Source organism: Papilio machaon, chromosome 21 (genome assembly GCF_912999745.1).
Source record: "Papilio machaon chromosome 21, ilPapMach1.1, whole genome shotgun sequence".
Lineage (NCBI taxonomy): Eukaryota > Metazoa > Arthropoda > Insecta > Lepidoptera > Papilionidae > Papilio > Papilio machaon.
In genome coordinates this window covers 5,587,526-5,651,180 of record NC_060006.1, presented here as the reverse complement: position 1 = coordinate 5,651,180, position 63,655 = coordinate 5,587,526, and the positions used below count along the sequence as shown (strand labels likewise).

Here is a 63,655-nt window from a genome sequence, read left to right as displayed (position 1 = left end):
GTAAGCATGTCGAACACAGCTTTTGAGTCACCTCCGTTAAATATATGTATCATTTCATGGCACCAATCAACACGACGGAGTTTTTGGGCCTCGGTCAAATAATGGGGTATCCACCGGGCACAAAGCTTCCTAATGCCTAAATGTTTGTGGAGGATTTTTTGCACTTAAGTCATATCGATGCCTAAGCTTGTCCGAATCTGTTGATAGGTTACTCTTGGATCAGTCTCTTTCATACATCGCACAACACTGATGTTAACTTCAGTCGTCGCCGCAGAAGGCTGTCCTTGACGCAGAGCATCGTTGAGATTGGTGCGACCACATTAAAACTCATTTAACCAGTTATAAACAGTGGCCCGAGAAGGGTCTTTATCGTGAAAGGCCAATCGAAGTCTGTCATAACATTCTTGTTGACTTAAATGACACCGAAAGTCATACAAAATCATGGTACGAAAAGTTTCTCGCGTTAGATTCATACTGGCCTGACACCAACAACTTTCAATTTGCCGCCAAATTGTAAAACAAATGACAAACGAATTAAATTAGTACTCAATAATTTTAGCAAAGAATTCTATTTTCAAAATTTAATCTTATTTTTTTAATATATTCTTAAAAAGTAGCCAGTTCTAAAAACTTTCAGTGTGGCCCTCGTATTATATACACGACTGAATCATTAATTAAATTATTAATACCTAATTAGGCGTTCAATATTGTGAAAAAAGTGTGCTTTAAATAGAATGTTGATGATTCAAATTAATGAAATTGTGCTATTCACAAGTTAGGTTTTGTTTAACAAATAAGGAGGAAATGTTAAAAAGTATACGTAACCGATTAGTACGTGTGCATAGATATGAAAATCTAGGAAAAACAATTGAGGTGTGATAAAGTCACACCAAATTTAAATAAGTTACATCTGTTAACTCCTTACATTATTAGAGTTACGCGAAAATATTACGCACGTAAAAAAGAAGGAGGTTCTCATTTCAATACGTTGTTTTGTTTAAAGTTGCACTTTAGTCCAAGATAACCTTTAATTGCGCAATAAAAAAATCAAAAATGCTAGAACTAGCAACAACATCTGTTGCACGAATGGGCCAACTCAACTAAATACCACGACTACTGAGAAGACAGGGGTCAAGCGGAAGCAATTTCGTGTTTCGTCTGATGAGTGTGTGGCCCTGAGGTCTAAGTTTGGTCCCCCTACTATTTTTTGTAAGGAAGGGAAGGGGCTCTTTCTGTGTGTCTCCTCTGTCAATATAGTGTAGACACCGCATGTTGCGAATGCTTATGTCTATAGAAAGCAGTCGCTTTGCTATTTTGGTGAATTTAAATGGCCGCTTGTTCGTTTGCCACTTAATACTATAAAAAAGCAGTAATAAGTATAACTTTTTGGAGTTAGTTTAAAACATAAACAACACTGACCATTTCTCTAATGGTATGCGTAGATTAGTCGCTGGGAATCCCCCGATCTCCATAACCAGTCCCAAGCGCAGTTTTATAATTTGCATAATACCTATGACACAGCTCGTATTCTATTCCGGTGACTCAATTAAACTGAATCATGTGTGTCGAAGTTTTATTTATATTTTTAAACGAAACAGGTTATTAAAGTTATGTTGATTTTATAATATACTAGCTTTTACCCGCGACTCCGTTCGCGCGGAATAAAAAATAGAAAACGGGGTAAAAATTATTCTATGTCCGTTTCCTGGTTCTAAGCTACCCGCCCACCAATTTTCAGTCAAATCGATTCAGCCGTTCTTGAGTTATAAATAGTGTAACTAACACGACTTTCTTTTATATATATAGATAGATAAGATAAGATAGATTTATTAAATTAATAGTTGTCGCCCAAGACTCCTTCCGCGCAGACTTAGAAAAAAAAGTTAATCAGTAGCCTATGTGTTGTTCCAGACTATGTTCTATATCTGTGTCAAATTTCATCAAGATCCGTTAAACCGTTCCAGAGGTACCATCCATCCATCTAAACATTCGCATTTATAACATCAGTAAGATATAAACTTTAATGAGACATTATCATAAACTAATATATAAACGGCTAAATACTCACGTGTCAGCATCGACTATTTTCAAGCTTATCGGCCCTTCATCAGTGTGAGTGGGACTAATATTATTTCTCGAATGCGGTCCGTCGCTCCTTAAGCTCTGGGGCTCGAAACTATCAGACAAATACGTGAGTGTTTAGCCGTTTATATATTAGTTTATCTATATTTAATACGTATAATTACTGTGTATTCACAAAGGAAACCATAAAGAAAGCGTCCCATATCTCAATACTCACAAGAACAACATAGTTGGCGTACAAAGGCAAATTCCAAAGTTCTCGGTGTGGACCTACATATAGGTATAAGCTGACGAGATTGTTTTTTTTTTTAAATTAAACTAATGACTTCTATTTTTATATGATAAAAAAAGTAATATAATATGTGTATCTCTTAGAAAATGAGTGTAATTTCGGAATCTGAGGGAAGAAAACGAGAAAAATGATTGCGACACATAAATCCCTTTTTATTGACAGGTAACATCGTTTGTGAACGTTATTGAAGTAAAGTTAACCTTAAACATACAAGACAAGGTATATTTTTGCGTAAAACTGTAAAAAAAATATCTCGGTATTAAAGAAAAAAATACACCAGACCATTAACAGAATAAAATGGGTTTATTTTTAAAGGATTTTTTTAATATAATATTCATGAAATCACTTGATGTAAGATGTTCGCTTTAATGAAAAAAAAAACATTCATTAACGGAACATTTATAATGGACACGAAGAGATTCAATTAAATCAGTTATAGAGCGGGCATTATAAAAATTTCTTTACACATAAATCAAAATCGTCTCTAGCATACAGCAAAAGAAAGCCCCTCAATATGCAGGTTTGTCAAATTAGACTTGTTATCCAGAGTTATTAAACCCTGCCGCTGAGTTCCATGCGGTTTCCGCGAAATATTCTGCCTCGCACAGCCGCATTGTGGAATGATCTGTCCGCGGCGGTATTTCCAAACCGCGACGATTTAAGATTCTATAAGAAGCGAGCATATCATTTTCTCAAAGGCCAGCAACGCATCTGCGGTTTCTCTGGTATTATAGACGTCCATCGGTGTCGTTGAACACCGCGGTGTTCCCGCTGCGCGTTTGCCCCCTTATCATAAAAAAAAAATCCATAACAACTTTAATAGCAATCAGATAATAGCAACCGATCAAGCCGGGGTTCGACCCTCTCGGCCACCCTTGAATCGAAATGCTAAATGCGTAATGAGTGACAGCCCAAGCCGAGGTCCCCTCTCGGGGGCCCTTAAGCCCAGTCACTCTTAAACGAGGTTTAGCCTAAGTGCCATCTGCGCCCGGCCACCTCATGCCCGGTGAAGCTGTGCTGCCTCTTCAAGGCAAACAGTGACTAATCAGTAACAAAAAAAAACAACTTGTAAACAGACGACAGGTCTAGTTGGTCGTGGATTCCAGTAAGATTTATGTTGTCGCATTTATTGATAAATAATTCTTTGAGTGGAGAACATATGACTTAAGTAACCTTATAATATCCTTATTACTAATGACGTTGATGAGTGACGAAAATACGACCAAGTAGCATCATTAGACAGACCTATGACGTCACAAGCGCGTACGCTGTAAGCTAGTAAACAAAAGCTTATCTGTCGCATGGCGAAGATAGTTGGGTCATAATACGAGCGTAAACAATATATCGTCAATGTAATTGAATATTATTAATAGCTACTGCCACCGACTTAGTCTGTGCTGAATTAAAAAAAGAGTAAAATGTCACCTCATGTATTACTCGAGACTATAAGATGCGTTGAACAGTTGCGGAGTTACCGAGTAAATATATAAATACAACGTATAAATACGGGAACCGTAAACATTTCCGGGATCATAGGCAGCCTGTGCGTTCTGTGCTTAGCAAATTTCATCAAGATCTATGCTGTCGTTCTAAAGATAGCATCTAAAAAACAAACAATAAAAACATTCAAAAATGCACAAAAAAAACAATGATAATTCTTTTTTTTTTATAAAGAAAGTTTATGATAAGTTTTAAAATAGAAAAATATTTTTATTGTACCTAAAAATAAAGTTCATTTGCAATTCCACAAAAAAATCACGTAACTTTATGTGAACGTTTTAAAAAATTAAATTCAACAATATGTAAACTAATAGTGTAAACAAAGTTATGTGTAAACAAAGTTATGCAATCTATATATATATATATATATATATATATCTATATATATAAAAGAAAGTTGTGTTAGTTACACCATTTATAACTCAAGAACGGCTGAATCGATTTGACTGAAAATTGGTGGGCAGGTAGCTTAGAACCAGGAATAGGACATAGGATAATTTTTACCCCGTTTTCTTTTTTTTTTTTTATTCTGCGCGGACGGAGTCGCGGGAAAAAGCTAGTATTCTAATATAAAATGAAATCCTCTTGACAATTATTTAGAATTATGCAAAATCTAGGGAATTATAATTGCGTAGGCGCACCTTCCTTCGGTATTTCCCTGCGACACATTAGAACCTAGACTATACCTAGACTATAGAGACTTGAAAATACTTAGATCATTAATATGCAAGTGGCATGCTCACCATGCATGAAGGTAGGTCCGTATTAAGTATCAATGACTAAAAAATTTACGCGGCAATGTTTAACATTTTTGGACAAAAAACGTCACAATTTTTTCATTTTTTTTTTGTGTCTGAGTAGTCACTGTTTGCCTTGAGGAGGCATTTCACCGCGCTTGAGGTGGCTGGGCGCAGATGGTGCTTAGCCTAAACCTCGTTTACGTCACAATGAGATTTTGTTTTATTTTATACTAGCTGTCGCTCGCGACTCCATCCGCGTCCTATGAGCCGTTCTTGAGATACCTTCAAACAAACATCCATCTATCCATCCAAACATTCGCATTTATAATATTAGTAAGCGTTGCCGATCTTTGATAAAGGGGAATGCTCTCTTTAAATCAAGAACCAGAACCGATTGTTTTTTATTTTTGTATTAATTATGTTATTTTGTCTTTGGTATTGCATTTATAAAATATTTATATAACTTTCGAGAATTTTATATTCTGTCTTAAATAAAAAGTCCTTGGAAAAGACTTGGGAATGCAACAGATAAATAACAAATTTTCCAAACATTATCAATTTCTTAATATAACTATACGTACAACTTTTGACGTTAATGATTAACCGTTGGTTTCCGAGACCAAAATCTCTGTACGAAACATATCGTCATCCCTGTCATTATCTTTGAAAAAACAGAGGTAACAATATGTTTTAAAATTTTGGTATCAGAAATCCAAGGTAAGTATAATCTAGTTAATATCTGCGACTTCACTTCCAAGGTAATTAATTTTAAATTGATTTCTAATAGTTAGATTTAGTTTCATTAAAAAAAAATTGTCAATAATGGACAAAAACATATCTATACTAGTTGTCGCCCGCAACTCCGTCCACGCCGAATTAAAAAAAAAAAAAGCTTCATTAATAGTCTATGTATTTTTCCAGACTAAGTTCTACAACTGTATCAAATTTTATCAAGATCCATTGAACCGTTCCGAAGATACCCTCAAAGAAACATCCATCAATTCATTCATGCATCTAAACATTCGCATTTATAATATTAGTTAAATTAATAACTTAACTGTGGTAAAAAAAAAATATTTTCAGGAAGAAAAAGTAGGTTAAAAAATGTAGTATTTTCATATTAATTGTTAGAAAATGTATCTTTTACCTTTTTAACTTCCTACAATAATTTTGAACATATATTATTCGTTTCTGTGAACACTGATGCTTTGAATCTATGTCATTACTGAACTGACCTCTGTTAATGGACTGGCTATAAGGCGTAGTATTTTATGCCTATTTCATTTTCGCCATTTTTGTGCTGATGGTAGCGGTTTGTAGCGGTGTTGGGAACATCAACAGACGCGTTTAAATCGGAGCGAAGCAAAAACTGTCATTTTCAAGAAATAGCTTATCCATTTATAGAGATCGGTGCGTAACTGGTCTTCATGTAAAAGCTTGACCAGAAAAACATATAGACACACGTTCTTTTGTATGTATATATAGTATAAAACCTGTACAGCGTTCAGATAGTAATAAAAAATATTTACAAACAACATGATAGGTTTTCCTTTACTGCTTGCACTTGTACGTCATAACATTAACGTAATTCCAAAGTTTTTAACCTTTAATACTGATATTATAATTATAAATGATTTGCAAATTAAAGTTGAATTAAAAAAAACTTTTGAGCGGTTTAAACTCGCTAAACCAGGGATTTAGGGAACCCTAAAACAGGGATGACGATATGTTTTTATACAGAAATTTTGGCCTCGGAAACCCACGGTTAATCTTCTAATACATCTAAGCAAAGCTGAGACGTATTACTATCTATGTATAGAATAAAAATTTAAAAAGTCTGATCTAAGTTAATATTTAATTCTACTTTAATTTAGCTGTACTGTGAAAATGAATCAACGAATTAAATAATTTCATGATACTAATCTGGAAGAACCCATCACCAGATTTTTTTGCGAACCCCAAGTTATTTGAACATTACTCGAATTTAAAAAATTGTGCTTATTTAAACTTTATTACATTTATATTTAAGTCATTCTAATTTCTAAGACAACAAATTGTAAACGTAAAGTATCAAACAAATGACATTGAAAAAGTATCCCCAAAAAAAATAAGTCTTTTATTGACCATTATTGTCTTCTGTTAACCTCCTTTTATTAAAAATTGATTACTGTTATTATTTAACTGTTTGTCTCAACGTTTTTTATTCGAATCAAGCGAAAAGGAAGAAATTGTAACTTATACCGGACTTAAAAGTGCCGGTAATTCTACCCATATATCCCCTCCTAGTCTTACCTTCAAATCGATATGCTTGAAAGAATCCTTAATTCTTTAATTACGACATCCATAGACTATTTCTAGTAACTTCTAGGTTACTGACATCTGTTATGTATTTCGTTTCCACTCTACTTCAATGAGAGCTTCGTCAAAAGACGTCATTGGTGGCGCTTGACATCAATCCTGATTATTTACTATCATTAGGGAATCCACTCAGTTAATTAAAACGAATAACTGATAACAATTTGAATATAAAACATGCAGTGATAATTTAACTTCAGTTAAATATCGTTCGTGGTGTAGACACTAAAGAATTTATAGTTAACGATATTTTTTATTTAATAAATGGTGTTAACAGAAAAGAATTATTTTGAAATAACATTTTGTTTAATAATCTTAGTTAGTGTGGAGTGTCGTGTAGCTAAAAATACAGATGCAAAATATTTAACATCAGAATTAAATAACCTCAAAGAAGAAAACAAAGAAACAATACATCGTAACAATATAAGATTGAAACTTGAAATAAATTATCAAATAATAGACAATGATATTAGGTTACCAAATGGATCTAATTTTAATGAACTAGAAATTGATAAAGGAAACTTTGAAGCAGAAAAATCAACAATAATAACAGCATTTGAAGTAATGCCGAAAGTAAATGATGCACATATTAAACGAGTGAATCGTTCAATTGGAATCAAAGTTGGTTTATGTCCAACTGGTCTTGCACGACATGGACCAATTTGTATAATAGCTGCTAGTTGAAGCTAACTTTAGTTAGTAAACTAGAGTGAACATTTATTTACTAACTAGAGTGGACATCAACACCAACCCAAATTGGATTTTGGCCACCGGTAATAGTCACTAATTTTCGCTGTCAGAAGATTATAACGTCTTCAAAATAGGATTATTTGTGATGCAATATTTATTAAAGCAATAAAATTAACTTTGGAAATAAAGTGATTGTTATAATTACTTTACCTTACCTATATTTAGTTACTTATCAAAATTACGTATACAAAAAAAAAACTTGAGAGGTATCAAGGGACACCCGGATGGAACGAAGTTCCTTTCAATTAATTAGTGAAGGAACCAAGGTTTATTCTATGAATAAAAAACTTAAGTCTTCACAAGAAGTACATTTTATTTCTATGAATTTTCGTTATATATTGTCACGTCGTTGCCATGGTGAAGTAGCGCTCATTCGTCGTTAACATACTTACTATAGCAAAAAGTGTCGTGACAACTTTTCGTAAGAATTTTTTCCGTCTAGCCCCCTTTCACAACGCGCGATAAGGAACTTCGTTCCAAAAACATTTAATAACATTTACAAAACAGGTTTGAACCGCAGGCAGTATTCAAAAATGACATCAATTTCTTAGAACGTGTCCAAATTATGATTTTCGGGGTTGCATGCAGAAAATTCTTACCGTACTGTAAACACATTTTAAAAATAACATATCTAATTGCCTAAAAAAGTAACGGCTGTGGAAGCCCCACAGGTAATATGATCATTGAGCCTGGCACGAATAATTGTGACGTTCACCATCGTATCGTCATCGAATAAATTTGTATTAAAATTTGTCGGGTGTCAAGTACACAAATTTCATACTAATTTTGACCAAATTGACGATGATTATACGATGACGATTGTCACAAACATTCTCAGCCAACAGTGCTTTATTTTTATAAAATTTGTAAGCCAACTAGCGGTAACCCGCGACCATCTGTAATCTCCAGAACGGCTAGACCGATTTTGACTTGACATTGATGGGAAGGACTATCGCACGCGGGAGCAGTCCAAAAGATGTCCTATGTCCTAAAGGTACTATGTACCTTTTTCTTTAACTCACACCGAATAAAATATATTTCTCAGCCTTCCCCTTAATATGTAGCAGTAGTTTTTCTATGGTTTTTTTATAAACATTAACATGTCTGTTGCTAGGAAGACAGAAATTATGAAGACATCAAATCAAACCTGTTATTTATTATGGGTATTGCCCGTAACAGGTTACTGCATAAGAAGTTGGAAATCCCCGACACGGTGACGCTGACAGCGCGTGCCAGAGCCTTTTATTTTGTCAACAAACGTTTTTGTTTAATAATAATTAATTATATCGCAACCTTTTCAGATACTTGAATTCAGTTTTATTTATTTCTTTCCGCCCGCATCCAGGATACTCCAGCAACCTTGACCAGATCGTTGGTCCATCTTGCGGGATGCCTGCCCTAAAAAAATATTTGTTGAATATTTTAAACTTATAAATAAATCCGTTAACTAAGTAAAATAATTGATGGTTCATTAAATTATTTAACATCGTGCAACATATTCAACGCTGAATCATTATTTAATGATTTTTTTATAGATTATTCAATATTCTTTAAGTAATATTAAGCAAAAGATGCGTCAGACTGAATCAGTTGCGACTGTTTCAATCCCCTGCGTACAATTACGTCATAAGGAAACGGTTTGTAAAAATTATAGCCTAAGGTAGAAACGACGGTATAAAACACGTGGTAATAGTACATACTGCCTCAAACCAGTCCCAGTATCAGGACAGTGTAGACACGAAGTCGAAAATTGTTTTTCTAAACTAATATTTCGTGTCATGGCGGGAATGTATCTCAAATTCGCATTTTGTTTTGTGCTACTTGTGAGTTTGGAATGTCGTGTGATAAAAATAATAGACGATGAGGATTCAAATAATGATATCGTTGTCAAGATAATTTTAAAACATAATAAGAAAGAACATTCAAAAGTTAAAAAAGATAAAGAAGAGAAATTAAAAGAAGATCTTGATGAAGCAGATAAATTAAAAGCAGAAGCGAAGCTGGAAGAAATTATAGAAGAAATGAAAAATGAAATGAATAAAAAATCTCACAAAAATAAAGAAGATAGTCACGAAGAAGTAACAAATGCATCTGGTAATGATAATTTTGGATTATCTAAGAATGAATTACCTGATAATTTAGATGAATCAGAAGACGAACCAAGAGATTCTACTTCCGACAATTTGATTGACAAAGAACCTCAGTTAACAGAATACATCCCCAAGTTCAATTCTCGGAGTGGCATTCAAGTAGGTGTTTGTCCTTCAGGATTTATAAGAAGAGGACCAATTTGTTTACCAGCGGATAAATAAATAATATCTATAAATTTTAATTGAGAAGAAAGACTTATTTATTTATTTTTTTGTTGATATTAAATATACAAATTGTTGGTTATAATGTACTTTTATTATTTTAAATCCTTTTATAAGACCAGACATTTAACTTTAGATACTCTTGGTTGTTTGAGCCAAATTTTTTGAATATATTTCATTGTTATACGAAAGGTAATAGAGCAATGACCCAGATTTAAATCTAATTTTCTCAACCAAAGGTTCCATCCACTATCTATATATATATATAAAAGAAAGTCGTGTTAGTTACACTATTTATAACTCAAGAACGGCTGAATCGATTTGACTGAAAATTGGTGGACAGGTAGCTTAGAACCAGGAAACGGACATAGGATAATTTTTACCCCGTTTTCTATTTTTTATTCCGCGCGGACGGAGTCGCGGGTAAAAGCTAGTTTATTATACATTAAAATGAGTTTTATGATTTTTCTCAATTTTTTTAGTTTTTTTTTTAATACAAGTAGGTCACGCAACTTGAACTCTGCGTTAAATAATAAAAAAAATGTTATCAGACTCGTTGTGAAAATGTACAAAGAAAAATTTCAACAAATCTTACTTTATATGTTCACAAAATAGAAGTGGCTCATGAATTATTCCATCAAATATTTACGTTTATTAGATATTCGTCGGATAAATGTTGTACAACGAAAAACATGTTTCAAAGGGGTTGTCTTTTTTTTCGATGAATATTAAAAAAGCAGTGAACAATATTTCGTATCAAGATATTCAAGATTTTCATATTGAAATACACAATAATACAACTTGTATGATAAGAAGTTAGGTTATTCGTAAGCAGATTTCTATAAATGTTATCTTCAATTTCATTACCTTTACGTTGATATGAGCAATTTAATATTCTTGAAATATTGCATAATTTATTGAGTAGGCACTTAATCATGATTTAAAATCTTTTAATTTATTACGATTAACTCTTTTGATGACGTAATAAAGCTCTACCATAATAAATTAAATCTAACTTTCAGTAAAAATTTTACATTCTGTGTTATAAATACAGCACAAAAGACCTTCAATAAATGTAATATACCGCTACGTAAGTAGAGTAATCCAATGTTTCCGAAGTCATCGTTCTCAATTTGTCCTTCACTGTCATATTTGCCGATCTGAAATAGAAAAAGTCGCTTTTTTCGACATTAAACATTATTTAATAAAAGAAAAGGGGAGATTACATTTTTTTATAATTATTTTGTAAATAATATTTGCATTTCAACTAGCTCAGGGATCGCGAACCAATGGCACGCGACAAATTAATTTTACCACGACACTGCTCACAAAATTCGAAAAACGAAATCATTTTAAAGCGGTTATTAGATGAACTCTCCACTATGGATTATCCCCAATAACAATAAATATAAAATTATTTGACGCCACGTCTATGACAACATTAAACATTTATTTAGAAAAATAGCTCATTGATACGTAAAGGTTCACAATGTCTGAACTAACTAGTATTACGAATATAAAGATCTGTTTTATTGTAACATCGAATTAGATTATTCATTGAGCATAAGTACTTAAGTAATCATCTATATATATATAAATGAATCCCTATATCACTTGGTCACGCCATCACGCGTGTACGGCTCGACCGATTTCACTTTTTTTTGTTGTGTTTATTAGTCAGAAGAAGGTTCTTGTGACAGAAAAAAATTAAAAAATTGCGCGTAAAATTAGCCACGCGGAGGAAGTCGCGGGCGACGGCTAGTTATATTATAAGGATAATGTTTTTTTTAGTCAATGCTACTAATTGCTTTTCAACTACTTTTTTCCTTTTGCCACATTTTTATATGAAATATGTGCCTTGCGTGTGTTTTATGTGTGGTAATAATTCTTTTACTTATTTTTGTATTTTTTATTTTTTATAGTTATTTATACTTTTGTAAAATTTTATATATTAATATCGTACTTTAATAATAATATTTTAAGTAAAATATCTGAATTTACAATAAATTTGTTCATTTTTCGACAGTCCATTAACCTTTATCATCGTTCCATTATATTTATTAGACATTTTAAAAGCCTCTTGAAAGGAAATGTACGAAAATATTTTATCCGATTTTATCTTGGATATCAATAACCTAATATCTGTAGGTAAATAGCAAAATGGCACTGGAATAGTGATTATATAAAGTGTATGTATTTACCCTTAAATATGTATGAACTAAACTAATTCCAGTATAAATATTTTTTTATTTCTTTATCAAGATCACAGTTGGGAAACCTACGCATAATCCTAATTCAATAATCATACAACATAGATTGGTAAGTGGCAACTAGTAATGTTTAATATCAACGTGCCATAAAAAGGTCCACATATGTTTAAATTAAAGTGCAATTAAGCTGTCTTAAGTTTTTTATGGTTAGGCATAATCTTACTAAGAATATAAATGCGAATGTTTAGAAGGATGGATGGATGTTTGTTTGAAGGTATCTCCGGAACGGCTCAACGGATCTTGATGAAAATTGACTCAGATGTACAACATCGTCTGGAAGAACACATAGGCTACTTATGACGTTTTTTTTAATTCCGCACAGACGGAGTCTCGGGCGACAACTAGTATATAATAATTCTGAGAAGATTATTAACATAGAGAAAAATAAATATATTTTAATAATAATACATTTTAATGATAATTATCAACAAATTCTGACAGAAAAACATTATACATAAGTGATTTTATTATGTAAAAATACAACGTCCTTTATTGGTTACAATTATACCATAGTTTCATTCAAACAAATTGACCCTCTTCTAATAAATCCTGAAGGACATGAACCAACAATAAACGTAGCACGACTATCTAAACTTGGTATCACTTCACTTTTAGGCACAATTGTATCATTTTCTTCTTCAAAAAAGTAATCCGGTAATTCGTTTGGTTTTCTAAAAAAATTTAGATTTTTTTCTATCATCTCAGTGAATTTTTTCTCATCAAGTGATTTATCTGGTCTTCTGTGCTCTGTGTCTTCTAGTTCTTTTGATTGTATAGCTTCGTTTATATTTAGTTTAAATTCTTCATTTAATATCCTAATAATCTTAATTTCAATATCACTTAAATCACTTTCATCAATCATTTTAATAAAATAACATTTAATATGCACTAATAACATTAAAAATAATATTAGATTAAAATATTTTCCAAGTATTGACGCCATATTTATAATAATTTTAATATTAATATGCGTGTGAATCTGTACGATGCTACTTCCAACTGACAGTAAATGTGGTTGTTACTTTGGTTTTATATAAACGAGTTTGTGTTAATGTTATGTGTAATATTTTTCCGGTTTTGTTGGTACTTAGAATACATTGTACATATATTCATCCTTATCATTATCTCTGAAAAAAAGAAAATTAACTCAAGTGATGCGAGCCAGTGCCGGGTGTCTATTTACCACCTTATAAAAAAAATATTTAAAGAGATCGTGGGGGATAATATTTTTATACAAATACTAGGCGACACCGTCCGCGCGCAGTTAAAAAAAAAAGAAAAATAGATGTTGGCCGATTCTCAGACCTACTGAATATGCTCACAAAATTTCATGAGAATCGGTCAAGCCGTTTCGGAGGAGTACGGGAACGAAAACTGTGACACGAGAATTTTATATATTAGATTTTTAACAGTGAAAACCTAAGGTAAAGAAGTGCATGCCACAAATAAGGACGTACATCAAAGATGCGTATTTTTTGTACCATTCATAACGTAACCTATTGAATGCTACAAACTAAGTATCAAAAGCACTAACCTGTACTCTGGTGGAGTACCCGCTTAATTAGCGTAATTAATACCGGGTCGTACTGAGAACGCCCTCTACCGTGTTCTCTTATTAACAGAAAATAGACAGGCATCTTCTTATTCATGTCACCTGAATAGTATCTATGTTTAAGTGGGATGTAAAAAGAAAACAACTTTCCTATGATTAATAATAAGTGGCCTTTAAATTATTTCTGAACTACGTCAACTTTCATCAAAATACGTTTTTATATATTTTAGGCAAAAAAGCAAGCGGCCACCTAAATTCGCCGAATTGGCGAAGCGACCGTTCCTTTGTCATCTATATATATAAAAGAAGACTTTCTTTGTGTTTTCTTTCGTGTTAGTTACACTATTTATAACTCAAGAACGGCTGAATCGATTTGACTGAAAATTGGTGGGCAGGTAGCTTAGAACCAGGAAACGGACATAGGATATTTTTTACACCGTTTTCTATTTTTTATTCCGCGCGGACGGAGTCGCGGGTAAAAGCTAGTTGAAATAATAAAAAGAAATACATCGAAATATATAATTTACTAATTAAGAATGGATAAATTAACTATTAGTAATTGAAATCGTATATTCACTGATGCGATGATTCATTAACTAAAATTATTCAAGCTCAGTTCCATTACCAACTGATTCATCAATGATTTCAGCGGTAAAATGTTATCTGTCATATTGTAGTCGGGCTATATGACGTGGTATTTTGTGCCTTTTTGATTTTCGCCATTTTGTCGCTGACAGCAGCATTGGTTAGAATTACAAATAATAATAAGAGATGTGATTAATTATCAGACATCAACAGACGCGTTAAGTCGGAACGAAGAAAAATACTTGAGAGGTGTCAAGGAACACCCGGATGGAACGAAGTTCCTTTCGATTAGTTAGTGAAGGAACCAATGTTTATTCTATGAACTAGCTTTTACCCGCGACTCCGTCCGCGCGGAATAAAAAATAGAAAACGGGGTAAAAAATATCCTATGTCCTTTTCCTGGTTCTAAGCTACCTGCCCACCAATTTTCAGTCAAATCGATTCAGCCGTTCTTGAGTTATAAATAGTGTAACTAACACGACTTTCTTTTATATATATAGATAAAAAACTTAAGTCTTCACAAGAAATACATTTTATTTCTATGAATTTTCGTTATATATTGTCACGTCGTTGCCATGGTGAAGTAGCGCTCATTAGTCGTTAACATACTATAGCAAAAAGTGTCGTGACAACTTTTCGTAAGAATTTTTTCCGTCTAGCCCCCTTTCACAACGCGCGATAAGGAACTTCGTTCCAAAAAGCTGCAATATACAAGCATTGACCTATCTATTTGTGTAAATCATTTATTGTATCAGGTTTCAGTAGTATAAATACTGATAGGTAAAGTCTTACATGGCGATTATTTAGATCAATAAGCGAGATAAGAACAAGAGCGTAGCAAAATGCGGTCTAATTTCCGTCACAGACTACGCCATTATTCATCGGAAATTAAGATAGCGTAGCGCCCGTAGCGCCAAGGTCGACGTTTTAATTAAAACGGCTTTAATATTTATTACAATGTTTCCCTCTAATAAATAAAACAGGACTTAAACTTTGGTAAACTAAAAAAAAATTTTTAGATTCTATAATTTAAAATGGGCAATTTTGCAAACGGTAATCCAATATGCCTTACTACAACACTAAGGATTAACTAACAAAAAAACAAATATCACCTAACCCAACTATAACTCTGGAAAAAAAAAACATTAATTGAATTAAACCTCAATATTTAAAATCGATTCAACTTTTATGACTACGGGTCTAAAATCTTATAAGGGATAAAAATAATACAATGACTTTATTGTCAACAATTTTTTTAATATGATATTATTTTAAACAGCATAATATTAAATATGAGTAATATTTAACAATATAAAAAATCTCTAATAAAAATAAAAGTACGACAGCGAGTTGATGATATACGGAATTCGATCGTCTTTGTGTTTATCATTTTATTCTTCTATTTTTTATCTTTTTATTGATTCAATGGCCAGCAATATAAGCCAATTCGTTTATACCCGTATGGGCATATTCCGGACACAAATCCACTCCTTGGCTTTAAACTAGGCAATCCGTCGTTTCTTTCTTCACTATGAGATTTCTCAATATCTTTGTTACTTTCATCTTCAAATAAATTATCAGGTAATTCATTTACAAAGTTATTAATAAAACTTGCAATATTTTCGCCGCGTTTTTCATTTGGTTTCTCTTCATTAGTTCCGTCTTTTATTTCTCTTCTTCCAACATCTTTGACATAATTCGTTTTATGTTTGATAATAATTTCTATATTTACATCGTCTGATAAATTATCTATTTTAATTACATTACATTTAAAACCGACTATTAATACTACAAAAATAAGTAAATAACTAGCTGAAGCCATTTTAACTATAGTATGTTTAAGAGAGCAATAGTGCAGACGACTTTGATATAGTCGACGTTATGGTCAATGGTTTGTGAAGCTAGGAATTTATACTAAGAATTTGCGGTAAAAGATTTGTTATTACATACCTCTTACGCAATTTGATAAAGACGGACGTAACTTCTGAATCACAGCGTAATTCATACTCGTTCTTTTCCTTTATTCAACAAAATATAGGGAAGTTAGGAATATAAACAAATTTATTGTGTAAGTTTTTTACGTTTTCGTACCTATTGCCTTGCATTATTAGTTCATGTAGCTGTCCCTAGGGTCAGTTGGAACTTATAAACAAAGGAATGGCTGATCATCTCCCTGTCATTTTCCCACTCACGTAGGAAAAGGTTTTATAATCCTTAAAGTTTTGGCTTAATTTTTTAAGGCTGGCCACCTGCCTGTCACCAACCCAAACAAAGTAATGGCTATCATCTATTAATCCCATGTTAGCAAAACAGACTTTTGTATTAGGTAAATTAAGTTTTTTTGAACAGCAGCGATTGCTTTCTTTAACATCGCTTATGTGTTCAATCTAATCGATTCTATATAGTTCATCTACATCTCTGGATATAAAATAATATCAATAGTGTATTCCTTATATTCATTGTGGTCCTAAACACATTAGCTGTGGTAGTGATTTTCCTATTCTTTCCGTTCCAGCGATACCAGGCGTTATAGACCTGGTAATAAACTATCATTGTGGAGGTACAAGGTTAATTAGACCTTGTAATGTTTAAAAAACTTAAATATTTTTCGCACTCAACGTGTTAAATGTCTAAATTTTGACTTAGCTGATTAAAAACTCATAAATGTAATGTAACTTTGTATGGTCCAGACTTATTTTGTATTATTTTTCTCTGACGGAGGTTAAGGTAAGTCTTTTGTAATCCCAGACCATACTTTATTAGTCAAATGACGCAAACAGGTTTTGTCATAACTTTCCTTAATTAGCAAAACATTGTAAGTTACTGTATAAGGAAATAATTATTGCATACAGGGTTTGGATGCATTTATTTTAATAGATAGCTAATTTGGATTATTCAGTTGAAAAATTGTTTTTATGCCTGTACTTAAAAAAAATCAGAAGAATTTGAATTTAGAATTACACCTAGTTATCGTAGTTGTAATTTTATTTTCCGGAGTTACAACATTTATTACAATCTGAACAGACGCCATGTACTTGTTTATATTCAAAAGCTTTGATTTAACTTTTTTATCCCAAACAATAATAATAGCAATTGTGCTATTACTAAACTTATTGCTTATAACATTAACATTATTACGATTACTAAATTTTACTTATAGAAAATATTTTTGCATCGTAAAAGTAGAAAAAATAATTCAGGTAGATTTACTCATCTTTTACTTGATCGCGCTTGGTCTGGATTATCTTACAGTGCAAGTTATAAGTTGAAATTTTATTATTAAATTTGATATTTTTTAATACAAATTCAAAAGAAAAGAAGGGTTGTCTTTGTATCTGATAGAGTTAGAGTTAAACACTTCGTATTATTACTTTTTCTATTTGCTCTTTTTCTACACTAAGTTTCTTTGTGGTTACTTATTATATTATACTTGGTTATAAAAAAAAATATAAATTAAGAGAACATTAGCAATCTGTCGTACTATCGTCGCTTGAAGACTTCAAACAAATAATTAGATCTGTACACATATGGAGGAAGATTATTATGGTCTTTACATCTTATGACTTGTACCACACACGGTTAATACCTTTTTCGAGCTTTCGATGCGAAGCACGCACGGACTCTAGCTTTGTGAGAATGCCTAGTAAAGCGCACGTGATCCAAGTGCTGCCATCTCTCTACTTACACATTACATGTAAACCTTTTGTTATTCAAGTTCATACCTTACTTATACTTCAGATACAATCCTAATGATGTCACTTGAACAATTGTGTCGATTACAGCCGTGCCATCTTCACTTTTATTTTCATTTCATTTATATTTAACTAGCTTTTACCCGCGACTCCGTCCGCGCGGAATAAAAAATAGAAAATGGAGAAAAATTATCCTATGTCCTTTTCCTGGTTCTAAGGTAGCTGCTCACCAATTTTCAGTCAAACCGATTCATCCGTTCTTGAGTTATATATAGTGTAACTAACACGACTTTCTTTTATATATATAGATAGATTCTGGATTCCTTGTAATATATGCATTTTGGCAGAATTTTCACCTTTTTTTTGTCATCTTTATTTCTCTTACATAAACAATCTCCACGAAGGTTTTGCTGATTTATTTTTAATACAAATCATTAAGTCTGTTTTTTTTTAATCTTTTAAGCGATTAATAGTCACGTCTGTTATAAAATCTGGGGCATTTCAAAAACCGGTCATATTTTACTAGTTAATCAATTTAACAAGGTATAAAGCACAAGTTTGGCCGTGTGCTTAACTGGAAAATTTTCTACCGTGTAATATGTTATCAATGCCTTGCATTCACGAGTTCATTGGGATTAATTAAGCCTTTGTACGGAACTATGAACTTTAGAAACTGATTATACTAAATATAGCGCAAAACTATGATAAGAAATGGATTGGTTTTTTTTAATTTACTGTTTTATTGATTATTAGCTGTCGCCCGCGACTCCGTCCGCGCGGAATTAAAAAAGACGTAATAAGTAGCCTATGTGTTCTTCCAGACTATATTCTACATCCGTACCAAACTTCAAACAAACATCCATCCATCCATCTAAACATTCGCGTCTATAATATTAGTAATATTGAACGTATTAAATGTACCAATTTCAGATAAATCTGTCAACAGGAAATGTAATTCCATTATTTCCTGTAATCCTGTATTTCACCCAAATAAAACATGGGCATGCTACAACCGTTTAATAACAGCACATGAAGATTTGTAGAATAAAAAATAAAGGTCACAAACAATACCAGTTTTAATCCCCACCTCTGAGAAGTGGAAAAATCTTCTTTCTGTGTCATCCCCTCATCTAAAAATTTAAAGTAGATAACGCAATACAAATGCAGACGTTTATGAGCAAACGTCATTCCGCTATTTTGGTGAATTCCTAAGCAACTCGTGGCGTTCCTTTTGTCATAAAAAACAATAAGATTCTATTGTATAAAGGACTAGCTTTTACCCGCGACTCCGTCCGCGCGGAATAAAAAAATGCACACATAAAAAAACTCCTATGTCCGTCTCCTAGTTCTAAGCTACCTCCCAATAAATTTTCAGCTAAATCAGTTCGACCGATCTTGAGTTATAAATAGTGTAACTAACACGACTTTCTTTTATATATAGAGATTCAAGAGTACGAGTAGGAATTTCAAATATGTACCTTTGATCTGACTCATTCGTTAGAATTATATGTTTGCAGATTAGTTTCTTTGTGACTTTGAGACATATTGCCATCTCTTTCGCTCTCTTTGAAAATCCCTGAGTCCCACGAATTAATCGTAACAACCGAATGACACATTTTTTTTCTTACAGCTACGGATTTCGTATGACCTGAATGACTAAAATCTAGTTTAGTCATTCAGGTCATTGTATTCATATGAATATTACTGGAACTTAATTATTCATCCAAATGGGTTCAGAACTGGCACTACGTATTTAATCTGATGAGAAAAAAAATGTTTTTTTTTTATTTTATTTATTTGGTAGATAGTCCAGTGATCCAAATAATTATAATTTTAAGTAACAATTATCAGATGACTCATTAAAATATTTAAATGAAACAAATTCTGAAATCTTGCAATCTCTTTGTAGAGCACAAGGTTTATTTAATATTTATGATTCTTGGTGTAATTGGAGCTGTCACCAGCAGCGGTTGTTACGTCGCCCGGTTGATATTTGCCGACAGACGCCAATCCGTTAGCCTGGACAAGTAATTAAGATATTAAAACAATGACAGTTTGTTGACGAAGGCACAATTGCAGTCATTTTTCCAATTCTGACAAGGGAATGCTATCGCAATGTGTCTGCAACCTTTTAACCATATTGGCCACTTAATATTACTAATATTATAAACTAGCTTTTACCCGCGACTCCGTCCGCGCGGAATAAAAAATAGAAAACGGGGTAAAAATTATCCTATGTCCGTTTCCTGGTTCTAAGCTAACTGCCCATCAATTTTCAGTTAAATCGATTCAGTCGTTCTTGAGTTATAAATAGTGTAACTAACACGACTTTCTTTTATATATATAGATGAGAAATCTAGATGGAAGGATGTTTGTTAGAAGGCATCTTCAGAACGGCTCAACGGATCTCGATAAAATTTGGCATTAATGTAGAACATAGTCTGGTAGAAAACATAGGCTACTAATCATTTTTTTATCCCGAGATACGGAGTCGCAGGTTACAGCTAACATAAAAAGGAAAGGTTTTACTAGACACTGCCCCAATTCGCAAAGGGAAATGCAAATCTGTTAACTGAATTTGGCAGTATTCCCTGCATAATTTGATTTTAATAAATTTTCTTACTTTAGCTCTCTTTAGCAGTTCTATCTGAGCTTTCTTAATATTCTCGTCTTTTCCTGCCCAAGTCTTCCATACAGAAGCCTGCAACGCTCGTCCATAGCTAAAAGTAAGCGCCCATGGTTTCTTCAGCTGGACATTATTTATGGCATTCAGATTGACAGTCGCTTCTTCTTCAGATTGACCGCCGGAGAGGAATACTATGCCTAGAAGATATACAGTTACTATGAGTATAAGTGCCAATAGAGTAATGGTAGGGAAACATTGTTTTTTTTTTTTTAAATAAAGATCTTTGAAATCTTTCGAAACAAATTTTTAGGGACTAAAACACATCAATTATTTTTTTTATCTTTTTGTACAATATAATAGCTGAATTACTTCTTCTTCTTCACTTAATAATAGAGGTGTTAAACCCACGAATTTTTTTTTAAATATAAAATTGCTTAAAGTAAAAAAGCAAGTCCAATCGGACCTGGATAAGCTAGTGTACAAAAGACCGTGATATTGTTCAGATCAGTCAGTCAGTTATTTTTAATGTATCAGTGTAAAATGTGTACCGCAGAGACTGCAATTTACTAAAAGCATCGTTTTTTATTCATAATACACTTGAATGCTATTTGATTAATTTAAAAGTTAATGCAGCGTAACTTAGACAATAACTAAATCATGTTTTTAATCTAGGAAATACAAAAAAAAAACATTCAAGCAAAGCTCTCTAAGTCGAATACTTCCATTCATCTTGCTCACCGAAACCGGAGCATACCTTTTGTCCCACCCTGTATTTTAACACTAGCACTCGCGAGTTTAATAGTGACTCAAGCAGTCCTCTCATACGACGCCCATGGACATCCACAACACCAAAAGAACTGCAGATACATTGCCGGCTTTTGAGTAAGAGATATCGCTCGCTTCTTAAAGGACCCTAAGTCAATACGGTTTGCAAATAATCTTAACCTGGAACTGCTGCTGGTACTCCTCTAAGCAAAGCTGTGACGGTGGCTGTTGCTATCTCTTCTGGGGTGTTCCTCTTCGGGCACGCTTGTCCGGGAGTTACCTGTAATTATTTAAATAAAATTATTATTTAAGAACCATAGTATATTATTAAGTGGGTGGTTGTCATTGGGCCGATCGAATCCATACAGTCAATAGATCCAATTTGGAAAACTAGATTCTCATAGTGAAACAAATATTAAATAAAAATAAAAAAAAATGTATTTATTTCAAGTAAATCTTTACAATTAAGTTGCCGGGGCTTCCCAAAAAGTAGTCAAGAGACACTTGTGTAGGGAATGCCTATGAATGTGTCTAATATTTGTATAAACTAAAAAAAATTGTATGAAAGCTTTTTTTTGTAAAATATTAAGTATTTTTAAAGGTTACTTTTGTACAAAAAAAAATAAACAATTTACAAATATAATTACCATATTCGGTTTTATCAATGTTCCCTCCAAAAACACGTGATGGTCGTTCAATGATTTGTACACCGCTGCTAGTACCACTTCTGTTACCTTCTGTGTTCTCACAATATCATGGTCTCCTTTAAAAGTAAATTTAAATTATTGACAAACAAAGACAATTACTAAGATTGCGATTTAGTCACGAGGAATAGAGTGCGCCTGATAAAAAATATTGACCTTTGAACTAAATATCCAATAGAAATATTTGCTAAGAAATAAAATTTATTGTGTAAGTATTACACGGATCTTTTAAAGTTTTCAGTACTATTATTGGTTCCACAAAGCGACGGACAGCACAGGAACTCTGTTGTGCCTTTGTAAACTAATGGGAAGCAAAATAAAAAATAAAAATAACATTAAAATTATCATTCACTTACCATCTAAAAGAACATCAGGTTCGACAATAGGAACTAGGCCCTGACTCTGACAGATTGACGCATAGCGAGCGAGAATCTGCGCAGTGTCTTGTATTGCCTGCACTGAAGGTGTATGTTCGGAAATTTTTAGTGGACAACGCCATTTAGCGAAGCGACATCCCTGCTTCTTGTATACAGCACAACGCTGTGCAAGATCATCGAGACCTGGAGAAGTTATTCGTCTGAATATGCTATAATTAGCTAATTTAAATATCTACCAAAGTTATTAACCTTCGCGACAAGTACAAGACATTCTTTGGGTAATATTATTAAAACGCCTGTAGATTTTTAATTGCAAATATTCATAAATAGATAAGGCCAGTGAGATTAAATATAAAACTTTTATTCCTTATATGAAAATGATAATTGAAATTTCAGATATTTGTTTTTCTTACATCCACATTATTTATTTAAATATGCAATAAGCATTAGAAGTCTGAAAAAAATGATAACAGAACACTTGTATTTCTGGTACATACCTTGAGTTGTTACTTCATCTTCAGACAAATAAAGCGGCACTACATCTTTATCCACTTTGATTCCAGGTATGATGTTCTTTTTTTTTAATAAATCAATAAACGATGTCCCATCGTCGGTTTTCTGGTAAACTGTTTCATCGAATAAAATTACTGCTGATATATTTTCTGATAACATCTGAAATATGCAAAGAAAAACTATTGTCTATATATATATATATATATAAGAAAGTCGTGTTAGTTACACTATTCATAACTCAAGATCGGTCGAACTCATTTAGCTGAAAATTGATGGGGAGGTAGCTTAGAACTAGGAGACGGACATAGGAACTTTTTTATCATGTGTGCATTTTTTTATTCCGCGCGGACGGAGTCGCGGGTAAAAGCTAGTATTTTATATATTTCTCAAATGGAACTAAAGACATGCAAATATGTTTTAAACTTGTTTCAACAATGGAAACCTACAGTAATATTGTTATATCCCTTATCTATATTCTACTCGTCCCATATTTTACGCATTATCGTATATCATCTTTACCGACGCAGCGTCTAATATTAAGGAAAGTTATCTCTTATTTTCTGACTGCAATATACTAGATATATCCTTATTTAACGAGGGTTCAAATTAATTCTTAGAGGGGACATAAACAAAGCTTATGAGGTCCTAGTCTTTAATCTATATATATAAAAGAAAGTCGTGTTAGTTACACCATTTATAACTCAAGAACGGCTGAATCGATTTGACTGAAAATTGGTGGGCAGGTAGCTTAGAACCAGGAAACGGACATAGGATAATTTTTCGGATTTTTTGACGGAGTCGCGGATAAAGCTAGTATGTTATTAAATTGTCTAAATAACATCTAGAATATTTTTTGTCCACAACATCCGCATCAAAAGAGGATCTGTAGATATTTTGCCGTTGTTATGTTTATTTTGTATTTTATCATGAGTTTCCACAACTGAAATAGATGTATATCATATTTTCATCTCTTTTGTCTTCAAAGTTAATGATAAGGATAATTACATTTTTATTGATGTTTCGAAATTCAAAATTTATGTTTATAACTAGGTTATACGTACATCAGTAGTGAAAAGAAGCTGCCTATACCTTCTGCGGTTATTTTCCGTATTTTCTAAACCCACAGACGCCAAGAGTTTTCCGATTCCCTCTGAAAAAAAGCTTTATTTGAAATGGTTACAATACATATATATATGTGTTAAATAAATTTAAGACTTGGGGTAATTTTCGACTTAATGTGAAACTCGTAATGTGTTTAAAAAAAAACTTACCGTTAGATTCGTCTACAGCCAGGATACCTTTACCAGGAACGACTATTGCTTCTGCTGTCTTCTTTAGCTCCTCTTGGAGACTTGCATCCGGGTATGAGAAATATCCAGACATTCTGTAAACATTCAGAACTAAATGTCAGCTACATAAGTATTATTAGTGTGAAATGACTCCTTTTTTAGCTTAAGCCTAATCTAAGTAAAGTTTACAAGTTTGGAAAGAACCTAAATAATGTATATTTTAAAGTAATAAACCAATCATGGCTTATTCTCCGATAATGTAAGCAAATTTTTGTCGCTTAAAAGGCACAATGTTGGTTGTTTTTTTCCATATATACATACTAGCTGTCTCCCGCGACTCCGTTCGCGCGGAATAAAGAAACACTTAATAAGTAGTCTTTATATTCTTCCAGACCGTGTTCTGCATCTGTACCAAATTTCATTAAGATCTGTTCAGTTATTCCCGAGATACCTTCAAACAAACATCCATCCATCAATCCAAACATTCACATCTTATTAATATAATTAATGCGAATGTTCAGATGGATGGATGTTTGCTTCAAGGTATCTCCAAAACGGCCCAACGGATTTCGATGATATTTGGCTTAGATGGAGAACACGATCTGAAAGAATACAAAGACTACTTGTTAAGTTTTTTTTTATCCGCGCTGACGAAGTCGCGGACGATAGCTAGTTTATAATATTAGTAAGATATCATTCGTTCGGCTATAAAAAGGAAACTTACCTTACTTTTTAGTTTATTGTTGCCCAAAATTTACAATTGCTCTACTAATCACGACTGCTCCGCAATTCACTAAACACGTAACTGATTATATAATATGACCATTATAAAACACAAACTTGATAACAAATATTCAATGAGATAATTATTTTTACAATATACAGGATGTTGTAATTTATATTCAATTAAAGTTGAGTAAAATTCACTCGAAACAGATGAGATTAAATTTTTTAAGAGAAAGTGTAGGCATATTTTTGTATTTAGAAGATCCGCCTGAGTTCCTAAGAATAAAGAAGATGATAATTATTAGCTGGCTATCGTAGTAATAATACGAATGAAAGCTTATTTTTCAATAAACAACTCAGAGTGTTGAACATTGATGGATCAATAAAATATGAATTACTTAAGTGATAGCAATTGTCGGCGTTTGGCTTATTTAGACAATTGAAACCACTATATGCTCAATTAAAAATTATAGACAGCATAGAAATATTATTACACTCCACTACTTTAGCGGAGTCTGTGTTGGCTGTGTCTAAAAGATGACTTATTTAACTGTCATATCACGGGTTTATGAAACCAAAATGCCCTTTTAAACATAATAGTATCTTTATTTTGTCAAAGATAATAGTTCCAAGGGAAAAGATAAAAATAAATGAAGTTCAGAAAGAAATAAAACTTATCGGGTATAACCTCTGGCTTTGCTGTAATCGTGCCACTGATTGTGGTATTCATAACAATCACAAGTAATTGTTATAATTTGTTAGTTATAATTTAATTAATTAATTAAAACTAAAAAAAAAAGAAATGGTTTATATGCCACCTAGGAAATATTATAAAAACCAAATATTTCAGCGAATCCCACGCAAAATTGGCAATGTGTCATTTTCATTATAGATGGCGCTGAATAAGATTTAGTCACGTCGGTAAAACAGCACGAAATAACTTATCTTTAGTCCTTCAAATGACCTTTAATCGTGTCCTAAGCTTGGTTCAAGAATTTGACAGTTGTGTCGAAGAGTAGTTCGGGAGTGTCTGTTATAATATCTGCCGAAAATCTTTAATCTTAAAGTAAGTTGCAATAATCTTTTAATCATAAACAGTGCTTTTTTTATTTATTCGATGTTGAAAAAGAATTTACGTTGTTTAGGTTAGCTTGCATGACGTATTTTTATGTAATATGTTTGCGTTCTTATTTATACTTTAAGGTCATATTAATTTATGATTTTACTCACTTAATGCTTTATTATTTATTGATTTATTTAATTTTAGTTAAGCAACGCGAAATTTTGTGTAAAAATTTCATCACAATTGCTAGTATAACTAATAACGAACTGGATATTTGTTACCTAGAATTGTCAATAAGTAAATTCGCTAACAAAAAGTACTTATTGATTTGTTTTAAATAATGACTTTTCATACAAAAATAATATGTAATATGAAAATAAAATAATTAATTAAGAAATACTTCGCACTAATTATAAATAAAAATGTGTTACGTAGGATAAGAAGCATGTTACCATGATTTCTTGGTACTGCTCCAAAATTGTAAAGTAATTTCAATTCAAGATACATTTACATGTTCATGAGAGTAAAATAATCGCTACGTCTTACTTTCCTTGACCTTTGAAGGTCACCTTAACCTCAAAATAAAGTCAAGATTTTAAATCCAAAATAGAAAGCAGGAAAATTTGAAAATAAATACAGACTTCGAATACGTAAAACAAAAACGAAAGTAGGTAATTCTATATTACCTGGAATCACAGAACTGCGTCATCAGTTAACCTACGTGACAAGATGTGTATCGGTGACTTGATTTGGTTCAATGTTCTAACCAATCAACATTCAAATGTATACCAATTCAATATTACTTTTACTTTTCCAAACCACGGGGTACGAAGTGCAGTTTAGTTGCCATTTTTTATTTTTCTAGATTTTAACGTAAAAAACACATTTATGCTCATGTTTTTGAGTCTTCAGTCTAGTTAGAATTTAAACAGCTCTTGAGATATAAAAAGTAAGCCCTTATTTTGGGTCTATTAATTTTTATTACTAAAGCACCGTGGGTCTGTTTTTTCGGGGTGGAAATCTTCAAAAGATACCCTGCCTTCTGGAGGAAAGACAGGGTTACGAGAGACTTGACCCACTAAAACCCCCTTGGTGGCCATCCTCAAGTGCAATTGGTAAGACCCAGGATCTCCAAAGGAACAAGGATTCATTTTATTCCAAAGGATTCATTTTTCCAGCAAAGCTGTGCAATATTTTTTCAGCAGCTTCACAAAGTCTAAAATTTTTATATGACCACTAGCTGTCGCCCGCGACTCCGTCCGCGCGCAGTTAAAAAAAAAATGAAAAATAGATGTTGGCCGATTCTCAGACCTACTGAATATGCTCACAAAATTTCAGAGAATCGGTCAAGCCGTTTCGGAGGAGTACGGTGACGAAAACTGTGACATGACAATTTTATATATTAGATTATTCAAGTTATGTAAAATTGAAAGGTAATGAACAAACAGTAAGATTTATTTTTATATTGTAAAAAAATGTTGACATTTTTGATAGTGCTTGTCAAGTTGACTAAACATGCCCTTGCGCACGTCACCCTGTCCATAGATTATGTGTAATTTATATGTTTTCTAAATTTAAACTTTCCTTCGAAACAAATCTAGCTTGACACGCATGTCAATTTGATGGTAAGATTTTGTATTTAAGTTTTATAATGTCGAGTTTTTTGTAAATAGTTAAATTTATAAGTGTTTTATAAAAAAAATATTAAAAAATGCCACCTAAAAAAAAGGGTAAAAAGGGTCCGCCCGAGTCGGGATGGATGCCAGGATTTGGAACCAAAGGTAGTAATTAAATATTTATTAAACTATATTTATATCTTAGTGTCTTGAGCTTACTAAATGATTATCTTTCAATGGAAAATCATCTTATTTTACGGAAAAATTTCATATTTTTATTAAAGTCAAACAGACGATCAAGTCCTTGAACTCAAAAGCCTCTCCAAGCTACTAGGATAGTATAACCTATAGGCTATATATATTATTAGGAGCGTCGGTGACTCAGGGGTTCAGTTATGTGACGTTCTTACGGTGAAGGAAAACATCGTGATGCAACCTGATCATATCTGTGAAGAAATTCAAAGATATGTGTGAAGACAATTTATATCCAGCTGACCAGTAATTAATCCCTTTTTGGGGTCTTTCCGACCATGAAATGTCATGTAGCCATAATTCGCCAATTTCACTAGTTACTGGCCACACATTCTTAAACAAAATATTTTTTTCTATGACTACAATCTACTCAGTGTCACAATATCTTAAATATAAAAATAATCAGCCAGACTGATGCAATCCTTTCGTAAAATGACGTTTGTAATTTCATTTATTGACGTAAAATCCGAAACCGGTACAATCATTTTATCAATAATTTTGAGACACACCTCCATAAAAAGGACACACCCACGATGATGTTAAAATTCGACAAATTAACATAACATGTTTTTTTTAATGATAACTTAGAATATCTATTAAAAAATCGTAGCGTTACACAGAAATAATCGTTTAAAAACATAATGTTATCGTCTTTGTCAATCTCCTTGAAAATAGACAACAAGATAGTTTAGTACGAATGTAACAGGAATGGAAACATGGCGACGTTGAGCTCGGAAGATAAGGATGACCTTATTATTTCATCATGATTTTTATTTTATTTTAAGTGTAGTGTTTTCTATAGATAGCCAGTATTGACTTTGCTGTTGATATTGACGGTCCGATCACAGCTAGGTTTAAATTTATTTATCTATGTCAGTGTTAAGACCTTTTAATTTAGTCTTACTTGTTTTTTGTTTTCTAGAATGTAACATAAACGTTAATCTAATAGGTTTTGATTTTATGTTAGAACTAAATAGGATAATTCCTATAAAGTTTAAACTCGACACTTAAAGATCTCCTAATAATAATAAGACTGATTATTTAATAGTAACATGTACTTTTTAGATCCAAGTGTACTCTTATTCCTGGCTTGCCAAATTAAATGCTGGCATAGGTGGGCACAGTTAATCAAAAAGTTAACTTCGTTAATCGTTAATTCGTTAAATAAAAATTTAACTTCGTTAATCGTTAAAGCGTTTAATTTAAGAAAATTTAACGCAAGTTAAAGTTAACAGTTAAAGTTAATTTTGGTTTATATTACTAGTATAGGGCGCAAGCGGGAAATGGCCATACGAATAATCTCCGAATCATATGGACTAATTTTGTCGAGACTTTCAATAGAACTTAGGCTATTTTTTTACTGCGCTTACGAAATCTCGGGCGAGCGCTAATCCTATCTATAGTTTAGTTATATAATATACTCAAATAAAATTTTGACGATTGGGGTGATGTACTACTGCCTGTACGATATTAATGACATAGCATGCACTAGTTACACACACTTATATACTTCACTGACAATGATGGACAATTGACCTTTTCAGTCATTTTTTTATCGACCATCCATCTTCACGGAATTAGAGAGCTAACTAAATTTAGACAACACAAGTTTTCTATTAAACAGTGAGACATACTCGTATTATGGTAATATTCAAAAGAATATCAATCTCAAATCTCAAACAAAATGCAGTAAGAAGGGACATAAACGTAAGTATGTTTAATACATCTCAAATATAAAATGTCACCTATTTACTTCGGCCGACACCGACTGCGAAATAACAATAATTATACAATATAGATATGTTACAAGAAAGAAGAGAACTTTCTTTAGAGTTTAGAGGGTTTTCATGACATTATTTTGTTACTTTTCAGTGCATTTTGTTTGAGATTGTTTTTTATGTTATTGTAAAGGTCACTTGTGCCGACATTTGAGCCGTTTATTTTGAAAGTGACCTAACTCCGTTTTTCATTTTTTTGCCGATTACCATGGTTACATGTACAACTTCATGTTATTTATCAGTGAAACACTTCAGATTATCAGAGAAAAAACGATAAATTTTTTACACATAAGTTTTCCGAATTAATTAAATAACTGATCCGTATAGTTTGAAAGTGGCCCAACTCCATTTATAGTTACATCAAGTTATTGTTTCATGCATCTTAAAACATATTAAAAAATTAAGAAGTGAAAAACACATCATAGCTTACAAGTGACATGTGCACCGGGCAAAATAGAAACATTAAAGTAGCTTCAATGTGGTTGAAAATTGTCGAAGCTTTGGATAATAATATAGAAATTATAGATCATAAATTTTTAATGATATTAACATTCGTTTTTACCAAATGATAGAGATTTTGCCGTGGTAGAAACGGCATTAAAAAAAAATAATTTACTGTACGTTCCCCAAAATTATTACAAGATTATTAAAAAGTGTCGGAAGGGTAATAATTTTATTCTAAATGAAATGAGACAGGAAGATTTTGTATCGACAAAATTATTAGAAGACGCTATTTTTAAAAGAGTAAAAAATTCTGATGGAGAATCAGTAAACTGGTTAAGAAAGAAATCAAAGAATATGTTGGATGCGTTTTGTCAGAAATGAACCATATAATTTTTTTTATGAGACATCCATGAATGAAAATGAAAATTTTAAAGTTCTGAATTTATTACCACGTCGGGGTAGTCTAGTAAATTGTTTTGTAATTTTATGTTTGTAATTTTCTATGTTCTGTAATTAAAAAATGTTTTGAATCGCATAAATTATGTTTCCGAAGTGTTTTCAACATATTATGCTAAACAAATTCCGTATTATTTTTTTTAATTTGAAACATCTTAAATTATGTTGAATGGACTTGGGCACCTTCAAATTTTATAATGAATCTGGCTGTTAATTTTGAAAGTGGCCCAACTCCATTCTTGATAAGAAAACGCACGTTATTTACTTAATAAATGCAACTATTTTAACAGGAACTTTAAATTTAACATCCTTAGATACGCTTAAGCAGTATGACTCCTTAGTATCTTATACGTATATTTTTAAATTCATTGAAACGCAAAACTTTCAATATCTCGATTTGAAGATAAATGGAGTTAGGCCACTTCCAAAATAAGCGGCTCATTTCATATATTAATTTTAGTATAACACAATTTAACATTATTTCACTAACATAATTATTTTATCTTTTTCCTTATTCTTTCTCGTTTTATCGTATACTTTTTTTTTGTAAACAAACAAATTATCTTCGCTATTGTCTTTGTGCAGCGCACGTGCATCCCCGACCATTAGAAGGGTTGGGGCCATAAATCCATCGAGTTCGTTATCGTATTCTCTGTGCGGGCTGTCCATTTGATCCTTTGTTCATATTTTTAAAATGCAAAATTATTTTTCGTTTACTATGAAGAAGCCCCAAAAAAAACAAACGACGGTAATAAACACCTAAATCCCTTTTGTTTTTGAGGAACGTTTTTTGCGTGCACATTTCGTCTTTCGTATTTTTAAATTTATTTTTCATTGTTTGTTTCTTATCTACGCAATGACAAAAAAATCCTATTTGTACGCTTTTTCAAATGAACCATAAACGATTTTTTTTTATATTTTTTGCCGTCTTTAAACTTCAATATTAAAATAAACATTTTCGTCGCCAACAAAGTTTAGTTGTAATTTAGTTACGACGTTGAAGAGTTATGCACACTTGATTATTTTGATTGCAATTCAACGCAGTGTTTATCTTTTTTACTAGATTTTTGCGTTTCACGTATAAGACAAAGTGTATAATTATTGTATTTAGAATAAAGTACTTTCGTACCTTATGTTGATTTTATAACAAAATCATGTTCTAAAAAAAAGTGATGTTAAATAAATGAAAACTAGTTTTAATGTGAATAAAATGTAATATAGACTTTTCGAGATATTTGTGTAAATGTGAAATAATTAATAAACTTTGAAGGTGTCTAGCGCCTAAACTTCGCAATATTTGATAGAGGTAAGTTTGGTTAAATCGTCACTATTTTCTAACAAGGATTCTGCGGTACTCTTTTGATCAAGTCTTTCCCGGCCGCTCGGTGTATTGTATAACCTACATACACTCGCACTCGCTCGTTCTCGTTCTCTCTCGTTCTCGGTCACCATTCGACTCGCCGACGGTCCCCGAACATAGCCGAACTTACGAATGTAGCCTGATGCATAATTTAAATAAAATGACAACACGTCAATAAGTGTCTATTGTTACAATTAACGGACTAAATTAACGGAAGTGAAATTTAACGGAAGTTAACAAGAGCGTTAACACTTTTTGAATTTAACTTAAAAGTTAATCCGTTAAGGAAAATGTTAACTTCGTTAATTAACGATTAACGGATTAACGAGTTAATGCCCAGCTCTGAATGCTGGGTATTATAAGACGTTTATTACTTTATTATTATTGCAGGCACTATGTCTACCTACTTCCAATACCCGACTCCCGAAGTGCAGGAGGAGCTGAAGAAGATTGCGCAAGCGATCGTAGCTCCTGGCAAGGGTATCCTTGCTGCTGATGAGTCTACTGGTAGGTTATGATTAAACACACTTAGTTACCTTCATTAACGATGTTCCAGTTACAGAACAACTTAACTTCGCAAATACTTATATAACCTACCTAAACTCCGCTCCATTCTTTCAAGTAAACTATCGGCAAGGCCGGTGTTAAGGTAAGGCTCGTTTGGGCATCCAAGGGCACTGGAGGGAAAGGAGCGCCACAGGTCTCCTTAACCTGTACTCTTGAGTTCGAATTCAAAACGTTAACTGATGTTTTCATATCAGGTACGATGGGCAAGCGTCTCCAGGACATTGGAGTTGAGAACACCGAGGAAAATCGCCGCAAGTACCGCCAGATGCTCTTCAGCACCGACCCCGTAAGTAACCCAATATATCTAAGCAATCCATCAGCGGCGCAGCATGACAAGGCACCTTAAACTTTGTCACCCAGACAATGAAGAAAAAGAAGACATTCAGTACATATATTTCATAACACTTTACTCCATTGACCATTTATTATCCCTCAAGTAGACTCAAAGGTTTTCCTGTTATCCCACACTTAGAGGACCTTTGTCCATTAATAACTTGTACAAACTTTTCTCTGATCACTGTCTCTATGAAAGATATTGTTCTTCTAGGCGGTGTCTGAGAACATCTCGGGCGTGATCCTGTTCCACGAGACGTTGTACCAGAAGGCGGACGATGGTACTCCGCTGGTCTCGCTGCTGGAGAAGCGCGGCATCATCCCCGGCATCAAGGTCGACAAGGGTGTGGTCCCGTTGTTCGGATCCGAGGATGAGTGCACCACACAAGGTATGTGGCAATTACTGTAATGGCGAATTTTTTTATACCATAAGTTGGCAAACGAGCAAGCGGTCAACTGAAATCGCCGAAATGGCGAAGCGACTGCTGTACATGCGACATGCGTTTCCTACCTTTAATCGACGGAAGAAGTGACGCACTGTAAGAAAAGTTTGTCTTTCTATGCGTTCCCTACTCCATCCAATCCACTTCCTTCTCATCCTGTCCTCATATAAGAAAAAGGTGGGTAGGGAAAAAGGACTAAAATTAGGTATCCTGCATCACACTCATCAGACTGTACTTGGAATTACTTCCACTTGACGCCTGTCTTCTGTGAGGTCGTGGTATTTCACCGGACAAGCACATTCGTGCAACAGATGTTGTTGCTGACTTCTGTTAAAGTTGAATTAATTTTTTGATAAATGTTAGATCATGTTTTTCAATTGTATTAAATTACATGAGCTATATAATCTTAGGTTTTGGCTGTTATACGACAGCAGTTGTTCTTAATAAATCTTAAAAAATAAACTATTTTCGTACTGATAATGTTCAGTATATATAAGTTTCATATTGTTTTGATTAACCTTTGGAAAGTTTTTCTTTATTTATATCTTTTATTTATATAACATAAGGATGGACTCCAAGATAGTTATAATTACATAATTAGTTCAACGTTATAACAACATTGACAAAAGTCGAGGTCACTTTGCCTTGTTTACCGTTTGACTGTGACACCGCTATCTTTATGTTGATACGCCGATCACCTACATATCAATTGGATGAATCCAAATTAACTTATAGAGCAAGAGCCCGTGAACCCCAGACCTTCGTTATTTTATAAAAGCTGAAAGTTTGTCAGCGCATGCTCCCAACACAGGTAAGAACGATGGACTATTATGAAGTTTGGGTTACCGTGGCTTTGGCAGGTAAACGGTACTAAAGGTGTGTAAAATACCGATCTAAATTCGTCAAATTATAAAGTGTGATTTTTTGGTATTACCTTCAGAATATTATTAAAAATCACGTTATTGATTGCCAGACACTTAACATCGTGGCAACCCCTTGCCAGACACCCCTAATGTTCATGAAATTATAATTCTACTTATGTTATAGTATAAAAGCTGATTTTTATATATAATACTTAGGTAATAATTAGATGATGTTTCCTCATCAGCCAGACATTTTTGATAGTTCCAACCCCTTGCCAGACAATGATGTAGGGTCGCTGTAGGAGCGAGCGCGAGACAGTATATGTATGGTGGGTGCGAGTGAGATGGCGAGATAGGTCTATCGCGATCCCTCAATAACAGATTATAAAAAAAAACAAATAAATAATACTCAAAAATTTAATTAAAAATATATTAATAACATTACAAGTTATTATAGAGCAAGAGCCCGTGAACCCCAGACCTTCATTATTAGTAGTAGTAAAAGTAGTATCCATTTCAATGGAATTCTCTGCATATATTCTCTCCAATGAATCAGTATATAATTCATGTAAATGGAATTATATACTGATGACAGCGGCCATTGTTGATAATATCTTCTTCTATGATGCTACAAATTTCATTGAAAGATTCTTGGTGGTACTCTCGATAATGATGCCAATCACTTTTAACAGATATTTTCGCCAATGAAGATATTTTATTATTAAACTGAATCCTACAGTCAGTGTGATAGTATATTTTCGGACTTGCAATACTTTCCAATCTACTTAACAACTCATTATACTCTTTTTGATTTTCAATGCTAGACATTATACGAGACTGAAATTGGTTTTTATCACCTTCATGGAGTGGAAGCATTTTTGATCTCACTTGTCTCTTTTTTTTATTACAAAATAAACAAATTTTTTTACTTATACTGATTAAAATGACTAATGACTTATGACTGATGAAAAAATATTTTACCCCAGAACCTAAAAATTCTAAAAAGACTGTTGAAACAGAGCAAGAAAAAGAGCCATCTAAAGACGTAAATATATCAACAGACGATTCAATACCAGGTTCATCGCATTTGTCTGAGTTAACTGTATCACACCCACCTTCAGCTTCTCAATCAACAGAACTTCAACCTTCCCAGGCAGCTGTGGACATTCGCGGACTTGAAGAAGTGAGTGAAAATGCTAATGCAACCACAGAAGTAAATAGTTCGATTCAAGTGATACCAGTGTTGATATAAGTAAAAAAAATTGTTTATTTTGCAATAAAAAAAAGAGACAAGTGAGATCAAAAATGCTTCCACTCCATGAAGGTGATAAAAACCAATTTCAGTCTCGTATAATGTCTAGCATTGAAAATCAAAAAGAGTATAATGAGTTGTTAAGTAGATTGGAAAGTATTGCAAATCCGAAAATATACTATCACACTGACTGTAGGATTCAGTTTAATAATAAAATATCTTCATTGGCGAAAATATCTGTTAAAAGTGATTGGCATCATTATCGAGAGTACCACCAAGAATCTTTCAATGAAATTTGTAGCATCATAGAAGAAGATATTATCAACAATGGCCGCTGTCATCAGTATATAATTCCATTTACATGAATTATATACTGATTCATTGGAGAGAATATATGCAGAGAATTCCATTGAAATGGATACTACTTTTACTACTACTAATAATGAAGGTCTGGGGTTCACGGGCTCTTGCTCTATAATAACTTGTAATGTTATTAATATATTTTTAATTAAATTTTTGAGTATTATTTATTTGTTTTTTTTTTTTTAATCTGTTATTGAGGGATCGCGATAGACCTATCTCGCCATCTCACTCGCACCCACCATACATATACTGTCTCGCGCTCGCTCCTACAGCGACCCTACATCATTGTCTGGCAAGGGGTTGGAACTATCAAAAATGTCTGGCTGATGAGGAAACATCATCTAATTATTACCTAAGTATTATATATAAAAATCAGCTTTTATACTATAACATAAGTAGAATTATAATTTCATGAACATTAGGGGTGTCTGGCAAGGGGTTGCCACGATGTTAAGTGTCTGGCAATCAATAACGTGATTTTTAATAATATTCTGAAGGTAATACCAAAAAATCACACTTTATAATTTGACGAATTTAGATCGGTATTTTACACACCTTTAGTACCGTTTACCTGCCAAAGCCACGGTAACCCAAACTTCATAATAGTCCATCGTTCTTACCTGTGTTGGGAGCATGCGCTGACAAACTTTCAGCTTTTATAAAATAACGAAGGTCTGGGGTTCACGGGCTCTTAGACTATTAAATGAGATATTAACACATAAACAAAATGTCCAACACGAAAACAATCCTAGAGGTGTTAATATGTCTACATTTTGTCAATTACAATAACTGCGAGTTTCCACTGCCGAAACACAACAAAAACAAATTATTATATTTTTCTGTGTGAATAGAAAAAGCGGGATTAAAATATGGTTGACCATTCAACCATGATCCATATTTATTAACTAATTTCTTCTTGTCTCAGGTCTTGATGATCTGGCGCAGCGCTGCGCTCAATACAAGAAGGACGGTTGTCACTTCGCTAAATGGCGTTGCGTGCTGAAGATTGGTCGCAACACTCCCTCGTACCAGGCAATCATGGAGAACGCTAATGTGCTCGCTCGTTACGCCTCTATCTGTCAGAGCCAGCGCATTGTACCCATTGTGGAGCCTGAGGTGCTGCCTGACGGTGAGTTACCAAATAGGAACTCCCTGTAAACATATAGTCATCTCTCTTATTATCTTTGACCAAACAGAGATAAAAATATGTTACATACATGGATTTGAGTCTCAGAAACCAACAAATAGTAGTGTGCCAAAGTTATGTGGTCCTGGTATATTGCGAACTAACGTAGCCTTCTTGTCATGTCTTGTGTGTATAATTCAAATAAGTAATAATAAATGATCTTAAAAGTAAGTAATTTGGTTATGGGAGTGTGAGGTAACAGTTCATTTTGGAAATGGGGTCACTTGTTCAAAATAGTTTGAGGATCCTTCATATAGAACATAGTCTGGAAGAACACATAGGCAACTAATTAAGTTTTTTTTTTATTTCGCGCGGACTTATAAATAATTTAATTTAGGTGAGCATGACTTGGATCGCGCCCAGAAGGTGACAGAGATTGTGCTGGCGGCCGTGTACAAGGCGTTGAGCGATCATCACGTCTTCCTTGAGGGTACACTGCTCAAACCCAACATGGTGAGTCATGAACTCCTGGTACTTGTAAGAAGTAAATGATAAAATTTTTCTTCAGAATATAAGATTAATCTTAGTATTTTTCATCATTTGTAAGATTGTTTTTTTTATGTTACTGGGAAAATTAAAACCTTTAACTGAAATATTATTAAAACTAACTTTTTTTAGCAAGTGCGGTGAAATACAAACGATTTTATCAGTAGTATCTGTCTATTACAGTTAATACTATAAGCTGATAATAAACTTGTCGGATGTTCTTTGTCTTTGGTAATTCGATAATGCAAGATATTATAATAAACTAGCTGTCGCCCGCGACTCCGTCCGCGCACAGTTAAAAAAACTTAATAGGAAAATAGATGTTGTCCGATTCTCAGACTTACTGAATACGCATATAAAATTTGGTAAAAATCGGTTAAATTATGCTGTTAAAATGTAGCTTATATGACACGTTCGTAGATTTACCATAGCAGCGCCATCTATTGATTACTTACTCAACCCAGTCGAAAGGTATCGACATCTGTTAGAATCATTTGGAGTTAACAGATAATTGCGACTATAATTTGAGATTTAAACTATCCTATCTCTCAAGTTGGATCGAACTGCACATGGTGTGCTAATTTTATTATAATCGGTTAAGTGGTTTAGGAGTCCATTGAGGACAAACATTGTGACACGAGATTTATATATATTAAAGAAGATATTAAGATATACCTTCAAAGTTTAAATGGATGGATGGATGTTTGTTTAAATCTCCCAAGGTTGAATTGATCTTGATGTAATTTGGCACAGATGTAGAAAATAGTCTATGAGAACACATTTGCTAATTATAAAGTTTTTTTTTTTAAATTCCCCGTACGGAGTCGCGGGCAATAGCTATTATTTTTATAAATCTTACGGGAAATCAAGATGGAAATTCACAGTTACATTGAACATACAAACATTCAAAAATAATATTCTGTCGCTCGGATATTTAAAAAAAAGACATAAGAAGACCCATTTTGTCGAATGGTTTGAAATATTAAATATCTATCATATTGTAAAGTCATGAAATCCTGGTCTTATTGTATACTATTTTCGCTCGAATACTTAAAAAAAGACGTAAGAAGACCCATTTTGTCGAATGGTTTGAAATATTAAATATCTACTATATTGTAAAGTCATGAAATCCAGGTCTTGTTGTATACTATCTGTGTCACTATCCATGTGTTGTCAGGTGACAGCGGGTCAGTCGTGCAAGAAGACATACACGCCAATGGACATCGGCCGTGCTACCGTCACCGCGTTACTTCGCACTGTGCCAGCTGCTGTTCCCGGTAAATATAATTTATGACATATTATTAGGAGCACCTATGGCTCAGTTGGTAAACAATTGATTTGTAATCTGCAGGTCTTGGGTTCGAATCTCACCATGTACCAATGTTTTTCATCTATATATAAAAGAAAGTCGTGTTAGTTACACTATTTATAACTCAAGAACGGCTGAATTGATTTGACTGAAAATTGGTGGGCAGGTAGCTTAGAACCAGGAAACGGACATAGGATAATTTTTACCCCGTTTTCTATTTTTTATTCCGCGCGGACGGAGTCGCGGGTAAAAGCTAGTTTTATATATGTACATTTATCCAACCTTCTTACAGTTCTGAAAAGAAATTCATAGATATGTGTGAAGTTGTCACCTTGATGACGTCACATTACGAAGATAGTTGGTAACTGCTATAGAAATGACGTCATAGCTTGATAATTCCAGGTATCACATTCCTCTCCGGTGGTCAATCAGAAGAGGAGGCGTCCGTTAACCTGAATGCCATCAACTCTGTGGACTTGAAGAAGCCTTGGGCTCTGACCTTCAGCTATGGTCGTGCTCTGCAGGCTTCGGTGCTTCGTGCATGGGGCGGCAAGCCAGAGAATGTGCCTGTTGGTCAGCAGGAGTTGCTCAAGAGAGCCAAGGTAACTGTACAGGGTAATTTGGTACTACGAGCAGGGTAAAATTAAATACATTTATGAGTGGTTCGCTGTTTTTATCTTGAAATAACAGTCTCAAGTCAAATTTAAGTCTCAGAAACTCTACAAGAGTAATTCAAACGATTTCTTCTTACTAATTTTTCAATTAGAAAAATTAATAAAGGTAAGTCTTCAAAATGAGTTAACTATCTTGGAACGCCATCTATTGTGATTTACAGGTACTGTATTATTTTTATTATGGTTGTTTTGCTTTTAGTGTATTTGTGCTTTTTTGTACTGTAGATTTAGATAGCTTTATATGTCTGTTACTAATTTATCTTTCTTGTAAGGTGTTGTTTTTTTTAATAATATAATTACAACATTTATAATCTATTTACAATTTTAATAATAACGCCATCTATCGGATTTTCTGAAAATAAGTTTTATTTTTACTTTAAATATATGAAGCAATACATTTTCAAATTTAACTTAATAAATCTATTTTTAAAAGAAAGAATTTATTTTGTATGCCAATACAATGGTTTTGGAACGTAAACAGGCGAACGGGCTGGCGGCCAGCGGGAAGTACGTCGCCGGATCTATTCCATCTCTCGCAGCTTCCAAATCTAATTTCGTCAAATCTCACGCGTATTAAAACAAAATGGCCGACGAATTTTAAGCATATATTTTTAATCGACTAGTTTTGGTAACTATTAAGATGAATTTCGTTATTTTTGAATGTATATTTTATCTGTTTTTACATGATATATCGCTTAAAAAACTTTTTTTTTTTTTTTAATTAAGTTTGAAAATATTAAACGAAATATATGTACTTTGTTCACAAATTGCTATATTAAACGATTGACAAACATATTTAATAAATAACAAGGTAAGTCTTCAGTAGAATTCAGAAAATTTCCCCTAGTTAGTTTTAAAATATATGTATTCTGACAGTTCAAAAAATATTTCTTTAGATAAATTAAAAGTTTTTATTTATTATACAATAAAAAATAAAAATAAATTATTAATTATAATTTATCTTATGTAAAATAAACTGTCAGGAAACATAAAGTAATTAAAACTTGCATTTATATTTAACCAAGTATACTCATTGTCTCATATCAAAATTGACGATAAACATTTTACATTCAACTGTGAGTTTACATTAAAAAACTTATACATAAACATGTTTATCTCTTTTTAATAATGAGAGAGAACACAATGTTTCTGTACATGTTTTGATAATGAAAACTCAAGGTAAAACAGTAAAATATATAACATTTCTCCCTTGTTTTAAGACTGAATGATCTAAAGACAATGAGTATACTATTTGTATCTGTCACTAATATTGAGCACTACTAACGTTTGTTTCTTTATAAATAAAAATTTATTATAAACTTGCATTTTCATTCTTGTATCTGTGTTAACCTTGCTTTAGTAATTGTAGATTAACAGTAGTTTGAATGGCACATGTTTTGTTATAGCTGAAAATGATTTTTCCTGTTTAGATTTAACCAACTTTGATACTTTAGAAGCTGTTATGAATGTTGAAACGCCTGCTTAAATTTAATAGCATATTTCTTAGATGTGTACTTTAAATAATTTATATTTAAAGGCACATACAACCATTTTGGAACAGAATTAATTTAATAGAAGACTACCTCAACTGTTCACTCTTCTTTCTAAACGTAGAACTCCACTGCCGTTCAAAATATGTGCCATGTTTTATATGTAGTGGTAGTCTTTCTGTTGCCTACTTAAATATTTACTATGAGACTTCTGTTGAGATTAAGGTGAGTCAATAAAGTAACCTAACACAACTTAAACACGAAACAAAACCCGAAAATTCAGAGGTTTTTCTAGAAATTTCTTACTAGACAAACTAATAGGTCGTCATAAATAGCAGATTTAACAAACTTTCGAAGCTGTTATAAAACGCCTGCAGATAATTTATAGCACGTTTCTTAGATGTGCATTTTAAATTATTTATATTAAAAGGCATATTTAAATAACAATTTCTTATACAAATTATCACAATTTCTTATACTAAATCTAACAGTCCAACCGATGTTAATAGGGTAAAAATACGCATTGACAATAGTTGAAAGGAAAAATATACCTCATATAATGATAAAATATAGGTACCTACGTAATTTTTTTCACAATTGCGTTTTCTTTAATTCCAGGCTAACGGACAGGCGTCGCAGGGCAAATACGTTGCTGGATCAGTTACAGGTGTGGGCGCCGAAGCCGGTCTTTTTGTTGCCAACCACGCATACTAAACATTACAGACACAATAAAGCTGCTTTTTACACTGGCAGGAAATAGTCATTGACACAAAAAAACTATACTGGCCAGAGACAATTTGGTCTTAGAATTCTAAATTAAAAAAAGTTTGATCGAACTCTTTGGTTTAAAAATGTAGCGGTCAATCACAATGTCATGTTTTGTTTTTTTAAATACGTAATGATTTCAGCCAGCTTTATACACTAATTATTTTACTTTATACAAAAGACACAAATAACTTGGTTTAAAATATAACATTTTTTTTAATTGCGACGTATTAGTTGCTAAAATAAGTCGTTGAAAAGTAGGTGAAAAATCTATTGGAATCTTAGAAAAAATTGTGCAGTAGTTGCTTCTTGTATTCGTATAGAAAAATTGGTGTAAGTGTTGCTAGTTTGAAAAAGTATTTATGAGATATAGTTTTTTTTTCTAATCTATAAAATGTACAGTAAATACATTATTATTTTACATTATATACAAAATTTACACATCTAGACTTGGAATTTAGAGGTTATATTATTTAAATAATTGTTTTATTTTTTAAGTAATCGTATTTTGATATTTTAAGAATAAATAAAATAATGTGAGCTTAGTTTGTTTTATTGAAACCCCGACATCGTCATGACAATAGAATTTACGGTAATTTTTGTTTCATTATTTTGTAGTTGTATTTTTTAATTTTTTTTTTATTTTTATTACTTAGTCGCCATTTATATTTTTTATTATTTTCGTTTTTACTTTTACCATTTTTTATTATTGAGTTAATTTATCAGTATTTTTTGTGTTCCGATTTGATAATTGAAAGAGCTATTCAAATATTAATAAGAGGGGAATGCTAATCGTGAGTTTTTGAGACTAAAATTCCCGTTAAACCCCGTATGATGATATATTTTATATAAACATTTTGGTCTCAGAAACCCACCGTTAATGTTAATTTTTTATCTATAAGACATTTTGCCTTAGTTTCGGTTTACTAGACCACTATCCAATACTTCTATATACGATGGTTTTTGAAAGCTTTGGACATGTCTTATAGAATCCTCGGACAGTCCAATTTGGTGATGAAACGGTTGATTTGATCACCACAGTACCTTATATCAATCGTGAAAATGAATGAAACTGAATTAAAAATATAATTAATACTAAATTCGTTTCTAATTGCCATTTAGATATAATGTAACCACCAATTTTAGCAAAATTATGTTTTGGTCTCCGTACCCTTTATTTTTTTAATTTATCGTTCGTCGCGCCATCTGTCATTGCCATTATAAAACTATTTGTCAAAATTTACTGAGCATTACACCTAGTAAAAAATTATAACAACAGACAACAAAAATATTTTTTAGAGATTCGTTCACAATTTTCTAAGTTTACAATATACTGGATCTATTTTAAGCTGGGCAAAATAATAATCCGTCGGTGATAAATTAGACAAGAAGCTATTTGGATTACAATCGAAACTGAATAAGCGAGAGTGATTGTTCGGTCCCGAAGGACAACCTCCAAAAGCGAGATTCTCTGATTAGAGAGAAACCTCTAGAAGCGAGAAAATATCGTGGTCCGTTGAACTCTCACATGTCCATATATTTGACAATTATATAATCAAATGAGGCGTATTACTTAATGTATAAAAAGCTTAAGATAGCTGTTTTAGAAACTACGTCACTCGATTCAATTAAAATAAGGCTTCGGAAACTTTTAACTTTCTTATTGTAATAAAGCCGTTACGATTGATGACGTCATTGGGTATTTTAAAAACATTCGATTTCGACAGTAAAGCCATAGAGTAGAGTATGAATGTTATTTTAGGAACGAAGGATTTATTGAAAAGTTGAAAAACAAAAAGCTATTCAAAGTTACAGATTATATTAGGTCCTTACATATGAAATTGGCGTTTATCGTACTGGCCACTTTAATCACGAATTTCTCTTTGGTAAGGAATTCCAAATTCAAATTTGTACAGCTATAGACTCATGTATTTATGGTTCGATGACCGTCATTCATTTGTTTTTTTTCTTCTGTTTTTTTGTGTTTGCGTCACTCATTTTACAAAATGGAAAACTTAAAATATCGCATTATTTACGAGTACGAGTTCCGCCGTGGCACTGGTGCTGCGGAAACGACTCGAAGGGTGAATGATGTGTATGGCGGTCGTGTTGCAAAAGAAAACACAGTTCGTTTTTGGTTCCAACGTTTTCGTTCTGGAAATTTCGATCTGCAGAACAAGCCCCGTGGACGGCCTGAGACTCAAGTTGATAATGAAGAGTTGAAGGCTATTGTGGAAGCGGATCCATCGCAAACCACGTCCGAGTTAGCTGCAGGCTGCGATGTTAGTGATAAAACTGTTTTAATTCACTTGAAGCAAATTGGGAAGATTAAAAAGCTTGAAAGGTGGGTACCTCACGAATTGACTGAAGCAAACCGGCAAACGCGCGTCGACTGTTGCGTTACATTACTAAACCGGCACAATAATGAAGGTATTTTAAACCGAATCATTACCTGTGATGAAAAATGGGTTCTTTACGATAATCGGAAGCGCTCAGCGCAATGGTTGGATCCTGGCCAGCCAGCCAAATCCTGCCCCAAGCGAAAATTAACCCCAAAAAAGTTACTTGTAAGCGTTTGGTGGACTAGTGCCGGTATTGTTCATTACAGTTTTCTCAAATCTGGCCAGACTATTACGGCTGATGTCTATTGTCAGCAATTGCAAACCATGATGGAAAAGCTAGCGGCTAAACAACCTAGGCTGGTCAATCGCTCCACGCCACTGCTGCTTCACGACAACGCTAGACCACACACTGCGCAACAGACGGCTACTAAATTAGAAGAGCTTCAATTGGAAAGTCTAAGACATCCTCCGTACTCCCCGGACCTTGCTCCAACAGATTACCATTTTTTTCGAAATTTGGATAATTTCTTGCAAGGGAAAAAATTCAACTCCGATGGGGCAGTCCAAATCGCCTTCAAAGATTTTATTGATTCCCGTCCGACTGGTTTTTTTAGTAAAGGGATCAATGAACTACCTATGAGATGGCAAAAGTGCATAGAAAATAATGGTTCATACTTTGATTAATTAAATATATTATATTAAAAAATATTCGACTTTTTGTTCCTCCCATACAAAACGCCAATTTCATATGTAAGGACCTAATATTACATAAGACTTTGTTACGTCGTAATACAAAATACTCTGAATTGTTATCTAAAAATTAGAAGAGTTTTTTCCGAAATTCATAACGGCTGCTTGAAGTAATCTTGTAGACCTTTAGTTACTAAACTTAATAACAAAAGGATAAAATTATCCAGAAAAAACATTAGACAGTCGATTCAGGTTACTTACCTCTATAATTCGCTGGACAGGCTACAACCCGTAGGATTTGTGCTTTTTTGATTTTCGCCATTTGACGCTGATGATAGCGTTTGTTAGCAGTGTTTAGGACTCGAATAATAGATAACTGTCAGTAACTTAAAAAAAAACAAAAGTAGTCGTTTTTTCATGCGGCGACCTGTCCATAACTATAGAGGTCAGTGATTCGTGTTCGTTGATGTAGACTATCCTTTCAAGTCACCGAAGTCTTGAAGATTCTCGCACACATTTCACACATGGTTTAGTGGCCTTTATTTAATTTCCTACGTGTCGCGTATGTGAAATTGTCACGTTAAATTGTAACAAAGTCTGGACACATGGACATTGACCTTTCAGATTGACCTTGTGACATTTAAACATTAATATTTCTTTATAGATGGTTTTTTGTTCTTATATTGCATAATTTTATTCAAAATAAATAAATAAAATATTTGAGAACGGCTTAACTCACGTGTAATCGTCCGGTGACGGCACCGACTAGTTTAGGACCAGTTGGATTAAGACAGACCCCCATCTTCAAGGCGAGTGTTTATTTTGAGGACTACGTGGTTGCGTTGCGTCTCGCACTAAAACAAAACCAAATAAATGAAATATTAAAACAAAATAAATTTTATTTAAAATATTTAGAACGGCTTAACTCACGTATGATCATCCGGTGACGGCACCGACTAGTGAAGATGGTTCCCCGACGGGTCCGAAACTAGTCTCACGAAAGTTTAAACAATTTAAAATTCGACCAGAAAATTATTTTAATTACTTTGTGATGTAAACAATTGATCGGCTATTTCGATTGCTATTGCGATTTTTAGTACAGTTAAATACGAATATCGAATATTGATTTCAGCCATAATAGTTGAACCAAATAAGCTTGTTTCCTTTTCTCAAATTTCAATGACATGATTATCATTAACTTGTCAATCAAAGGTTTTTAAAATTTTGTGTCAGTAAACTCGATTTGTTTATCAACATTAAGGATGTTAAAAAAAAACGAACGAAAAACATAGATATTTCATGAAATTTGGTCATTGTTTTTGCAAACTAAAATTTAGTTTGGATTAAAATTAATAAATAAGGCGTTATATTTTGACTATTGAATGTACTAGTATTTCAATGGCTTTATATGAAGGGGCATGAATCAAAACGTGAGGTCGTCATAACATCGGCTTAAATTCATTGTGAAATGGACTTTTAGGCTTCGTTCATAACAGCCACGATTCCATTTTAATGGCCGGCTGGCGAACTTTATCAGGGGCTTTGCACCACCCAATAGGGTGGTTCTGTGACTTGAAAACTAATTAGCATTTAGAATAAAAACTATTTTAATGTTTTATATAGCGTATACAATATTATAATATGAAGAGATTAATGTTTACAGGCATATATAAAATATTCGATGTTAAATTGTGAAAAATAATAGCATGTTTGTAATAACAGTTATTGACACGTCACACACGCCATGTGCCAGTAGGTATAAAACTGCAGTTTTATAAAAATTATTTTATGTTATCCTGGTACCTACCTATACACTTTTTCTATACCCCTTAAGTGTATCCATCTAAGTGTTTATTATTTATTTATTACGGTTATAACATAATTTAAAACACGTTATCGTTCCCATCACTATTTTAAATCCTATAAACGTTTTTGGTTACATACATCGCATTCCTCACATTGTTTCCAATGTGCGTCAACAAAACGGAGTGTAATCCTTGCCCACAACGTAACTGATTTATGATACCTTAGTAGATTTTTTTATTTCTAAAATATTCATAAATATTTTAAGTGTATTTTATAAGATTTTTTGTTTTGTTTCAAACTCGTAAGTATTTATGATACCTTAATACGTGTACTTTTTTTAAAAGTGTTCATAAGTAAGATGGTTTATGGGTTATGAATGAATGCTGGAATTTGTTTATTAGATGCATGTTGTTTTAAATTAAAATTGATTCCAAATAGAAAGCGAAAAAATTATGGGTTCATTATAATCATTTCATATTTACAGTTTCCGCCGCCGAAAAACATATAAAAACACATTATATAAAACATATAACAACCTTTAATTCACTTTACTATTTGCTTGAACATTCTTCCATCCTTCCAATATTCAAACATTCCAAATGTTTGCAACTAGTAAATCAAAACTTTAGGCCAATTGATTCATGACTGTGCCTCAAAGCGGAACACAATATACCTATAACAAAATCCTTTTTTTTTCTTTTTTGACTCTTCGCGTTTTTTATCGAACTTTATTTAATGTATTTTTTTTCTCATTACAGGTTAAAAATACTTCATGGTGTCGCGGAAAACGATATACCAAAACTATATTGTGCCAGTTTTGTAAACATTTGGCATTGAAGTTATTACCTCAAAAATGTATGCTCGACATTATTTTTTGTTTTATTTTTTTAAGTTCAAAAAATGGGGAAAACCAGGTAGTTTCCTAATGTTCTAAGCCGTATATAATCTACTAATTCAAGATCTAAATTCAATCAACAAATGCAACACCTATTTATATTATATTTACTAAAATTTGTATATCTCAAATTACTTACGAGTCTATTTTTCTCACATTACTGACTACACTTCCGTTTTCTTTACGATATTAAAGCCTTCGTTTAAAATAGGTTACAACAATAGTTAATTTTCAGATGATTCACTTGGAATTTTAGACAAAAAATGTTTTCTTCTGGATCTAAAAAATCTTCGACTTGCAACGCATAGTCGTTTTCTAATTAATAATTAGAATATCTCCTTTTGTTGCATATCGAGACAGTTAACTCATTAATTGCTGGTATTGACAAGGATTCCAAACATGAAAAAAATGGTTTGTACCAACAAAATAGCGAAATTCCAGCGAAAAATAAAATCCCTTCAATAGATTAAAAGAAAGTAAAAAAATATTTATCTTCTTTTACCCAAATCACGGATGTTAGCTTTAACCTTAATTGGGTCTTTTTTTACTAACAAAGGTTCATTGATACTGTTTTTATTCCGTTTACCTCGACTCCCTATTGTCGTAGGAACTACAAATGGCGGTCAAAGTTTCCTATTGAGATTTTACGGCACGTGTTAAACAATAAATACGGCGTACTTTATGTTTTCCTAGTAGATTTAAATGCTTAGTTTAAAATTAGTGACACGAGGATCGTGCGGAGCGCCTGGTATCTAAAGTTGTGCCATCACAAGGATATCAGAAGAAAAAGTTTAAAACTGTAAATTAAATCCATGTTTGGTTCCGGTGAAAACGATCGTCCAAAAGACAAAATCCGGATTCTCAATCGAATCAACCTAAAAATAATGTAAACACGTTTACTGACCTACAAAAAACAAGATGACAAAATATTGTAAAAATCTAAAACGAAATTAGTTTTTAACGATCATAAACTGAATGTACTTAATTAAATCAACGCCATCTATTATCCAAATTTATAAATTACCGTATCTGACCTGATAGGGATGTTCCAAAAAGTTTATTGCGAGCCAAATTGTGTCGATGTGGTACTATATCTTCTGTCTTGACCCGTGAAAAGTGGGTAAATTATTTGCCACGATTTGTTCCTAATCTGACCAAATGGGATTACAGACCGCTCCGAATTGATTTGTAATTTATATTTACGACCTGGGAAATCTTCGTTTCGATTTTAGATTGCTACAATTTGATCAAATCTAATTTAATTATTAAAAAACAAATTCAATGGAAAGTGTGGTTATATAAAAATGAGTAAATTTTTGTTAATATTTCAAATATTTGATTTCCCGTAACGTAAAAACTCCAAAGTTACAAAAAAATCTAAAACAGAAATAAATCAAGCGAACTTATCGTTATAAATAAATTCTTTCTAAACTTTAACTCCATTCAATATTTCCTTAGTTTAACTACAGATATACTATTTATAACTTAATCCTTTGGAAAATATATGTTAACCTTGGATATCATCGTTTATGTGCGAGATAAATTCCAACAAAATATCCGTAAGTGCCAAATCAGCTGCACAAAAACTCTTATTCCCTTTGGAACAAACAAATGCTTCTGTACGTGTATTTAATATACTACAAAATATCTCTAGTGTGCGTAAAACACCTGTACCAAGTTTTGGATGACAGGGTATCGGTATATTGATCGCATCGGAAGACCTCTTCCCCGTTCATGCGAGCCTAGTACTTTCCGAACGGGTATCCATTATTGGAAATTGCCGATATCGGTTCCCAATACCGATTACCCCGAAAGTATAGTATTTTTTTTTTCAATCGAATCATTTATCTTTTTTGAACATTTATAATTCAAAGTCTACGTTAACTTTTAACCTTATAAATTAATCACTATTAAATAATTTATTTATAAAATTCTAAATAAAGACAATTTCAAAGTGTGGATTACCTTTTAATTACATTAATTATTTTTTAATTACATTAATGTACGTCGCTTTGAATTGATTATCATTATTTATCGCAATAAATAAAAATAAAATTAGCCACTTCTATGATTTGATAGTAGTTACACAAGTTAGGAAGTGCGGTCCGTTAAAACTAATCGAACCAATCAAGCGAGCGGTTCCCATCTTTCAATGAAGATCGTGAGAATCTCATCTCCATCAATACTATGCACTCCTGGTACAACCGAAGAAGTTTCTTCCCGAATTTCTCACGCTCTTCTCATTTTTACATACCAAAACAGCCCAATTGGTAAGTGAATTTGAACCTTATAACAGAGTGCTTAAGATTAAAATGTAATTTTCAACACACTTTACCCAGACATCTACTGAATTCCTAAATCAGCTGTCCGTTCCTTACAAGACTTACCTGCATCCTGTAAGTTAAGTTCATTTCAATCTAAACTCTATCTGGTAGAACTTATGGTTGTATATTTATAATCAGTTTTAGGTGCGAGCGAGAGGATGTTAGGAGATCCCGTTTCCATCCTTGTCTATTTAACAGTTTATTGACCGGGTGGAGCGTCGGTTGTTACGAATAAGGACCAGCAATGGAATGTCGACAACCTTCGTGTCTCTGATAGCCTGGTATTGTGGGAATCCTGGTGTCTCGTACGTAAATTTTATAAAAAGAAGTTATTTGAATTTTAAAGTTTTTTTTTTTCAAAATGCGTTTTAAAATTAATTTTAGCTAACGAATTATAACTTACTTTTTTTTTTGCTTTAAATGGTAAGGTTCATTTCAAATGCAACGATTATCCGACGTCAGTGCATCAGCATTCTGTGAAAAGAAGGCACGTCTCCTCTAGTCTTTTAGCAACCATTCTTTTTAAAGTCAGTATTCTCTACTTTCAGAATATTAACGAACCTTTATAATCTGAAGTATAATAATGATGTTGAAAATTCATTGAAGTGACTTATTTTTACTTGAACTTATTATTTCTTGTACGTACTTGGTTATACCAATCAGTATCTAAAACATAACATGACATGAATCCATCCTGACAGCTGTAGTCCTAGTACATCACTACAAAATTTACCAAAGCTTTATCCTCATCTCTTAAATCTGATCCATGATTATGTTGTTGTTTTTCACTATGTTATTTTTGCTTTCCTAGTCAATAAAAAAATATTTTTTTGGCAATACAATAAAAGCGAGACCGAATTTTTAATTATTTTGCTTCCAAACGATGTTAAATAGTATGAAATGTACGTAATTGCAACTAAATATTATAATGGCGTATTATTTGATTTAAGTTTTTATCACCCACATTTCTTGGCTCATTAAAAAAAAATCTTAGCCACTGGCTAGCAGAGTGGTTAAGATTGGAAGTGGTTACTCTATTATCGTAAATCATCTAGCATAAACTTGAGACCAAATTCAATTTGGTCTGAAGTTGACATATTTTTTTTTTGTTTGACGAGTTGACAATGTATTTAATTATTTGAATATTTATTAAGAAAAATGTTTTATTCATAGAGCATTTCAAAAGAATTAATTTTTTTGTCAAATTTATTCATTGAAAGTCAAAATTTTCATCTATTATAAATTCATATTTTGAATTTTGTACAACAAAAAATAATTTGTGAAGTACGCCTAAAAGAAAAATACTGGCAATCTAAAATGTTCGTGTATTTTTTTCATAGATTTAAAAGTGGAACTAATGTTAGAGATAAGAAAAAAGTTAAAAGCATTAAAATTAATATGCAATTAGATTAAAAAAAACTTTATCTTTACGCATATATATTTTTTTTCATTTATCAGTTGGTTTCTTGATCACAAATTAATTTAATGAAGTCTTAGTTTCACCTGTTAATAGTGGTAGACGCCATCAACAAGAACATTTGTTGCACAAATGGGTTCACTCGCCCGGTGCAGTAACACAACCACACAGAACACCCGACTTAATTAGAAGCAACTCCGCATAAAGTTGAAATTATCTTTCAGTGCGTCTCCTCCTCTGTCGATTAAACGCATCTGCAATTGCGGATGTCTATGGGCAGTCGTCGCTCTCTATTTCGGCGTAGTCAGGTGTCCCCTTACACCTTTGCCATCAGATAAAACAAAAAATGTTCATACAAGTCAAAGTTAATTTTATTTGCATAAGTTTATGCAAGTAAAATTAATCTATATTAGAAGATTAGAATAGATTAATTAAGATAAAGTAAGTTAGTACGATTGATAAATATATTTTCAAGTTTTAATGATAATCAATTTTATTTGTTAAATTGGTTTAATTAATTAATTAAATTAAATTTGATTTGTTTGTTTTTAGGAAAATAAAAAAAACTGTTCATTACATACGTGCATACGTGTAGTTAGGGAGTTATTAATCCAATCCGGGAAGGGATCGGTTGATTATTGGAACGGTATCGGCAATTTCCAATAATATAAAGTCGATCGGAAAGTACTAGGGTAACATGAACCGAGAAGAGGTCTTCCGAATCGATCAATACAACCAATAGCTTCCCCCTGCCCGCACACAGCCGTTCGACAGGTGCACACCAACACATCGATATTGTACGGTTACCAAGGATCGTCGAATGAGCAGTATAATACGATAAAGGAAAGAAAGTAAGAAAAAAAATTAATAACTAGTTATTAAAAAATTCTAAAGTTGTTTAGAGGCACTTTGTAACACGAGAAGGTATAGATTTTTTAAGGTTTTGCATATACACGATACTTGTTTTGGCACGTGGGGCAGAAATCTAAATCAAAAATATAATCCGAGAAAAACAAAGACCGTGGTAACCCTATCGCATGTTTCCATAAATTTTCCAGAGTTGTCTCAAACGGGTTCATTGACGAAAAGGCGGGTTCGAATTTAGAGCGTGCCTTTAGCAAACTATGGAGGTTAATGCACTTTCTATTACGTACTGAGTATTTTAATTAAATATTTTGGATCACTTTATTGAGAATTCAAGTGAAAATATTTGACGTGCGACGAGATAATTGATTCCGTCATTCATATAAAAGGTACAGAATGTAAAAGATTACACTATGAATAGAATAAAATTTATATAATCTATATACTACATATATGTTTTTGTAAAATTGGAGAGATAAATATATTTCTTACATACGATATTTTTGTCTGCCTGCCTGTCTGTATGTCTGTACGGAAGACCGCGTTTGTTCCGGGTAATCTCCGGAACGACGCACGTGGCTATACTATAGACCACTTTTTTGCTTATTTTAAATTCTCAGTTAACGAAGTCGCGGGCGACCGCTGGTATGAAATGATGAAAATGGCCTAGGAAGAAGTGATGGAAAGGTGAAGAGGTATTTAAAAATGACGGACTGGTGGGTGACCGAAGACTTGGTGTTCCGACTTCACAAATGACAAGTGGGATAAGGATTGGAAGATGATGATGATGTGTGCAAATAGATGTAGTCTTTCTTATTTTTATTTTTACCACCACGAATATTGCATGAATTTAAAACAACTTTTAACTGTGATTAGGATCACAGGATCTTTTATGTTTCATAACATGGTATTAATTATTATAATAGAATAGTTCAAGGCACGTTTTGTTATATAATGAAAACTGTGGTTAGTTTGTTTTGTTTACGTTGTTTCATTGGTTTAGTTCACGTGCTTTTGAGAGTGCACGTTTTGATTGTTGGAACAATTTGATACAATTTAATTGTTAGTTCCTCCATGTTAATGTTACCCTGGTAGGTTTCGAAGATGTCGACGTAACTGAAAATGGCGAATATTCCAAACCTCATCTGAACCCTTCTCTTTTTTCTAAATCTACCTATATCTTTATATTTATACAATTATTAAAATATCTGTCTGTCTATACGCAAGTCTGCGTTTGTTCCTGGTAATCTCCGGAACGGCTGATCCGTTTTTACGGGACTTTGAATGAAAGGTAGCTTGATTTATACTTTTTTTAATTTGTTTTTTTAACCTTTTTATTTCTTACTTTTTTATTTATTTGTTTGTGTGCTGGCACACTATTTTTTGTTTTTGGTTAAGCAATTTGCTTTTAACCGTTGGATTCTGAGATCAAAACCTCTGTATAAAGTATATCTCATTATCTCTGACAAAACAAGTAATATGTTTTTAACGGAGATTTTGGTCTTAGAAACCCACGATAAATCTCACCCAAAGCCATAGTGGTCACTGAAGGAGGCATTTACTATAGATTTCTCCTAATCTATACTCCAACCTTTTTCATTTATTAATTAATAATGTTTTTATAAAATAAATTATCCTTAATTTCATAAACTCGGTTTAAAACTAAAATAATTTAAGGAGACTTCTAAATTGATCCTTTTATCAATGGACCCACTTTCAATTAAGGGCTTTGGCCTAAATATTTTGATATTCGTAATAAAATTTCTTGACTTAAATGCTTTTGAACCTTTCGCATCTAGGTTAAAATATTTCAGAAATGAGGGAGAGAGGTACGTTTAACTGAGTAGGGTTCACAGTTGGGGGTGAGTTTATTTAGAAAAATAACCGCGCGCCACGACCCCTTTCACTAGGAGAGCATAAAGAAAATCTAAGGGTAGTAAAGTGTGAAATTTCCACAAAAACTGCCGTTTGTTTTCTACACCGCTACACTTTTTTGATATACAAAATAATAAAGGTACATAAGAATTTTTTAGTGATACGATTATTAAATATTTGAAGAAAAAATAATGTTACATATATTGTATATTTGCTTGAAAAGATCGATAAGGATAGATTGTGTATAACCACAAATTAGTAATTTTATTCTTCTTCTTCTTCGTACTCTTCATTACTGAAGGTCGTGCTCATCTTGAAGTGCCTTCACTGATGTGTCGACGAGCTTCTTCCACACCGCTCTGTCCGCGGCTTGTCTCATGGCGGTCGGAATGTTGAGTCCCAATATTGTCTGGACTTGGTCAGACCAACGGATAGGCGATCGTCCCCTTGCTCTTTTACCCTCGACTTTCCCTACCACAACCAGTTTGTCCAGATTGTCTGGTTGTCTCCGGGCAATATGACCAAAGTAACTGAGGACTCGCCGGTAGCAGGTAGTGGATAGGCGCGTGCTAATCTTTAGTTGACGGAGAATGGATTTGTTGGTTCTTTTTGCTGTCCATGGTATGCGCAACATTCTCCGCCAACACCACATTTCAAAAGCATCGATTTTCTTTCGGTCGGCTGCTCGAATTGACCATGATTCTGATCCGTACATAAATATCGAGAAGACTAAAGCACGCACTAGCCTGGTTTTAGTGGCGTTTGACACATTTCTGTTTTGCCATATCCTGGTCAGCTTGCTCATTGCTGCTTTAGCCATCTGTGTACGTCTTCGAATTTCCCCATCGCATCCGCCCTTGTTACTTATCAAAGACCCTAGGTACACGAATTCGTTTACGAACTCCAGACCTGAGAGTTCTCCTGTTCGTACAACCAGACCAGCTCTATCAACCACCATAATTTTCGTCTTGGACCTATTTATGGAAAGACCAACCATTTCGCTTGCGCGCTCAACTCTATGGATGAGTTCAGCCATCTCCCGTTCTGAAGAGGCAAAAAGCGTGGTGTCATCCGCGTATCTTAGGTTACTGATCTTATTACCTCCAACAGAAATACCTCCATTCCACTCTTCCAGCGCAGTCCTCATAATGTATTCGCCGTAGATGTTGAAAAGTAGAGGGGACAGGATACATCCCTGTCGGACACCTTTCCGTGGTTTAAAAGGTTCAGACACCACGTCATTGACCCTGACCATTGACTCCCCATTCTCATAAAGGGCTGCAATCAAAGCTGTCAAGTGCTCAGGGACACCCATTTCTAGGAGGATTCGCCATAGACAGTCCCATCTCACGCAGTCAAACGCCTTGGAGTAATCAATGAAGCACATAATCATTGGGACATTGAATTCACGGGTCTTCTCGATGAGCTGTCTAATGTTTACGATCTGCTCTCGGGTCCCCCGACCTTTGACAAAGCCCGCCTGCTCATGTGGTATTTGGCGCTGAAGATAAGATTGTAAACGTCCGTTAATTACGTGGAGCATAATTTTACTACCGTGAGATACGAGGGCCACTGTGCGGTAATTTCCGCAACTCTTTGTGGACCCTTTTTTGTGCAGTGGTATCAAAAGAGACTCCGTCCAGTCTTTGGGCCATTTTCCCGATCTCCAGATCTGATTACAGAGGTTTTCTAAGATCTTCACCCCTGTGTCCCCGAGGTTTTTTAACTCTTCAGCGAATATACTGTCTCTGCTGGCTGCTTTGTTAGTTTTTATTTTCTTAAGAGCGTCTCTTATTTCAGCTTCCAGTATATCGGGTTCCAGGTCTTCTTTCGGAGTTACTATCTCAGACGATGCCCTCTCGTCTGTGTAGAGGCTTTGGCAATATGATCGCCATCTTTCTACAACCTGGTCAATCTGCGTCAATAGCGTTCCCTTATCATCTTCGATCGCCCAGGTTTTAGGTCTAAACTCCCTTGTAATGCTTTTTACCCGTAAGAACAAATCTTTGGTATGCAGCGTTTGGGCATGATTCTCAATATCTTCGCAGACGGAGTTTAGATATTTGTTGTAGTCTCTACGACATAGGCGTTGAACCTTCGCGGACATGATCTTGTATTGCTCTTTGTCATGTACTTTTTTCGTTAGTAGACCCTTTCTTTCTTCAATTGCCTTCCAAGTTTCTTCCGATATCCACTCTTTTTTCGGTTTACAGCGATCTTGGTTTTGTAGGTCTTTCCGTGTCATAAGAATTATTTCTTTGAAACTATTCCAATTCATGTCTGGGTCTCTGTTGTTATCGATCCTTATATTTGCGGCTCTGTTGTTAAAGGCTTCTACGAATGACTTTAGTATCTGGGGGGAAGGACGGCTGTAGTGTTTGGTTATTGTTCTTGGGCACTTCTTCAGCTTGATGTGCATCTCCGCCACCAATAACTTATGATCGCTTCCGCAGTCAGCTTCTGGGTATGTCTTCACATTGCTTATACTGGACCTCCAGCGCTTAGCGATTGCGACATAATCTATTTGGTTTCTAGCTCGATCACCAGGCATGACCCAAGTATACAGACGCCTTGGATGATTTTGGAAACACGTGTTCATGATGGACAGGGAGTTCTCTGCACAAAATTGCAGCCACATCTCACCTCTTTCATTTCTGTCTCCAAGACCATACCTCCCAACAATTTCTCTTAGGTGTTCATCCCGTATAGTAGATCCAACCTTTGCATTTAGATCGCCCATCAAAAGTGTTATCTCTCTTCTGGGGAGGCTTCCAAGAGTGTCTTCCAGTATTCTGTAGAACTCTTGTATCTCAAGCTCCGACGAGCTGGCCGTTGGCGCATATACAACAACAATGTTAAGCCGACTTGGCCTTGTATTAACTTTCATGGTGATTATCCGATCACTGACTGGATTGTATCCTAAGACGGATCTCTTAATGTAAGGCGACACACAGATACCGACTCCATTCCTGCTTGCATCTTCGGGTCCCGAAAAATATAAAGTGTGGCCTGTTGGAGTGTTGTAGAAGCCAGATCCCCTTTTGTGTGTTTCCGTTATGCCGAGGACTTCTAATCGGTAATGTAGTTGTTCTTTACCTATAACATCCACTTTCCCTGGTTCCAGTATGCCTCTGACATTCCATGTCCCAACCCTTATCTTCTTGCGAAGCTGTAGGTTCTTGGTTTCTGATGGTGTTAAGTATGAAGGTGCGGTGTTGTCACCAGTAGTATTCTGTACACACTGAGCCTGATGAGTCGCTCCAGTGGAGAGTAATTTTATACGAGACAACAAAAAAGTTGTTGAATGCAAACAAAATTATGGTCATGTTGTATTATGGTCGTGATACGAATATTTTTATGTTTATTGGAATCCATATCCATACGATATCCATTATCCATTCAATGTGACAAGGGAGGCTCCGTAGGGGTATGTTTGTCAAGGGCAATGCCCTTCACGGCGCGAGCGGGATAGTGGGGATATTACGTCATCGTTTTGTCAGAAGTACCAGGATAGCATAAGCAGATAGAAGCTTCATTTAGCAAAAACTGATCTTATACACCATCTCTTATCCTGTTGCCTTCGTCGTTCATATTCCTAAAGAAAGTTATGATTGACGGGAGATATGAAAGATAATTTTTTTTTGACATCTTTGTAGTCAAGCTTTCTAATGTCGAAGGAATCATTCAAATCATTTGAACAGTAAATAACAAGGCTATCCCTTTATCTTTAGGAATCTTTTGAGATATAAGTTCCTAATGAATATTTAAACCAATATAAATGCATTGGAGAAATTAATCAATAGATTGTTTATTATTTATTATATTACTTTCATCGCGCACTGAAACAAACAACAACACGATGAGAACAGAAAGTCTACGGATGTGTAAAGAATATACTTTTTAAAAGAATATGGCAATGCGATTAAAGTTGGATCTGTGTTTGTTTGTGTGTGAGATGTGTGTCTGTCATACATACTAATATCATAGGGCCACACTGTATGTGGTGTGAAGTTAACGCATGCGTACACCGTCAAGAATTGCCGTCAAGGTACCAGGATAACAGAAACATATATGTGTATGTCCTCATTCAATCACAATGAGCGTCCATATTAACTTAATAATTATGAAAACTTTTCCACAAAATTCAACAACAACAATATTAAAGGCCTTACCATAAAAAACTTAGCAGTGTTTCAAATACCTTTTAGCTTAAACATATGTCGACCCTTTTATACAGTGACTAGCGCCGGGCGCGGATTTTTGACACATCATGGTTATTTAAACGTTATTATGCATAGGCTCGTGAAATGCGAACTTTACCAATAAATAATGAAGTACTTATATGGAAAGTATTGTAGTAATACATATTTATGGTGTAACATATAATGACGTTGACGTCAATAATATCAATCGGCGGTCAAAGGGAAAAATTACGCGTTTAAATAAACAGTGTCTAATTTTTTGGAGTAATAAAGTAATTTTCTGTTGTTTATTTAGGACTTTTTATTTTCGTTTCATGTTGCGCAAGAAATTGTGATGAGGCTTATCCCCAGTAGAGGACGACCCTTGTTAAATAAAAAAAAAACAAATATGATTATCAGATCTTTTCAGAGAAATGCCCACGTTCTTTCAATTTGCTAGTCAAATAGTGTTTCCATTGTACTTCAGAAAAATCTCTTTTTTTAACTAATAAAAAACAGCAAAGTATTACTCTAGCTTATAAGCTAGCTTTTTAAAATATCCAAAGATAGGTTAATTATAAAAAAATACTATTTATAACCTTACATCTATGACATAAAAAAATATAAATAATGATCGTCATTTAAACATTTTTAAGTTTAAACACTGAAAGATTGCTAACAAAAGTGACAAATAAAAAAAATTAAGTGTTGATTTTTTTTCATACAATGGAAACGTGCAAGCATCACGCGTTTTGACAGGAGACAAGACAAGCCAAGAGCAAAGTGTTATTAAAGCTTCGTGGAAGAACCCACGGCTATAATATAGGTGTGTTAATGAATTACGTACAATTGATTAAAACATGTTACCTTAGTACTTAAGTTTCATGAGCTATATAATGTGTAAGGTTGTGTCCAGGAATGTTTTTTACTAAGTATTTTTAACAAAAAACATGGTTAAACTACAATAACATTGGACTTATACAAAAGAAGTACATCAATAAAAAGTATCAAACCTGTTTTGATGATAAATTATTTTACACCTTAATTATAAAAGCAATTTAAATTGCAACTTTTAATATTAAAAATCCTTTTTTAATTTTGATCCAGTTTCATACTATGTTCGATAATAAGAACACAAAAACATAATAAAGTTCGTAATAAAACTGTATTCAATTAATTATCACAAACCGAACTGTTTATTTCCATTCAATGAGTAACAATCGTTCCATTCATTCATTCACGAGTGAAAAGCGTTTATACGTAACATTGTTTTAATGTTAATTAGCATTTAAACAAAGATATATTGGATATTCATCACGTGACCTGTTTTCGTGCTCAATACACGTGCAGCTAAATACACAGGGTGTTGCATATTACAATGTTCCAAATAAACAAAGATTGATAAACTAATAGTGGGTTTCTGAGACCAAATCTTTGTATAAAAATTATTGTCTCCTCTGTCATTATCTTTGACAAAACAGAGATAATATGTTTTAAAAGGAGATTTAGGTCTCAGTAACCCACTATACTAAAAAAAAAAATTTAAAGTTTAGTCCTGCCGTTACCAATATCTTGTAATAAAGAAATGAAGGGAAGGAGAGATGGATTAGACAAAGGAGAGAATGAACGGGGAAAGTCATCGTCATCATTCAGGGGCTCGGAGTCTACCTTAAGTTAGAGGTGACTAGGACATAGGTTCCCACACTATGTGCAGGTTGCATGTGTCCTTTTTCGTAGGTACATCGGATAAATGTACATATGTAAATCGAAAAACACATTGATACACAGCAGGATTCGAACCCAGGACCTGCAGATTGCAAGTTAAGTGCTTAACCCTTGAGCCATCGACGCTCAGATACAGCATAGTTGGCGCAAATTTTTGTTTATTAACTTTAGAACTTCCTTTAGAATAGAGCGTAGTTTTGATAGTTTAATACTAGCTGTTAATGTTTACACAATATTGTTAACAAAATAATTATGGTATTCGACAATCTAGAGGTAAACCAACTATTTTGATATTTCTTAGAAATTATTACGCAATTGACATTTGAAATTATGAATATAAACTTAAATTTAAATTAAACTTTTACAATAAAACTGGTTTATTTTAAATTTATTTTATAATTTTTTAATATAATAATTGTTATACTAAAGATTATCGTTTTAAGGTTGTTCGGAACTGGGGTGAGAAAGAGAGAGAGTGATGCTGTCCCTATTCCTCTGGAATAGGTGTGAGATAGGGTGGAGCCTTCTTGTATTCTATGTGGCCCTGGTACATGCAAAGTTAAACGTAAACATTTTGCATAACAGTTGATATGAATAAAAACATGTTTAACGCGGGTTTACACTGCCGATATATCTGTACAAAAATATTTCATCTCTCTTATTCTTTCGAACAATCAGAGACAACATTATGTTTTAATACAAGTGTCGCCAGTGGGAACACTGTAAAATTTGTATATAACCCGACGTAAAACATTTTGTAGCATTTATACGAACAAAACGTACGGATTTATGGTTTCTAATTAAACTCTGTTAATGAAAGATTGGTAAACGTTTACGCAAAATTGTTATTCCATTTTATGGAACCGCTAGCATGGTTCTTAGTAAAGACAAGCTGTCGCCCGCGACTCCGTCCGCGCCGAATTAAGAAAAAAAAACAGTTAATATGTATTCTTCCAGACTATGTTTTACATCATTGCTAAATTTCATCAAGATTCTTAGAGCTGTTCGGAGAGGTATCTCTAATCTGGATGGATGGTATTCAAACAAACATCCATCCATTCATCTAAACATTCGCATTAAATATTAGTAAGATGTCGAGTTAAAATTTCTGATAGCTTTTATTTAATTCCAAATCGAGATTATTGTCACTTATACGTCCTCTAGAGTTAATTTTTAACACTAAATCTACACTATTGTTACATGCTCTATTTTAGTATTAGGATTAGTATGAAGAATCCGCAATGAGATTATCTTATAGTGACCACTTACGACTCTAGGTACAACAGTAGGTCTTTAAATGAGATTTTGAATAAATTATAAGAAGTCTAATCGTGTCAATGGATCAGTGATGTCAACACGCATGTAAGGCAATGGGCTTAGTGAATTTTTGACTAACGGAATGAATATATAATTTGCCGTAATTAATGAGTTCCGTATACAATCTTAATAAAATTATAAATGCAAAAGTTTAGATGGATGGATGTTTGAATGTATCTCCGTAACGACTGAACGGATCATAGTACTGAACCGACATAGTCTGGAAGAACACATAGGCTACTTATTAAGTTCTTTTTAATTCCGAAGTCACGGGAAAACACTAATCTTTCTTATTAATGAAGCAATGAAATGTAAAATATATTAACCAACGAACATATAGGATATTTCTCTACATACATTACAAATAGGTGGACCATAAGTTTGACAGATGCAAATACGTGCTTATTATGTGAATACTTTGCTTTTTCTAACCACTACTACTTCTATTTCAAGATTTAATACCTTTTCCTTTACATTTAAATGCTGAATATTGGTAAGGGTTGCTCCAAAACAAAACGAATTGAAAGGGGTTCGTCGAACTGTTGAATAACCACAGGGTGCGGTGAACTTTCTATAAAAATTCTTTTGTTTCAGAGACGTGAAATGAAACGGTATGAAACTTTAACCTACATACATTTATAAAGGCTTTCGGTTCTAGTTCGTAAATTATTTTATGTATAATTTAGTGCGGTCAAAATAAAGAATTTATTACAAAGTGTAGTTTATTATCTTAACAGAAATTAGTTTTTTTTATTACAGTATTAGCTGTAACCCGAAATTCTCCACGCAGAATTAAAAAAAAAACTTAGTAACCTATGTGTTCTGTCAGTTTTGGCATGAAACCAAATTAATAGCTTAAGGGTTATTCCAAACATAGTCTGGAATAACCCTTAAGCTACTAATTAAGTTTTTTTTAATTATGCGCGAAAGGAGTTGTGGACAAAAGCTAGTAAAAAATAAATTTAAGAGAAATTATATCAATATTTTAAGGAACCCTAATCATATTAGGATAGATTCGCGTGGGCTACTTTTTATATTGTTTATTTTGTAACCGTAGGCTTACACTGCTAAAACTCATACATATTGCCATCCTTTTCATTATCCTTGCAAAAAATAAGATAACAACATGTTGAATTTCGGCTATGGGGACGAGAAACAGTCCAAGTGGTCATACGCCAACACAATTGGCCTGGCCAACATTTACAAGCAATAATAACTTTATTGCCGTTTAGTTAAAGTCTAAATTCATTTGCTCTTATTATATATTTTTTGTTGTGAAGATCGAGTAACATGGAATTGAGAGTTTCAATTCCTGGTATATTTTTAAAATTTATACAGCATGAGTAAATATTATTTTTGTTATATGTTTTGCATTTTTATGTGATGATGAATATCCCATCGACCATCGGTCACTGGGTAAATGGAAGCTGGAGTAGCTAAACCAGAATTATTACAATATAGCTGTCGCCCGCGACTCCGTCCACGCGAAATTAAAAAAAATCTTTATAAACAGCCTATGTGTTCTTCCAGGCTATGTGCTACCTACATCTGTGCCAAATTGCATCAAGATCCGCTGAGCCGTTCCGGAGATACCTTCAAACAAACATCCATCCATCCTCAAAATGCCGATATGAATATCAATTTTTATAATAGTAAAATTTTTATAAATGTTGTAAAAAAAAAAATTAAACCTTTGATATACAAAATGTAATAACTACATTTAGCTACTGAGTCATAGGGGTTTCAATTACTTAGAAATTGTAATCGTAAGCAAAAACCCGGAACGTGTTGTCAACATAACAAACATGTGATTAACAGTGGGTTTCTGAGACCAACATCTCTATATAAAACATATCATTATCCCTGTCATAAGCTTTAACAAAACAGAGATAACAATATGTTTTAAACGGAGATCTTGGTCTCATAAATCCACGGTAAGAAATAACACTTGGTTGTGAATAATGACATATTCGTGTCATAAAGCTTGGCTTCCATGAACGAAAATTACAACAACATAATACTTTTTTATATTATAAAGTGGTCAACTAGCAAGCGGCCACCTGAATTAGCTGATCACTGCCAATAGACATCCGCAATGGCAGACACGTTTATCATCATCAGCTCAATATACGTCCACACCGAGGAGCTCAGATTCTATCCTAAGTTAGGGGTAACTAGGCATAGTCCCTCTCTTCCCTTATTCGTCAAATCTACTACCCCTTCTCATCCTTTTTTTTATAAGAATAGGGTGTGATGATAAATAATGACTAAAAATAAACCAGTACATACACTCACAGACGAAACGCGGAATTGCTCCTACCTTTCTTCTGTGTAGTTTTTCTTTTAATGAAATAATGAGAGGAATGATTTTATTATGTTTTATGTATTT

The 63,655-nt window shown here is 33.3% G+C and overlaps 2 protein-coding genes across 3 annotated transcripts; one reads left to right on the top strand and one right to left on the bottom strand.

The window, feature by feature from the left end:
• Nucleotides 1-20,037: 20,037 nt before the first annotated feature.
• On the bottom strand, nt 20,038-25,224 carry LOC106714498 (fructose-bisphosphate aldolase). Of its 2 annotated transcripts, none has more exons than XM_045683105.1 (9): nt 25,134-25,224; nt 24,387-24,499; nt 24,177-24,265; nt 23,100-23,274; nt 22,582-22,785; nt 22,169-22,284; nt 21,702-21,801; nt 20,754-20,953; nt 20,038-20,149 (listed from the first exon to the last, which is right to left on the bottom strand). In XM_045683105.1, exons 2-9 carry the CDS (start codon nt 24,496-24,498, stop codon nt 20,054-20,056), a joined length of 1,092 nt encoding a protein of 363 aa, XP_045539061.1. In that variant the 5' UTR covers nt 24,499; nt 25,134-25,224; the 3' UTR covers nt 20,038-20,053. The 2 variants fall into 2 exon arrangements, with proteins under 2 accessions (XP_045539061.1, XP_045539060.1); XM_045683104.1 differs by having other exon boundaries at nt 25,129-25,222.
• An 873-nt stretch (nt 25,225-26,097) lies between these two features.
• On the top strand, nt 26,098-42,041 carry LOC106714601 (fructose-bisphosphate aldolase). Its single transcript, XM_045683083.1, has 10 exons — nt 26,098-26,196; nt 32,490-32,606; nt 32,861-32,952; nt 33,214-33,388; nt 36,846-37,049; nt 37,444-37,559; nt 38,770-38,869; nt 39,304-39,503; nt 40,057-40,131; nt 41,684-42,041. The coding sequence occupies exons 2-10, from the start codon at nt 32,495-32,497 to the stop codon at nt 41,777-41,779; spliced, it is 1,170 nt and encodes a 389-aa protein (XP_045539039.1). The 5' UTR covers nt 26,098-26,196; nt 32,490-32,494; the 3' UTR covers nt 41,780-42,041.
• The last annotated feature ends 21,614 nt before the right edge of the window (nt 42,042-63,655 follow it).

Bases quoted from the DNA above. Each gene is read 5' to 3' on its own strand.
- LOC106714498 (XM_045683105.1), bottom strand. From the start codon at position 24,498: ATGTCTGGATATTTCTCATACCCGGATGCAAGTCTCCAAGAGGAGCTA. The intron at 24,266-24,386 runs GTAAGTTTTTTT...GCTTTTTTTCAG, and splicing joins GGCTGTAGACGAATCTAACG to AGGGAATCGGAAAACTCTTG. The intron at 20,954-21,701 runs GTTAAGATTATT...TATATCTTCTAG, and splicing joins AGTACCAGCAGCAGTTCCAG to GCATAGTATTCCTCTCCGGC.
- LOC106714601 (XM_045683083.1), top strand. From the start codon at position 32,495: ATGTCTACCTACTTCCAATACCCGACTCCCGAAGTGCAGGAGGAGCTG. The intron at 38,870-39,303 runs GTAAATATAATT...TGATAATTCCAG, and splicing joins TGTGCCAGCTGCTGTTCCCG to GTATCACATTCCTCTCCGGT. The intron at 40,132-41,683 runs GTCAAATCTCAC...CTTTAATTCCAG, and splicing joins CAGCTTCCAAATCTAATTTC to GCTAACGGACAGGCGTCGCA.